Source organism: Bos indicus, chromosome 7, assembly GCF_029378745.1.
Source record: "Bos indicus isolate NIAB-ARS_2022 breed Sahiwal x Tharparkar chromosome 7, NIAB-ARS_B.indTharparkar_mat_pri_1.0, whole genome shotgun sequence".
NCBI lineage: Eukaryota > Metazoa > Chordata > Mammalia > Artiodactyla > Bovidae > Bos > Bos indicus.
In genome coordinates this window covers 35,900,973-35,973,061 of record NC_091766.1, presented here as the reverse complement: position 1 = coordinate 35,973,061, position 72,089 = coordinate 35,900,973, and positions in this window count along the sequence as shown.

Sequence of the window (72,089 nt, the reverse complement as noted above, 5' to 3'; positions counted from 1 at the left end):
TCAGCTATATACCACAGAGTGGAAATGCCAAATTATATGTAGTTCTATTTTTAGTTTTGAGGAATAGTCAACTGTTCTTCCATAGTGCCTGCACTAATTTCTTTTCCTACTAACAGTGTGCAAGGGTTCACCTTTCTCTACATTCTTGCCAATATTTGCTATTTTTGTTCTTTTTTGGATAATGGCTGTTCTGCCCAGTATGAGGTGATATCTCATTGTGGTTTTGATTTACATTTCTCTAATGATTGGAGATGAGCATCCTTCTATGTGCTTGTTGGCCATATATATGTTTTGTTCTGAAAAATGTCAATTTAGGTAATCTGCTCAGTTTTAATCAAGTTTTTTTAAATGTATTGATTTGCATGAGCCGTTTATATATTTTGGATATTAACCCCTTATTGGTCATATCATTGGCAAATATTTGCTCCCATTCCATAGGTTGTCTTTTCATTTTATTGATGGTTTCCTCTCCTGTGCAAAAGCTTTTACATTTTATTAGGTTCCAGTTGTTTGTTTTGCTTTTGTTTCCTTTTGGGGGGAAAGAAACAGATTCCCCCCAAATAGTGTTTCAGTATATATCAAAGAGTGTTCTGCTATTTTCTCTGTTAAGAGTTTTATGGTTTCCAGTCTTACACTTTAGTCTTTAATCCACAATATTTTTGTATACGGTGTGAGGAAATATTCTGATTCTGTATTATTTTACATGTATTATTTTACATGTAGTCCAGCAACCACTTATAGAAGAGACTATCTTTTCTCCATTGTACATTCCTGCCTCCTTTACTATAGATTAAGCATATGTGATTTTATTTCTGAGCTATTTTGTTCCATTGATCTATGTCTGTTTTTGTTCCAGTACCAGAGTGTGTTTTGATTACTGTATCTTTGTGGTATAGTCTGAAGTCAGGAAGCCTGAAACTTCCAGTTTTGTTCTTTTTTCTCAAGATTGCTTTGGCTAGTTGGTATCTTTTGTGGTTTAATATAAACTTCAGGATCATTTGTTTTAGTTCTGTCTGATAAGGATTGCATTAAATCTGTAGATTTCTTTGGTAGTATGGACATTTTAACAATATTAATTCTTCAAAGCCGTGAACATGGGATGTCTTTCTATATCTTTGTATCATCTTCAGTTTTCTTCATCAGTGTATTAGAGATTTTAAAATGTAGGTCTTTCACCTGTTTGGTTAAATTTACTCCTATGTATTTTGCTCTTTTTAAAGAAATTTTTGTGCAATTTTAAATGTCATTGTTTTCTTCCTTTCTCTTTCTTATAGATCATTATTAGTATATGGATAAGCAGCAGGTTTATGTATGATAATCTTGTATGCTGAAACTTTCAGTTCAGTTCAGTTCAGTCACTCAGCCCAGTCTAACTTTTTGCCATGGACTATAGCAAAACAGTCTTCCCTAACCATCAGCAACTCCCAGAGCTTGGTCAGATTCATGTCCATACAGAAGGTGATGCCATACAACCATCTCACCCTCTGTCATTCCCCTTGTTCTGCCTTCAATCTTTCCCAGCATCAGGGTCCTTTCCAATGACTCAGTTCTTCACATCAGGTGGCCAAAGTATTGGAGTTTCAGCTTTACCATCAGTCCTTCCAATCAATATTCAGGACTGATTGCCTTTAGGATGGACTGGTTGGATATCCTTGCAGTCCAAGGGACTCTCAAGAGTCTTCTTCAACACCACAGTTGAAAAGTATCAATTCTACGGTGCTCATCTCTCCTTATAGTCCAACTCTCACATCCATACATGACCACTGGAAAAACCATAGCCTTGACTAGAAAGATCTTTGTCTGCAAAGTACTGTCTCTACTTTTTAATGTGCTGTCTAGGTTGGTCATAACTTTTCTTCCAAGGAGCAAACATTTTTTACTTTCATGGCTGCAGTCTCCATCTGCAGTGATTTTAGAGCCCAAGAAAATAAAGTCTGTCACTGTTTCCACTGTTTCCCCACCTATTTGCCATGAAGTGATGGGACCAGATGCATGACCTTAGTTTTCTGAATGTTGAGTTTTAAGCCAGCTTTTTCACTCTCCTCTTTTACTTTCTTTCTTTTTTTTTTTTTTTTTTACATCTATAAAGTTCACTGTATTAAATTAAAAAAAAAAAGGCTTTATGGCTCCAAATTGATTTCATGCCCCACTCTTGGATTGCCAGACTTCCTATTATCAAACACCATGCTAGGTGGACTGTGGTGCTGGCTCACTGGTAGTTTGCACAAGCTCACAGGTCCCCGTGCGTTGCTTTTTTTTTTTTTTTTCAAATTTTAGTCTTTTATGTTTATAAAGAACACTTTTTTCAAACATGAGTTCCACAACTTTGAAATCTATAAAGTCTAACTCAAGAAGGGTATATTCCATTTGTCCAAATGGCCTCAGTTATTATTTTTCATGCTGACATCTTACACAACCATGGTACATTTTTCAAAACTATGAAATAAACTTTAGTGCATTACTCAAGAGGCACTTCACTTTCTCTTCACTTTCTGCCATAGGGTGGTGTCATTTGCATATCTGAGGTTATCGATGTTTCTCCCAGCAATCTTGATTCCAGCTTGTGATTAATCCAGCGTGGCATTTCACATAATGTACTCTGCATACAAATTAAATAAGCAGGGTGACAATATACAGCCTTGATGTACTCCTTTCCCAATTTGGAACCAGTCTATTGTTCCATGTCTGGCTCTGTTATTTCTTGATCTGCATACAGATTTCTCTTGAGGCAGATAAGGTGGTCTGGTATTCCCATCTGTTGAATAATATTCCACAGTTTGTTGTGATCCAAACAGTCAAAGGCTTTGGGATAGTCAATAAAGCAGAAGTCGACGTTTTTCTGGAATTCTGTTGCTTTTTCTATGATCCAATGAATGTTGACAATTTGATCATTTGATTTCTGGTCCTGAAACTTTACTGAAGTCATTTATTAGTTCTCATCAATTTTTTTTTTTTTATTTTTTGGTGGAAACCTAAGGGTTTTGTACATAAAGTATCAGGTCATCTATAAATAGTGATGGTTTTATTTATTTCCTTACAGTTTGGTTGCATTTTATTCCTTTTTTTTTGTCTGATTGCTATAGGTAGGACTACCAATGCTATGTTAATTAGAGGTGAAGAGTATGAACATCCTTCTCTTTTTCCTGAGAGGTAAGGTTAGAGAGTTCCCTTGTGGCTCAGATGGTAAAGAATCTGCCTGCAACACGGGAGACCTTGGTTCATTCCCTGGTTTGGAAAGATCCCCTGGAGAAGGGAATGGCTACCCACTCCAGTATTTTGGCCTGGAGAATTCCATAGACTGTATTGGCCACAGGGTTGCAAAGAGTTGGACACCACCAAATTTTCACTTTGACTTTCAAGGTTAGAGACAGCCAGATGTGAGTTAGGGCTGTCCTAGGCTCAGTGGCCGATACCACTGGATTAGGGGCAGGGGGTGGTCCCTGGGCTCTGGAGGAAACTCTGAGTTTCTGGTCTGAACTGGTTCTCTTCCCTCTAAGTGTGTGATCTCTCCTCTGGCACCTTCACCCCAGAGGACGGCAATGCTAAAATAAAAGGTGCTAGAGTGGCACCCAGTATGGGCTGGGGTATGTGTTTTGGCAGTCTTGGCATGGCACCCCAGACTGCTCCCAGTCCTCTGCCTCCACAAGTGTGTCTAAGGGATGCTCTTGCACTGTTCAGTGTAGTGCTGGATCAAGCCTGCTCTGTCCCCATAGTTGCTCACGCTCCATGTCAATGCTGGCCTTCCCATTAGTGGCGGGGGGTGGGTGAGGGTCTCTGCCACAGAGCAGGATACGCCAGAGCTGTCCCTCACTGTGGATTGGGACAGATGCTGGGAAAGTCACAGGAAACTAGCAAGAGTCCTAGGCTGCCTCAGATTTTTCTCTGCCTTGTTTCAGCACGTGCATGCTCTTCACGAGTGCAGTTCCAGTTTCTCACATTGCCCCTGTGAATCCCACTGGTCTTCACAGCAGTCAATGGGGACTTACCCAGTAGCAGACCCTATAGCTCTGGCCTGTGATTTCAACATCTCACTCCCCAGGGATTGCACTCAGTCTATGCAATCCTCTCTTTTGTGTGCCCTCATAGGAGTGCCTATCCCTACCTGATCTCTTCCCTTCTCTTCCTGTCTGATTCCTTGTATATCATTCTTACAGCCTTGGTTGTACAACAGTCTTTCTGTCAGATGCCAGTTTGTTTTCAGCAAGAGTTGCTCCAGATATAGATATATTTTTTTGATATGTTCGTGAGGGAAGGTCAGCTCAATGTCCTCTATTCCCCCATCTTCATCTCCTCTTTGTGTCGATCTTCTATATGACAGCATAGAAGAAACTGTTCAGAAATATTTCCCCCAAAATACAACTCAGTAAATTAATATAAAATGAATTAAGAAAATATTTCCTCTAGGGAATATTTTTTGGTACAGAATTTTTGTCACCCATAACTTAATGCCTGGATGTATTTTCTTAAGCATATTTTTTTTTTTTCAATTTTGACAACAGTCCAGTAACATGGCATTTGTGAATTTCATGAAAGACAAGTTAATATAAAATAATTATGAAAAGAGGAAAACCATTGAGAAATGCTAGCTAGAATGTGACACATGATACCTTTTTCTCTTTGTCTTGAAAATGTTAGTGTATTAAGTGTTATTCTCACTCTGGTGATGTGAGAACTGAAGAATCAAATGAAAAATTTTGCATGTACTTACTGTATATCAGACACCATTCTAGATGCTTTTAAATATTCTCTCTGTTAATGCTCATGCTGCTGCTGCTAAGTCACTTCAGTTGTGTCCGACTCTGTGCGACCCCATAGATGGCAGCCCACCAGGCTCCCCTGTCCCTGGGATTCTCCAGGCAAGAACACTGGAGTGGGTTGCCATCTCCTTCACCAGTGCATGAAAGTGAAAAGTGAAAGTGAAGTCGCTCAGTTGTGTCCGACTTTTAGCAACCCCATGGACTGCAGCCTACCAGGCTCCTCCTTCCATGGGATTTTCCAGGTAAAAGTACTGGAGTGGGGTGCCATTGCCTTCTCCGATTAGTGCTCATAGCAACTCTGTAAATCAGACATTAGTAACTTGACGTGTTCATAGATAAGAGATGAGGCACAAAGTTCAGGTGACTTCTTTCAGTCACAGATCTAGTAAGTGATGGAGCCAGAATTCATACGCAGGCTGTGGGACTTTCAGAAGCCATGTTGTTCTCTGTTAGTGAAGCATTAAAATAAACAGTAATGAAGTGATGCAATCAGCTACTGTATTCCATAATCTAAATACACATGCCTTTAATAATCTAATCTAAATCTATGCCTTTCAACACAGTGATACTTAGAAATGAAATTGGACAAGGGTTGTCATTCTTGACTTCAAGTTATCTAGGGAGATTTGACAACATCTTTCCCATTCTTTGTAGAGTCTTCTTTAAAATTCCTGATTTGAACTTTTTCTTTATATTATCTTTGGGAATTTTATTTTTTTCATACTAACTGTTGCCTTCTATTCCATGATATATTAGCTTCCTATGGCTGCTATACAAAATTACCACACACTTGGTGGCTTAAAACCACACATCTTTATTATCTTACAGTTTGGAGGGTCAGAATCATTTTAATATCATTTTAACTGGGCTAAGCATTCTAGCATCGCCTGTGCTGCATCCTTTCTGGAGGGTCACCAGGTATAATCCCTTTCCTTGTGTTTTCCATCTTGTCCAGCTGCCAGCATTCCTTGACTCATGGCTTTATTTTTCATTTTCAAAGCCAGCAGTGCAGCATATTCCCATTTTTCTCTCTGACTCTAGCCTTCCTGTTTCCCTCTCACAATGACCCATGTGAATATAATATTTTGGCCCACTGCTATAATTCAGGATCATCTATCCATTTCAAGATCCTAAGGTTTACTCATATCTGGAAAGTCTCTTTGGCTATATAGAGTGACTTATCACAGGTTATAGAAATAAAGAAGTTGACATCATAGGACCACTCAGCCCACCAGACCAAATGTTCCTGAGTTGTTTGACCTATTATTTGTTTGATCTGTGACATGACTGTTGTTTTCTGACACAAAGCTTGCTGAATGCAAAGTGGGCTTAGTTACTCCAGTAACTTCATTTCCAGTCACTGCTTCTTCAGGTCATTCTATTGACTTTAGCCTCCTTGGTAACTAAGACCCTTCTGGTTGGAAACAACAGGGTTTATAGTAATATATACATATATATATATGCTGCTGCTAAGTCACTTCAGTCATGTCCGACTTTGTGCGACCCCATAGACGGTGGCCCACCAGGCTCCCCTGTCCCTGGCATTCTCCAGGCAAGAACACTGGAGTGGGTTGCCACTTCCTTCTCCGATGCATGAAAGGGAAAAGTGAAAGTGAAGTCACTCAGTCGTGTCCTACTCTTCACGACCCCATGGTCTGCAGCCTACCAGGCTCCTCTGTCCATGGGATTTTCCAGGCAAGAGTACTGGAGTGGGGTGCCATTGCCTTCTCCGATATATATATATATATATATATATATAAAATATATTTTATATTATATATATATTTATATTTTATATATTTATATATAATATATATTATATATAAATATATATATATATTTTTTTTACTCTGTTGAAGAGAATATTCATTATAAAACCTTTCATTAGTCTCTTTACCAGCTTTACATAGAGTGATAAACCTGACACATTATTCAATTCATTATATCTGAGAGTTGTAGTTTCTCTAAGTCTTGACACCCCAGCTACAGAATTTGATTTATTTATGAAACCTAAACTTGGTTCTTTAGAATTCCCATGATATGCTTGTTATCAGATGAAATAACAACTCAAGATGACCTTTTGAGCTGGATGCTGTTGTATGCCAAAAGTCTTATAAATATTATCTGATTTAATCATCCAAACAGTTTTCTGAATAATATAAATTCTAGCATCTCCTGTGCCCCTACTTCCTAACACTTTTATCACTGTTTTCCTGAGTAGCAATGTCATAATCCTTACAAAATCATGTACTGTATCTTTTTTCACAACTATTTCCAAAATGTGGTTGACTCTTATTGCTTGAGTTCACTTTAATGTATGAGTACATCCTGAGTCAGATACAAACAAAGATACAATTGGACTAAAATTTTCTCATAAACTTATGTGCCTGTTTCTGGAATATAAAGTATAAGTGAAGGCCTGGCTGCCTTAATAGCAATGCCTTCCATCTTGCTTCTTTCTGTTGAATGCTGCTATCTGGCCTTTGCCATGACAGGACTCGATTATTCCCCATACCAGCTAGCCCAATTCCATAGCAGCATCTCCTTTGAGCAAGTATGTGTAGAGAGAAACAGCTACCCCTCTACAGGAGCTTATTTCTTACTTCTTTAGTGAAGGGAGAGTTTCTCTGTGGAACAATCAGGTGGTGGAGTTGCCAATCAAATATCTTAAATTCATTTCAATATCCCCATCTACTTGAGTCTTCTGAACTTTATATTAATTCTTTTTCAAGTTCCAGTATCTTCTCCTTATTTACCTGAGGCCATTGAGGAAACTTCCTGGGTCCTCCCAGTAGTGTATTAATGTTGCAGAAAGATTCTAGGATGCCCCCCAAATACCCTTGCTTCTTGGTCCTCTTGCTCTTGTGTAATCCCTTCCACTTCCACTGGGCAGAAACTGATTTGTTTCTACCCAGTAGATTATGCCTAAGGTGATAGAATACCATTTCTGTTATCATGTTAGTTAACATCATAGCACATTCTCCTAGGATACACTGTCTCTCCCTTGTTGACTGAAAGTGAGCAACTATACTGTGAGCTGCCCTATTGAGAGGCAATAATCAAGTAAAGTAAGGTGACAGACATGCTGGCTAATAGCCAACTGAGAACGGAGGCCCTCAGTCCAGTAGACCATAGGGAGTGAATTCTACCAACAATGGAATATGCTTGGGAGAGGACCCTTCTTCACTCAAAACTTCAGATTAAACTGCAGCCCAAGTTAATACCTTGAATGTAACCTTGTGAGACTCAGAAGCAAAGAGAAGCCCAGACTCCTAAACTACAGAAACAAGGATTTTAAGAGTGTACCATTACATCCGTTAGGTTGACGGGAATCTGCTACATAGCAATGGTTGATTAACAATAGTTCCTTGCCAAAACACAACATCCTGTGTCCAGAATAGGGCTTCTATGTTAATGCATTCTCCCCTATCCAGACTTAGATTCCGTACTTCCCCAGTCCAATGCCTTCAAGACCCACTCTGCTGGTTTCTGTCAGTACCAACAAGCCAAATATTACAGTTGTTTGTGGATGAATGCTATTTTCTCTCAGAGCAGAAGAGGCATTTGGTGCTTGATTTGAGCTGTAGTGTTTGGCCTGTAATCTGAGAGGGAATGTAGGAAGCATGTTGAAGAGACCAGGCTTCATTTTTGCATGGCCCCTTCCTCAGGTGAGGTCTTTGTAGTGTCTCTAGGCATTAGGAGGCTGCTTGCTTATAAACATGCAGAAGGACCTGCTTTTACTAGTCCAGATTGTATGGGAAAGTCTGGGGTATAAAAATATCAGGTATATCTAGTCAAATATCAAGGTCCCACCATCATCGTGTATGTGCAATCCCATATCCTATCTCATTTGATGTTCTATTGTACTACCTCTATGTGTAAATCTTGAGGCCTCCTCCATTTCACAGAATGCTTTGAGTTGACAGTTTTTATTTCCTTAAGGCTGTTAAAGCACTAGGCAAAATCCTTATCACTGACCCTGTAATGCCCAAGAGTTACAACAGCTGAATAGGCCAATGCTTCACTATCACCCATACCTCATCCCGACCTGCCTCTCAATAATCCTGAATCTGCAGGATGTCACGGATTAACTACCTGCCTTGCATCAACAGTGGGGTTCTTAGCAATACCTCACTTGTGAATGATCTGGTTCCAGAATATCATTCCGTGTTTGTTTTCTACCTTATTTGACACTTTTCTGGTATCAAATGTTTCAGCCGGAGTTCCCTCTAGAAAGAATGGGAGGAACGGGTCTTATATAAAGCAATTTATTATGACCAGTGATCCCACAGAATGGAGGTCTTGCAGAGGCTGAAACTGAGTCAGTCACTGGTGTGGTGTACTAGGATGGTTCCTCTGGGACTTCCTATGAGGCTCCTTAGAAAGTATTTCAGAAACTGTTCAGCTGAAGGATAAAAGAGAGTGAATCTTTCTATCAGCTTCCATTATTAATCAGTTGAAGGTAAACCCATAGAGTGTTACCATTTCCACATTTGTGAGTTGCCCACCTAACCTTTGAATGCCCAGCAGGCCCAGAGGTATTCCACCTCATGGAGTTAGGAATCATGTGATAAAGGAAGTAAAAGTGATTCAGATCATGCTTGAGATGAGGTGCTTTCAGGGTGAAGCCAGGAATAAGATCTTTGGGTCAAAATGCTTCCATTTCAGAACTTTCTTGGCATCATTCCATTGCGTTTAGTGTCTTACTTGACTGTTGAGAAAGGAGAGTGCAGCCTAGTGTTTCAAGCCTCTATGTAACGCATTTTAGTATATAGATAATTCAAGGAGTCTCTGTCTTTCAATTTTAAATTTCACTACCTTTCCTGGAAGGTAATGAGCCATATTCATTTGCAATTTCTATCCTTTCTCTGTTTTAATTTTTTAAATCAAGCTGAGTTGTTTCTAGAGTTTTGATTTTCTCCACTCTAGCCAACAAATTATCATGAAATTAAATTGTCCTCCTTATTTACCATCTACTCTCATTGCTGTAATGTTGTAAGATCATCTGCATCCATAGTAATTATATCAAGCTTTTATTTATGTCACTTTATGGTTTAGAGCCATGTCCATTTCCTAATTGGATTGTTTATTTTACTGTTGAGTTTTGAAAATACTTTGTATATTCTAGATAATCGTCCTTTGCCAGGCATGTGGTTTATAAGTATTTTGTCCTCATTATTAACTCTTTGTCCTTTTGATAGGTTCTTTTGAAGAGCAAAACATTTTTGTTGAAGTCCAGTTGATGGATTTTTCCCTTTTATGAACCATCTTATGTTGATTTATAATTATAGTTTTTAAATAAGCTGATATGTTTACAGATGAATTTCTATAATAGAAGATACTGAACATATAAGCCAGAGGGGACTATAGATGGATGAGCCATGGGGAAGAAAGTAAGTTCAGATCCAGAACATGGTTAGAGAGATTGACCACTGGCAGGTGAAATAGAATAGGTGAAGAAGCCAGTATTAAGGAAGATACATTGTTATTAATTGCAGGAAGAGACAAGCTGAGAAAATTGCAGCCTTATCGCCATTGTTTTCTTTGAATTAAAATCTTTGATCTGGATGTGAAAAAGGCAAAAGTGGGCACTTTGAAGTATGATACTGGCTTGAACTAAGAGAAATATGCAAGAGTCCTGCTTATGAGCACTTGAGAAGCACAGACACTCTCCCTGAGGTCAGGGCTAGGCTTCTCAAAATTATCAGCAGACCTATTTTATTAGATTACTTTAGGAAATAAAACTAATGAGTTTACATATTTTAAAAGAGTCTTGAACTTGTCTATTCCTCCCAGCCCTTAATACTCCTTTGTCTTAAATCTTACACTGGAGTTGGAGACTCCTACTTCAGGCCATTGATATTTTGTGGCTCCATTGACTGGCAGTAATTGGGAACTTCTACTTTAGCTATTCTCTTTTCTTGACACTGCTGTGAACTGAAGTAAGCTTTCACTTAGCCAATTCATAAAGAAAGTGAAGTTTAGGAATCTTATTCAGACCCTGTTAGTTCTGACTGGCTACAAACACTATACTCTTTCTAATATTTCCATCCCACCAGCTGTTGTCCATAGAAGGCATTGCTATTTTCCTGGTTATTTTAAGAGAGTGCATTTGTGTTTAACAATTCAAGCTGTCATGCATGTATTTTTGTCACCAAATTTGTTCACTATCAATAGAACTTATAGGCTTTATTAGAAAATAGGATACACATATTAACTGCGTGGACAAAGCAAATGTCCACATTCTTTATGTTATATCCAAACTGTTGTGAAAATAGCAAAGTGGCAGATGGGGACTATTATAGACCTTATGATTGAAGAATGAATCAGGAAAGCATTTGTCAAAAGCCCATAGTGTTTAACTGACAAAAACATATATGTAATATTACTCGGTAGCTTTGAAGAATGTCCTTTTTTCTAAAGCAATGAGTATGAATCCTAAAGATATCAAACATATTTCAGGATGTTGCTCTTCTGAGTTACATTTACAAAATATTTTTTGAAATATAAGAGGTCATTTATTTGTTGTAAATGCATCAAATGTTCCTACAAGTAACAACTAAGCATTGCTTGGCTATTTAGATAAATTCAAGGCAAGAATGTGAAGTATATTTCCAACTTCCAGTGGACAGTATCAGAAGTTGTAGTGTCTAGTATAGGACCAAATTTAACTCTGAGAAATTCTTAAAATTTAAGGGTGGGCAAATTATATAAAAAGGACTGAAAGGGTTCCTGTTGCAAGTTAGAATTTGAATTGAATAAAATTTTAGCATTAATATCATTCCTTACATGCTAAACAGTACAGGGATTTTTTATGCTTAAAAACATACAGTAATGTTTGTATTTTAAGACACATGGAAAAGTACTTTAATTCTTTATACAGTTTCTAATCTAGATGTTCCTTATTATGTAGTTTTATCTTCCTTGGAGATGTATGAGCAAAGATGTGTACCCGTCAGGAGAAATGTCCTGACGTTACCTAGACAACTGTGATTGTATATCATTGTGAATCAGAGGTTTCTACCCCATTATTAGTAGTCAGTGATAGAGAAATTTATTATCTTGGAAAGAGACATTTTATTTTTTAATAAAAGGTACTCAACCATACGATGATGAATTCAGCAAATACTCTGCGTTAAGCTGAAGAGAGTGTGTATCTATGTTATGCACATATGTGTATGTATTTATATATATATGTGTGTGTGTGTGTATATATATATATATATATATATATATATAGAGAGAGAGAGAGAGAGAGAGAGAGAGGAAGAGAGAGAGAGAAAGAGAGAGAGAGTTTCCCTGGTAGCTCAGTAGTAAAGAATCTGCCTGCAATGCCGGAGATCCAGGTTTGATCCCTGGGTCAGAAAGATCCCCTGGAGAAGGAAATGGAAACCCACTCCAGTATTCCTGTATGGAGAATTCCATGGACAGAGGAGTCTGGTGGGCTACAGTCCATGGGGTCTCAAAGAGTTGGACATGACTGAGTGATTAACACTTTCACTTTCATACATATATAATATACAGTATACGAAAAGTACTTTGACAAGAATGGGAATTTATTTTGAGCCATAGAATTTTCAGGAGCCTAAGTGACTTATCTTTAGAAAAACAGGTTATTATTTTCAGGATCTGAAAAAGATGGAAAAAGTAAGATACAACAAATATGAAATGGGAACAGTATAACATAGGTATGTCTAAGACATGAGCAAAGACTCCACGGGTACTTCATGGACTCTTGTGTGCTCACATGTGTCTCTGAAACAAGTCCATTTTTTTGTTTGATAAATGAAATCCAGGAAACCAGCAGATGGTAGAAGGACCAACACCCCAAATCACCTCATATTCCCCCATTATTTCTCTGTAGTTTATAAGGTGGCTTCATAGGACATAATAAAAAATAAAGCACTATAATAAAAAATAATCCAAGGAAGACTATGAACTGGCAACACTCATTAATGGAAATCATACTCATTTGAAAATATGTATTAACATAAATTCAGATTAACAATTTTAGTTGAGAAAATCTAAATTGTAAGGTCTTATTGGAAAGTGAGATTTAGGGCATGGGTTCTACATTAAAAAAATGATAAATGAATGATCCATACATTTATCCAGCTCCTCCTGTCATGTTCATTTTTTAATTCATCATGTTTTCTCAATTTTTTTTTTTTTTTTGCCACTGCATCTACCATCTTGTCTAGTGTGCAGGGTACAGGGTCTCCCTGCACCCTTTCTTTTATTTTTCATCCATTTATTTACTTTTCAAAACCCATTCAAATGGGTTAATTTTTAAGTAATTTAAAAATTACTTCAAAAATAATACCATCACCCTCATATCTACTTGGAGCTCATTATGTAAGTCAAAATCTCCAGAATTGTCTTTGATTCCTCATTCTCTCTTATGTTCCGTATTCAGCTGATTAGCAACTCATGACATGCATGCCTCCTAAATTTATCTCACATTTGTCCATTTCTCTCCGTCTGCACTGCCAACATATAAAGCTAAGCTCATCCATGTGATGACCTCCTGCAATAGTCTTCTACTCCTACTCTTGTTTCCCTCCAATCTGTTTTTCACAAGGCAGTCAGAGTAATTTTAAAAATAATGAACTAGCTCACATTAGCACTTTTTAAAACTCAGTGTGTGCTTCCCTCTATATTTCTGATAACATTAAATTCCTGTTCATGACATTCAAGATCTTGATCATCTGGTTTCTTCTGGTATCTTTCAGTTCAGTTCAGTTGCTCAGTCATGTCTGGCTCTTTGCAACCCTATGAACTGCAGCACACTAGGTTTCCCTGTCCTTAACCAACTCCTGAAGCTTGCTCAAACTCACATCCATCAAGTTGGTGATGCCACCCAACAGTCTCATCCTCTGTTGTCCCCTTCTCCTCCTGCCTTCAATTTTTCCCAGAATCAGGGTCTTTTCCAGTGAGTCAGTTCTTTGCATCAGGTGACCAAAGTACTAGAGCTTCAGCTTCAGTATCAATCATTCCATGGAAAATTCAGGCCTGACTTCCTTTAGGATTGAGTGGTTTGATCTCCTTGCAGTCCAAGGGACTCTCAAGAGCCTTCTTCAACACCACAGTTCAAAAACATCAAGTCTTCAGTGCTCAGCCTTCTTTATGGTCCAACTCTCACATTCATACATGACCACTGGAAAAACTATAGCCTTGACCAGACAGACATGTTTTTCTGGAATTATCTTGCCTTTTTCTATTATCCAATGGATGTGGCCATTTGATCTCTTGTTCCTCTGCCTTTTCTAAATCCAACTTTAACATCTGGAAGTTCTCAGTTCATGTACTATTGAAGCCTTGCTTGGAGAATTTTGAGCATTACTCTGCTAACATTTGAAATCAGTGCAATTGTACTGTAGTTTTAACATTCTTTGGCATTGCCTTTCTTTGGGATTGTAATGAATCCCAAATCTGGCATCTCTAACAGATCTTATTTCATTTTCTTCTACTTCTATACATCAGGCACACATGCATCATTTTATTTCTATAGCTCATAAAGTTTCTAGAGGGAGGAGGCCTTGTTTAATTTCTGTCTTTATTTCCCACTGGGTTAAGGAAACTATCTTAAACCCTGGAGATAAAGATATAGTGTATACTGAGTGAATGAATGGCTGTTCCTAAGTCAGGGAAAACAGATGTTTGAACTTGAACCCTCTTTGACTATATTCTCTGTTGAGAACTAAAATTTGTACATAATAAAAACTGAGACTTATCTCAGAATACTGTCCAAAATAGTGTAGAAATAAAAGATGAGAAAACTTAGATAATAGTTTAGATCCTGAATTTTTAACATCAGTATAATAGGAGTTTTAGAAGAAAATAGACAATTTAAAAGAGAAAGAAATACAGCAATAAAACAGAGAAAGTGAGCTCTCAGATTTGAAGAAAAATAGAAGTCTTCAAACTGAGAGACTCACCAAAAGTCGTATAGGATGACTGTAGAAAGACAGGGTGAGTTACACCATCATGAAATTTTAGAAACCTGAGGATAAACAGAAAAATCCTAAATGCATTCACATAGGAAAAACACACAAGTAATCAAAATTTAAATCCAGATTTGTCCAAAAGATGGAACGCAGTATTTTAAATCAGAATTTTTGATAGCAATATTGATTTCAATAAAACATTGAAACATTATTGTCAAATTTCTGCTGAATAATGTTTTGAACCAGAATTGATATACTTGACCATATTATATTTCTGTGGAAAGACAAAAAAAAAAAATTTAGACAAGCAATGGTTTGGTTTTACCCCCCTCAGTCTCTGAAAAATATGGCTGAGGATGTATTTCAGTAATGGTAGAAAAAAACCCAAGATACAGAAATGTGATTTAACAAACACAAGAAAACTAACTAAAATAATAAAACTTCTGTTTACTTCTAATTAATTTTTGATGCCTAAGGTAAAAAGGAAAAAAAGAAATAAAAGGCTCAGTTAATTTTAACATGAAATGGGGAGGGAGTTTCTTGTTTTGTTTTAGAAATAAAGTTAGGGGTTATATCATAAGGTAAGAAATTATTTAAAATATTTGACTATCTTGAAATGCTTTAGATAGTGAAATATTGTGTGAATCTTTTTAATAATGAGATTGCATTTATTTATAATATGAGTAATTTTTAAAAAATCAATTATTTTGGAACTATAGAAAATATGAACTGGTGACAAGCAAAAAGACTACGTGATCAGATAACATGGAGACATAGGGTGTGATCCTTCAACTTTCCAGAAAAATTATACCCAGTGAAATAATGCAAAGGTATCCAAGATATGAAGCTTTATTTTCTTAACCTTTGTTTTCATTATATTTAAACCTGATAGGCAGGAAGTAAAGGAGGGTGTGAGAATCACCTAGTACTTTAAGTAGGACTAGATAAATAATCCATGCATGACTTTATTAAAAACCCAGTTAAGCAAAATGCATAAAAAAGAAAAAAATAGCTAAGGTCTCAAAGAACTTCATATTAAACTTTCACCACTTGTGCTGAATCTTCCCAGTATTAGTTTTGAAGTATATTTAGTAAACATTGTATCATTGTGTTTCATAAATCATCCTCTCTGGTTGCATGGATTTTTTTTAAGATAAGGTAAAGAACACAAAATAGAATCAGCTTAAAGAAATTAGAATTTTGCAAAGCTCTTGAGGCCAAAAAAATTGATGGAGGATTTAACTTTTCATATTAATGATTCTACTGATCATCATGATATGAACTGATGAAGCAAAATTTTTCCCTTTGAAATGTAAACGATGATAAGAGCTTTAAAGTGTATAGCAATATGCTATTATGTCTCAATATGCAGTAAGACAAATTTGCTTTGGACCTTAGAATGCATTTATGAGAGAAGGAATGTGAAAACCAGCATGTTTTTCCATATTGTAGCATTTTGGGTGTATCCTACTTAATTCACAAAGATTTTCCAGTACTTTGAGTTTCCTTTGAAATGGGATTTCATAATGACAATTCACTTTTAGATTTAATTATGTCCTAGATTCTCTATTTCTTTTTGAAAATGTTCCCTAAGGACCTACTGTGTGAGGTATTCTTTGCAGCTGCAGTAAGAAATATAAGCGTAGATAAATAATCTTCCTCTAAACTTAAATAGAAAACCAACCAACCAAATAAAAGCTTCCAACTTGAGGTAGGGTGAATATTATATTTTTGCTCCCTCCCTGTAGGATATGTTATTTCACAGAGAGACACATAGAATTCGAAACAGTCATTTCCTAGGCAGACCAACAATCTGCTCACTATAGTTTTACTTTGAAACTCATCACTGAATGTTTGTGGAAATTATTGTGTTGTTGTTTGTTGTTGTTCAGTCAGTCATGGCTTACTGTTTGTGACCCCATGGACTGCAACACACCAGGCTTCTGTCCCTGTTCTTCCCTGTCCTTCACTATCTCCCATAGTTTGCTCAAACTCATGTCTATTAGGTCAGTGATACCACCCAACCATCTCATCCTCTATCACTCCCTTCTCCCTCAATCTTGCCAGCATCAAGGTCTTTCCCAATGAGTCGGCTCTTCACATCATTGTGAAAATACCTGTAATCTGATAGTCTGTGATTCATGTGTGCGTGCGTGGTAAGTCACTTCAGTCACGTCCCACTCTTTGCGATCCCATGGACTGTAGCTGGCCAAGCTCCTCTGTCCATGGGATTCTCCAGGCTAGAATACTGGAGTGCGTTGCCATTCCCTTCTCGAGGGAATTTTCCTGACCCAAGGACTGAACCCATGTCTCTTACATCTCCTGCATTGGCAGGTAGGTTCTTTACCACTAATGCCACCTATGATATATACAGGGAATCTTAACAAGAATTTAAAATAAGACATGGAGAAATGAAGTATCAAACCAAGAAATCATGAAAGAAGTTTCCAAGAATAATTAGATGCCTTTGGCCATCTTTTTTTAACTAGACAGAACAATTTAGTTGGTACTCAAACCTCCGGCATTTATTAATTTATCTGATATGTGAGCAAAATCTTGAGGGTGCCGTTAAAACAATCCCTGCCTGTATCCTTCTTCTGGATGGTCCTCCATAAGTGAATCTCAGTGTCCCATTCCACTGTCTCCCACTACACAGATTGAGGAGGTTAGGAATGGGATTTGACCCAAATTAGACTAAGATGGAGAAACTCTATACTGGGAGCTGACTGTGGCTTAGACCATGAACTCCTTGTTGCAAAATTCAGACTTACATTGAAGAAAGTATGGAAAAGCACTAGACCATTCAAGTATGACCTGAATCAAATCCCTTACAACTATACAGTAGAGGTGACAAATAGATTCCAAGGACTAGATCTGATAGAGTGTCTGAAGAACTGTGGATGGAGGTTCAGGACACTGTACAGGAGGCAGGGATCGAGACCATCCCCAAGAAAAAGAATGAAAAAAGGCAAAATGGTTGTCTTAGGAGGCCTTACAAATAGCTGAGAAAAGAAGAGAAGTGAAAGGCAAAGGAGAAAAGGAAAGATATACCATTTGAATGCAGAGTTCCAAAGAATAGCAAGGAGAGATAAGAAAGACTTCCTCAATAATCAATGCAAAGAAATAGAGGAAAATAACAGAATGGGAAAGACTAGAGATCTCTTCCAGAAAATTAGGGATACCAAAGGAACATTTCATGCAAAGATGGGTACCATAAAGGACAGAAATGGTATGGACCTAACAGAAGCAGAAGATACTAAGAACAGGTGGCAAGAATACACAGAAAAAATATACAAAAAAAGATCTTCATGACCCAGATAATCACACTGGTGTGATCACTCATCTAGAGCCAGACATCCTGATGCGAAGTCAAGTGGGTCTTAGGAAGCATCACTATGAACAAAGCTAGTGGAGGTGATGGAATTCCTGTTGAGGTATTTCAAATCTTAAAAGATGATGCTGTGAAAGTGCTGCACTCAATATGCCAGCAAATTTGGAAAACTCTGCAGTGGCCACCGGACTGGAAAAGGTCAGCTTTCATTCCAATCCGAAAAAAGGCAATGCCAGAGAATGTTCAAACTACTGCACAATTGCACACATCTCACACACTAGCAAGTTAATGCTCAAAATTCTCCAAGCCAGGCTTTAACAGTACATGAACCATGAACTTCTGGATGTTCAAGCTGGATTTAGAAAAGGCAGAGGAACGAGAGATCAAATTGCCAACATTCGCTGGATCATTGAAAAAGCAAGAGAGTTTCAGAAAAACATCTACTTCTGCTTTATTAACTACACCAAAGCCTTTGACTGTGTGCACTGTGCTGGAATAAGCACAAGCTGGAATCAAGACTGCTGGGAGAAATATCAATAACAGATATGCAGATGACACCACTTTTATGGCAGAAAGCAAAGAAGAACTAAAGAGCCTCTTGATGAAATTGAAAGAGGAGAGTGAAAAAGTTGGCTTAAAATTCAACATTCAGAAAACTGAGATCATGGCATCTGGTCCCATCACTTCATGGCAAATAGATGGGGAAACAATGGAAACAGTGACCGACTTTATTTTCTGGGGCTCCAAAATCACTGCAGATGGTGATTGCATCCATGAAATTAAAAGACGCTTGCTCCTTGGAAGAAAAGCTATGACCAAGCTAGACAGCATATTAAAAAGAACAGACATTACTGTGCCCACAAAGGTCCATCTAGTCAAGGTTATGTTTTTTCTAGTAGTCATGTATGGATGGGAGAGTTAGACTATAAAGAAAGCTGAGTGCCAAAGAATTGATGCTTTTGAACTGTGGTGTTGGAGAACACCACTTGAGTGTCCCTTGGACTACAAGGAGATGAAACCAGTCCATCCTAAAGGAAATCAGTCCTGAATATTCATTGGAAGGACTGATGATGAAACTGAAACTCCAATGCTTTGGCCACCTGATGCAAAAACTGACTCAATGGAAAAGACCCTGATGCTGTGAAAGGTTGAAGGCGGAAGAGAAGGGCATGACAGAGGATAAGATGGTTTGATTGCATCACCGACTCAATGGACATGAGTTTGAGCAAGCTTCAGGAGTTGATGTTGTACAGGGAAGCCTGGTGTGCTGCAGTCCATGGAGCTGCAAAGAGTTGGACATGACTGAGCAACTGAACTGAAATCAACTGATTTGAGACTAATGAACTATCACATGGCTCAGGGAATGAGCTCTGCTATTCCTTTACACTCAGTAATAACTGGTTGAACTAATCAGATCATATCTTTCTTGGGGACTTTAAATGTGAAATATACAAGGTACTGAATTTAGTAAAATAGCATGTAGAGAGAATGCAATAAGCACAAGCCTTGAGAAATCAAGTATCACAATAAAGGAGAGAGTAAAATGTAGATTCACTAGGGAGATAGTGGCAGGCACAAAAGAAAGAATAGCTGAGTAACCACATGCATTAAAAACTAAGGAATGAAGTGTCAGGAGATTCTCTTGGGGATTAAGTAGCTGCCGTTGAAGTTAGAGAGTTTACTCTCATATGTTCTAAATGCTGTGAGGGCCTCTTGTGAGACTGTTGATAGTCCCCACAGTCTTCCCTACTCCCTGTAAAATCTTGTAGTGTCTCCCCAAGATATAGCTTTACTAACTAAGGAAGCCTGAAAATCCTCTGTCCCTAACTACACAAAGGATTTTTCCCATGTAACATAGCTGGCCTGGAACAAGATAGGGAGAACTGACCCTATGGATTTCCACAGTCAAGTCACTCCAGGTCTCTTTTCTCTGCCAAATATGATAATTGAAGGATTTAGGGAGAGTTGCTTCACAGAGGGAATATTTTTATTAATAGAACCAAAGATATAACATTGGCACCAATAGCTCACATGTCATGTTTTCTACAGCATCATCCTATTAGCACTACCCTAGTGAAATGATGGGCTTCCCTAGTGGCTCAGATGGTAAAGCGTCTGCAGCCATGGGCACCACCATTCATGGTAGATGATGGTCATACTTCCATTCAAAGTTACTTTCTAGATCAATGTTGTATATAAAATCATATATACAACATCATGAATGATGTATATAAAATCAACCTATATGAAATGTTAAGGAACTAATAAAACAAATGTTTCCCACCAAGAAATAATGTTTTCCCTGGAAAAAAATGCTTGAAAAGCCATCCTTCATGGTCTGCTTTACCCTGTGTTTCAAATTTCCCAGATGAAGCAATTCTGGTTTGTTTTTAATGAATCTATGTATTTTCTTATCTTTCACATTACTTAATACATCTCAAAAAAATCTCTTAGCATCTTTATGTACCAAGAAAATAAAAACACCTAACAGGTGAAATTTCATTCACTCAGGTCATTTCATTCTGAAACGATGCTGATTATTATTACCTGAAAAAGAGGGACAGAGACAATGCAGGAAATGCTGACCTAAAATTATGTAATAATTTGTCCATTCTCAACAGTAGTTTTGAAAGAATTAGTAAGGAAATGTATTATCAGCTGGGAGAACATAAAGTGTACATTAAAAGCATGTTATAAAAGCAGGTCTTAGGACTTCTTTCAGATTAGGAAATTTTAAAACATGCTACATTACAAAATACATCAAAGTAGAAAGTTCAGTTCAGTTGCTCAGTCACGTCTGACACTTTGTGACCCCATGGACTACAGCATGCCAGCTTCCCTGTCCATCACCAACTCCCGGAGCCTACTCAAACTCATGTCCATAGAGCTGGTGATGCCATCCAACCATCTCATCCTCTGTCATCCCCTTCTCCTCCCACCTTCAAACGTTCCCAGCAACAGGGTCTTTTCCAATGAGTCAGTTCTTCGCATCAGGTGGCCAAAGTTTCAGTTTCAGCATCAGTTCTTCCAATGAATATTCAGGACTGATTTCCTTTAGGATTGACTGGTTTCATGCCCTTGCAGTCCAAGGGACTCTCAAGAGTTTTCTCCAACACCACAGTTCAAAGCATCAATCCTTTGGTACTCAGCTTTCTTTATAGTCCACAGTTCAAAGCATCAATTCTTTGGCACTCAGGTTTCTTTATAGTCCAACTCTCCCATCCATACATGACTACTGGAAAAATCATAGCTTTGACTAGATGGACCTTTGTTGGCAAAGTAGTGTCTGTTCTTTTTAATAAGCTGTCTAGCTTGGTCATAGCTTTTCTTCCGAGGAGCAAGCGTCTTTTAATTTCATGCCTGCAGTCAGAATCTACAGCGATTTTGAAGCACAAAAAATAATGTCCCTCACCTTTTCTATTGTTTCCAAAGTAGCAAAGTCATGATTATTTTAATGGATGCCAACAATTATTGATAATCATCGATGACAATATTTCTAGGAAAAAGGATTATAATAGTTATTTTTAAATGACACTAAATGTAAATCATAAGTAAAGAAAGCTTCCATATATGCTATATAAGAAAGCATTTTATAACTATGCTATAGTGGAAAATGTTATAATGGCACAGAAGAGAAAAATAAATTATAGAGTAAAGGCTACAGAAGTAGATCCAAATGTATATGCAGTTATATATGACAAGTGTGCATGCTCAGTCACTAAGACATGTCTGACTCTTTGCAACCCCATGGACTTTAGCCCACCAGGCTCCTCTGTCCATGGGATTTTCAAGGCAAGAATACTAGAGTGGGTTGCCATTTCCTTCTCCAGGTAATCTTTCCAATCCAGGGATCGAACCCCCATATCCTGTATCTCCTACATTGGCAGGCATATACTTTACCAGTGAGCCATCTGGAAAGCCTATTATGTATGACACAGATGTCACTAAAATAATTTAGATAATGATGGTAGTGGCGTGATTTGTTATCCATATGGAAACCTCTGGACTCACACATTGATTAACTTGTAATAATGCATTGTAGATGGATTGGATCAAAATATAAAAATAAATGTAAATAAAAATGATTTAAAGCATATGTTTTGAGGAATGCTTTTTAAGAGAACATTCAGAAGACATAAAGCATAATATATGCATTCATTTGTTTTTTATTTATTCATCATTTAATTGAAGGATAATGGCTTTATAAAATTTTGCTGTTTTCTGCCAAATATCAGCATGAATCAACCATAGGTATATGCCCCTCCCTCTTGAAACTCCCTTCTATTTCCCTCCCTGATCCACCCCTCTGGGATGTTACAGAGCCCCTGTTTGAGTTCCCTGAGTCATAGAAGCAAATTCCCATTGGCTATCTATTTTGCATATGGTAGTGTAAGTTTTCATGTTACTCCGTCCATACATCTCACCTTAGCCTTCCTCCCTCCCCACCTGCCATGTTCCTAGTCTGTTCTCTGTTTCTCCATTGCTGCCCTACAAGTAAATTCATCAGTAACATCTTTCTAGATTCCACATATGTGTTAGTCTGTGATATTTCTCTTTCTCTTTCTTATTTACTTCACTCTGTGACTAATAAGCTCTAGATTCATCCACTTCATTAGAACTGACTCAAATACATTCCTTTTTATGGCTGAGTAGTATTCCATTGTATATATGCACCACAGCTTCTTATCCATTCATCTGTCAATGGACATTTCATTTGCATCCATGTTCTAGCTATTGTAAATAGTGCTGCAGTGAATATTGGGGTACATATGTCTTTTTAAATTTTGATTTCCTCAGCATTTATGACTAGTAGTGAGTTGGCTGGGTCATTTGGTTTTATTCATAGTTTTTCAAGGAATTTCCATATCATTTTCCATAGCGGCTGTATCGATTTACATCCCCACCAACAGTGCAAGAGCATTCCCTTTTCTCCACACCATGTCCAGCATTTATTGTTTGTAGACTTTTTGATGATGGCCATTCTGACTGGTGTGAAGTGATATCTCATTTGTAGTTTTGATTTGCATTTCTCTAATAATGAGCCATGTTGAGCATCTTTTCATGTGTTTGTTAGCCATCTGTATGTCTTCTTTGGAGAAATGTCTGTTTAGATCTTTTCCCCACTTTTTAATCGGGTTGTTTGTTTTTCTGGTATAAGCTGTTTGTATATTTTAGAAATTAATCTTTTGTCAGTGTTTCATTTGTTTTTTAAAATAATTTTATTTACTTATTTTTGGCTGTACTGGGTCTTCATTGCTTTATGCAGACTGCCAGGCTCCTCAGTCCATGGAATTCTCTAGGCAAGAATACTAGAGTAGACTGCCATTCCCTTCTCCAGGCTGTCTTCCCAACCCAGGGATCGAACCTGGGTCTCCCACCTTGTAGGCAGATACTTTACCGTTTGAGCCACAAGAGAAGCCTGTTGCTGTGCAACCTTTCCTCTAGTTGCAACAAGCAGGGGCTACTCTCTAGTTGTGGAGCACAGGCTCTAGGGTGCGCCGGCTTCAGTAGTTGATGCTCCAGTCTCTAGGCCAAAGGCTCAATAGTTACGCCTCATGGGCTTAGTTACTCTGCAGTGTGTGGGATCTTCCTGGATCAGGGATCAAACCCATGTCGCCTGCATTGGCAGGTGAATTTTTTTTTTTTTTTTTCTTTTAGCCACTGAGCCACTAGGGAAGCCAAACAAATAGAGTAATTTCAGTTAGTGGTGCCTGCTGAAAACGATAGCAACGTTGGACTGTATTATAGGATAAGAATGGAATGAGCTGCTACTTTAGATAATATGGCCAGAGAAACCTCTCTATGGAGATGGCATTTGAGCATGAACCTAAGTAGTAAGGGAAAACCATAGAACATTCTATAAAAGGGCATTCCAGAAAGAGAAAATAAGGCTAAAGTCTCTGCAAATGCAATAAGCATGACATGTTAAATAACTGAAAGCCACCTAACATGCTAAGCAAGAATGTAGTGAGTGAGGAGGAAATTTGGTAAAAGAGCCAGGAGAGGTAGCCAAGGGTGACATCATTTAGGTTCTAATAGGTCTGGTAAGTGATTTGAATTTTATTTGAAGTGCAGTGGGAAGCTATCAGAATTGGTAGTCTAAATAAATTGTTCTAATTTTTATTTTAAAATGTTATTATATTACTCTGTTGTTTATAGGACGCATGCTGCTGCTAAGTCGCTTCAGTCATGTACGACTCTGTGCAACCCCATAGACAGCAGCCCACCAGGCTCCCCCATCCCTGGGATTCTCCAGGCAAGAACACTGGAGTGGGTTGCCATTTCCTTCTCCAATGCATTTAAGTGAAAACTGAAAGTGAAGTCGTTCAGTTGTGTCTGACTCTTAGCGGCCCCATGGACTGCAGCCTACCAGGCTCCTCCGTCCATGGGATTTTCCAGGCAAGAGTACTGGACTAGGGTGCCACTGCCTTCTCCATGGTATGAGACAAAAATGGATAAAGGGAAGAAAATTTTATCGAATATTACACTAATAAGTAATAGCTGATGGTGCTTCAGGCTGAAAGAGTAATAACAGATACTGAGAGAAGAAGATAGACACAGGACATATTTTAGAGTTAGATTACCAGAATTGGCTGAAAGACTCAAGAGAGCCTTAAGGATGAAGGAAAGAGAGGAAAGAAAAATAATGCCTAGGTTTTTTGGCTTGAGCAACTGAGTGACTAAGGATGCCTATAATCTACTGAGATGGGGAGGAATATAAGACTGGCAAGAATGGCAGCATATATTACAGAATTCTCTTCTGGATATGTTATTTTCAAATGGTATTTAATCTCCACGTGAAGATGTTTAGCAAGCAGTAACATATAGTGGTCTGGAACTCAAGGTGGAGGTCAGGGCTGGAGACACTTGTGAAACATCTGCATAAAAATAACTAGAGCCACAAGACTAGATGAATTCACTAAGGAAGAATGCACAGATACAGAGGAGGTCATAGGATAAACGTCCTGAAAAAAAATTAAAGTGTGCATAGAAAACATGGAAATATTGAGGGCTGAAGGTTAACCGGAAAAATATGCTCAGTGTAATCAAGCCAAGGGTTAATATGTCCAATTTTTGAAGAGCTATTACAAATCAATAAAGAAAAAAATTAACAGGCCAAAAACAAATGGATAAAGGATAAAAATGGATATTTCATAGAAGAGAAAAATAAAACTGGCCAGTAAATGCATGAACAGATGGTCAGCCTCACGAGCAATTAGGGAAATACAAGTTATAAAAATTGATAGCATTTTTATAATTCATAAGATATGAAAATTAAGGAGTATATTAAGTTCCTCACTGGTAAAGATTTCTTGAAATGGGTACTCATAGATTGCTACTGTGAAAATGAATTTTTATAAAATTTTGAAAAATAAAATTGGCCTCATCTAGAAATTAAATGTACATATACCCCAGCTTAGCAATTTTTAATTTTGAGAATCTGTTTTAAGTATTTAAGGACATGTTCATCAAGATACTGATTATATATTTTTATAGATTATATATTTTTTTAGATTGGAAAAATAAATTGAATGTTCATATAAGGGAGCAAAATATAGTATACTCCTACTGTGGAATAATATGCTCTTATACATTATGCATAGAGATATTCAAGAAATCTATTTTTGTAAAAAGAAATTGGAGTCTGTATATATGTGTGTGCTATATATATATATATGTATATGTGTGTGTATATATATATACACACACATGTATGAGCATATAAATTTTGCTAAAAATACTGTCATCAAATAGTCACATTTATTTTAATCTGAAAAGTCTAGGGTTATAGGTAGGTAGGGTTATTTTATTTTTTATCTCATATTTTATATTTCTTAAAAATTTTCTATTGAAATATAGCTGTTTTACAATAATATATTAATGTATGCAAAATTATGGTTCAATTTTATAGACTTTACATCAAAGTTATTAAACAATAGTAGATCTATCTCTCTGTGCTATGCAATGTATTTTTGTTGCTTGTCCATTTTATACATAGCAGTTGGTATCTCTCAGTCTCCTACCCTTAACTTATCCCTCCCCCTTCCTTCTCCCTCTAGTAATAACTGGTTTGTCTTTTATATCTTTGAGTCTATTCCTTTTTTGTTTTATTTACAAGTTTATTTTATTTTTAAGAATCCACATATAAGTGATATCATACAATAAATCTCTGACCTATTTCACTGAACATAATATTCTGTAGCTCCATTCAAATTGCAGCAAATGGCAGATTTTCATCTTTCATGACCAAGTAACATTCTATTGTCTGTGTGTGTGAATATATTGTATCTTCTTTATCCATTTGTCTGTTGATGGCCACTTGGGTTGCTTCCACGTCTTGGCTACTGTAAATTGTGCTGCTGTAAAAATTTGGGTTCATATATCTTTTCGAAATAGTGTTTGTTATTTGGCAATATATCCAGAAGTGGAATTGGTGGATCATTTGGTAGGTGTGATTTTAAGTTTTTGAAGAACCTCCTTACTGTTTTCCATAGTGGCTGTACCCACTGACATTTCCTTCAACAGTACACAAGGATCATCTTTTCTCCACATCCTCTCCAACATTTATTGTTTTTAGTATTTTTGATGATAGGCATCGTAACAGATGTGAGGGGATATCTCATAGTAGTTTTGATTTGCATTTCTCTGATGGTTAGAGATGATGAGCATCCTGCCACATGCCTGTTGGCCATCTGTATACCTTCTTTGGAAAAATGTCTACTCAGGTTTTCTGCTCCATTTTTAATTGGGTTGTTTGTTTTTTTGATATTGAATTGTCTGAGCTGTTTGTGTATCTTGAATATTAACCACTGTTGGTCATATAATTTAACAAGTGCATTTTCACAGCTGTTTGACATTCAGAAAATAGTCTTGATACTTGTGTGTAACCATGATGTGCACCTTCTGTTTAACTGTCTTGAGCATTGTTGAGGCACAAGAAAGGGTGCTAGGAAAGAGGGGGATAGAAGCGCTTTGAGTCTTTATAAGAATAGTCTGTTCACCAGCAGAATAGTTCATCTCTGTGAACACATGGGCCCTGTGAGAAAACTCTAGGCTGAACACTAGTATTTTAAAGTGCAATCTGTCCTAAAAGGAGTGTGAAACAAATCTTGTAAAGAGTTAGGGCACTTGCTGCATAGACCCATGGGCCATCCTAATGGTAGTAACTTACAATGACATCAGATACTAATGAATTCTAATCAATCAGTCTATCAATGAATTCTTCCCAGACTTCAAAAGAACAATTCAACACAAATATCAGGCTCACTGCAAATATATTTAAATTTTTGAAAGTTTTATACAACTTATGGAGAAGAAATGTTTCCCAATTAAATGAGATACATATCAGAATAATAATAAGTAAGAGAGCTGATAATAATGACTAGTACATATTCAAAGAAAAAGATTAAAATGTGTTTTAATTTTCCATTATACTAATAGAGTATCTATTGAGAATGCTGGGGAAAATATAGCCATTAAAAATAAAAACCATATGCATTTCTAGGAAGAGTAATGGCATATGTATATTTGTTTAAATAGCAAATGTGACTGTTCATAGTGCTTTTAAAATAGAAGATATAATTATGGGCCTAGAGTCATAGCTATGCTTACCTGTCTGGAAATGTGCCTAGGAGGAGAGAGATGTGTTTCCTTCCATTCATTTGGTCATTTGCAATTCCTTTAGTTCAGATCAGTTTAGTCGCTTAGTCATGCCCAACTCTTTGTGACCCCATGAATCACAGCACCCCAGGCCTTCCTGTCCATCACCAACTCCCGGAGTACACTCGGACTCGCGTCCATCGAGTCAGTGATGCCATCCAACCATCTCATCCTCTGTCGTCCCCTTCTCCTACTGCCCCCAATCCCTCCCAGCATCAGAGTCTTTTCCAATGAGTCAACTCTTTGCATGAGGTGGCCAAAGTACTGGAGTTTCAGCTTTAGCATCATTCCTTCCAAAGAAATCCCAGGGCTGATCTCCTTCAGAATGGACTGGTTGGATCTCCTTGCAGTTCAAGGGACTCTCAAGAGTATTCTCCAACACCACAGTTCAAAAGCATCAATTCTTCGGCGCTCAGCCTTCTTCACAGTCCAATCTCACATCCATACATGACCACAGGAAAAACCATAGCCTTGACTAGACGAACCTTTGTTGGCAAAGGAATGTCTCTGCTTTTGAATATGCTATCTAGGTTGGTCATAACTTTCCTTCGAAGGAGTAAGCATCTTTAAATTTCGTGGCTGCAGTCACCATCTGCAGTGATTTTGGAGCCCAGAAAAATAAAGTCTGACACTGTTTCCACTGTTTCCCCATCTATTTCCCATGAAGTGATGGGACCGGATGCCATGATCTTCGTTTTCTGAATGTTGAGCTTTAAGCCAACTGTTTCACTCTCCTCTTTCACTTTCATCAAGAGGCTTTTGAGTTCCTCTTCACTTTCTGCTATAAGGGTGGTGTCATCTGCATATCTGAGGTTATTGATATTTCTCCCGGCAATCTTGATTCCAGCTTGTGTTTCTTCCAGCCCAGCGATTCTCATGATGCAATTCCTTAGTTTGATACAAAGAATGTTTTACTACTCTCTACAGTGTTTGTAAACTGTGCAGAGGGAAAAAACGTACTTAAGGAAATTTGGGGGTCATGTAATTGCATTTGATCTGGAAAAATGTAGTGGCAAAAAAAAAAAAAAATAGAATGGAATAAAAAGAAATAGCATGGGCTTTAAAATCAGAGGGGAATTCTTGCCATGATATTTAGTGCTCTTCACCTTTAGAAGTAAAAGCAAAGAACTGAATTCATTGGAAATTTCTTTCCTTCTGGACAAGGGAACCAGGCCACTGTCAGGAATCATCACTGTCAAAACATCACAGGATTAAACAGATTGGATACATTTGTTATTATAACAAAAGAGTTACTTTATATACATTTTCCACCTCACACTGTCTTGTGTTTGAATTCTGGCGCTGCCATTTTGATGGCTCTGCCATTTCCTAGCTGTGTGACCCCAGGCGAGTTGTTGCATCACTCCTTCCCTCGTGAATTTGTCTCCAAAGATGGATAGTGATGCAACACCTAATTCGGATGAGAGATGACATACCTGGAATGTTATAATTTTAATAATAGGAATAGCTAACAGCAAGAGCAATGAAGTTACTGGGGATCTTTTACTTCTCTAAGTGCTTTATACTTATTGAATACGTTTATCTCCCAACCTAATGGTGTAAGTACTTATAAATTATTATTATGAAGTATGATTATCCTCATTTCAAAAATGATGCAATGTTCTCTCAAGTAGACATAGTAAAGTTATGCAGTTAACATGTAGTTAACAGAAGCCAGAATGCCAACCTAAGCAATATGACTCCAAACGTATTCATCTTCACACTTATCATTATGAAAAAGACCTCCAAAAAAAAAAGGATCTCCTCCTCTCTACATTGCTAATGTCTATGTGCATGTTGTATGAAGTAAGCCCCAAATAGCCCAAGTAAAGACGAGGAGCTGCCCATTCATAGTTTGCAAATATTGTCCAGAGTTTACATGTTATTATTAATCAATGCCTGTTTTTCTTTATTCATTCGTCCATGGCCAGTCTTTCATCTCCACAAGGACACAATAGCTTTCTTACAGCAACAGGTATTCCAAACTTCTTGTTTTGTTTTGTTGTTGTTGTTGTTGTTTTTGCTAATATTGTGGGTAATAAAGAACTGACATATTCCATTTGTACTCCCTCTCTAATCATATAGTAAACAATCAATGCATATTGACTTATTGACTTGAACTTTGATTATATAGTAAATAATCAATCCATAGATATTGACCTCATTCTTAATAATGGTCATACTTTTCCAATCTGCCAAGTTGATTGGCATGCATTTCAGATGAGGTCAGCTTTCAGAAGCTTAGATGTCATTTACAAATCCCCACAGGCTATTTTTTGCCGCATGATTTTCCATGTTCCTGCAAATGTCTGTTTGCAATAGGAAAACTCAGCTCATGAGTTGAATACTGGCAAAGTATCACTTTAGTTAGAGAGTTCAGAGACCCACTGCACAACAGTTCACATAAGCACTGGGCTTATAAATAATCTTCACCCTGGCACAAATACAATCAGAAGGGATCCAAGGTAAATGGTGTTAAAATCTGGGAAAACACGGGCAGATGGACAGTTTGCACCAAATAGTCTCCTGGGCACAGACACAAGCACACACATGCACAAAAACTATGCGAATTGTTGAAAGAAAGTGCAAGTCTGTTCAAGTTGTAATTTTATAAGCTGATGAAGACCCAGACAAGAGAGGGTACCTTGCACTGGGATTTTGAAGGTCCAGTTTGGCACTGCGTAATCATTTTTCTCTGCCTACTTTTAAAAACTGTCCATTTGCTACGGATATTCAACCTCTGCATGCCCTTGCTTCTCTGAGTTAAAATCTGTTGTTTTCTGACACAGTAAAGCAGGAATCTTGGAGTTTAGAGTACTGGAGTGAACTCCTTGCTAAACTGTCGCTTGTCTAGAAGGCAGCTATGCAGGCAAAGTGCTGACAGGTCAATTACTGTGAGGAGAGAAACTTCTGGGGAATGTACCAAATCTGCCTACCATGGAGCACATGCCTTAGTCAAATGTATTCTAGTTCCTGTCTCCACAGTGGGGCTGATGTGGGGCCTGATTGGGTGTAATGATTTGACATATTGTTAGTGTAATTAAGCCCCCACACCTTAAAAGTCAATATAGCATCTTGAAGGTAGGCTTGTGCTCCTGCCAAAGGCCTCTCTTCACCTAATGCCTCTGTCCGTTTCTAACAATTGCTTGCAATTCATACACTCATTCCTTTATTCACCAAAGTTGTATTGAGAGTCAGCTCTGCACCAGGCATAATGCTAAGAACTAGGGATATAAGTGAAGAGAAAAAAGTGTTACTGCTGTTTTAGAGCTTATTTGTTTAATCTCTACGTCATGTCTGACTCTTTATGACCATCTGGACGGTAGCCCATCAGGCTCCTCTGTCTATAGAATTCTCCAGGCAAGAATACTGGAGTGTGTTGCCATTTCCTTCTCTGGGGGATCTTCTGGACCCCAGAATCAAACTCACATCTCCAGGGCTTATATTCAGTGTTAATAAAATACAATAAATATGTTAAATACGTAAATTAGATAATTTCAGTTGGTGATAGTTAATACAAAGAATAAAAACAGTGCTTTGAAATTAATTACTATAATTGAGGCTATTTATGATTGGGTGGTTAGGAGGGTCTCCTCTGGGCAATTCACTTCTAATTTGAGATCAGAAAGTCAAGAAGAAGCCATGTATGTGATAATCTGTACAGAGGGGTATAGTTTGGATAGAATTAATAACCAGTGTAAATATCCCAAATAAGAAGTAAGACTGTCAAACTGGGCATGTTCAGGGAACAACGGCAAGGATGAATGGTGACGTGATGACTGGAAGAGGAAGAATGGGGAAGTATTAAGAGATGAACTCGAAAGGCATAGCCAGATCATGCTGTTATCAGACACTGAGATTTTAGTCTAAGATGAAAAGCCACTAGAGATTTTTGAGCAAATGAATGATGACAATATAGTATATGTTTTGAAAAGATCATTTTTATAAACTAGATAGGGAATAGAATTTAAGAAGCAGAAATATTAAATAAAAGGCATACTTTTAGGTGAAAGATGATGGTGATTTGAAATGAAAACAAGAGATTTCCCTTCCAGAAATTACAGAATGAATTGTAACATATCCTCTCACAGATAATAGTTATAAACACTGGCAACATATTTTAAAATAAACACATACATACAGGTACTAGAGAATAATCAGAGAGTAACTTTCTATGAGCAAAGTAAAAACAGGATGAGAGTTGACTCTTGAGAAAAGGAAACTACACTGAGTCATATATATGAAGATAACTTTTCCCTGAAATTCCTAGTCTGTATGGAGTGAAGTAGAACACAGGAGATGCTGCCATGTGAATGACCTGAGGTGTTAGGGAGTGGAATTTAGTGCTCCAGAGAAACTGGAAGGTGAGGGAGGAAATTCTGGAAAGAGAGGAGTCACTAGGTGAAGGAAAGCCCCAAATCTATCTATGAATTCTGATCAAATATTGGACTGATTATGGGGCCCAGAGAAAAGTAACAGAAGGCTGAATGAACCAAGACAAAATTTCACCAGCTCCTCATCTCAGAGAAGAGACAACTTGGGGTTTGAATCCAATTTGATCCACTAGCTCTAGCATAAAACTGAATCATCTTCAGAGGAAAGTAAGAAAAATCCAGAATTTCTATAATGTGTCTTCCAAAATGTGTAGTGTAAAATGAAAAGAAGCCAGGCATAAAATGAAATAGAAAAAAAATGTGACCTGTTACCGCCAACTTTTCTTGAACCATAGTCAAGAGGGGGAAAAAAAAAATCAATTGAAACTAGCCTGGGGTGACATAAACATCTGAATTGTCAGACAAAGATTTTAAAGCAGTCATTCTAAATATGTTCAAGGGCTCAAAAGAATAGTTGTAGTAAATAATGAAAATTAGTAAGGAATTAAAATTGTATGTTAAAAACCTCAACCAAATAGAAATTTTAAAACGTAAAAGTCAATGCTATAATAAAAAATCACCATATACACATGGAGTCAGATTGGAAATGGCAAAAATAAAAGTTAGTGAAATTGAAGATACATAAAATTATTGAATGTGAAAAGAGCAAAGAAAAATGATTAACCCATAAAACAATATAAAGTTGTCATACATGTGTATACTTTGAGTTTTAAATGGAAAGGAGGATGAAGCAGGAAAAATATGTAAAAATTAATTGTTGAAAATATTAGATTTGGTGAAAAACATAATTTTATTAATTAAAAAGCTCTGTGGCCTCTATTTATTGTGAAGCTTTATGTTATAGATTTTTAAAAGTTAGTTAATTCAAGCAGGATAAAATGCAAAGAGAGTCATAGCCAGCCAGATCAAATTCAAGTAACTGAAAACTGGTGATAAAGAAACCAAATTTCATGGAAGGGAAAAATAGTAAAAATTCTGATCAGACTTGAGAGGCAAAAAGACAATATAATTGCACGTTTAAAGTGCCAAAAAGGAAAATCAGCCCAGAATTCTCTATTCAGCAAAAAATATCCTTCAAGAAGAAAAACAAACTAAAGATATTTTCAATAGATGACAACTGGCATAATCTGTCATTTGCAGACCTATAAAAAATGCTAAAGTGGTGAAGCTTTAGAATTCTACTAGATGCAAACTGAGAAGTGAAAAACTCTAGAAATGATAAATACTGGTGAAAGTAAAAGAGGATAGAATTTTCTTCTGTTAATTTCTTTGAAAATTAAATGACTTTTAAAATCAAAGCCTATAACAAGATATTGTAGAGTTTGGTGAAGAATCCATCTGGCTATGCTGGAGACCTAGGAAATGTAGATTTGATCCCTGGGTTAGGAAGATATGCAGAAAGAGGACATGGTAACCCACTCTAGTACTCTTGCCTAGAGAATCCCATGGACAGAGGAGCCTGGCAGGCTACAGTCCATAGGGTTGCAAAGAGTTGGACATGACTTGAGTGATGACACATGAATGTGATATATGACAGCAATAGCACTGTGTGAGGTACAATTCAGTTCAGTTTAGTTGCTCAGCCATGTCTGACTCTTTGCAACCCCATGGACTGCAGCATGCCAGGCCTCTCTGTCCATCACCAGTTCCTGGAGTTTACTCAAACTCATGTTCATTGTGTCGGTGATGCCATCCAACCATCTCATCCTCTGTCATCCCCTTCTCTAAAAGAGCAAGGAAACAACATGTTAATAAGTAAGTTAAAATTGAAATTCTAACATAATATTCTAATAATCTAAGATGACAGAATAGAAAGGACACAGGAATAGCAAACAGGTGACAAGGACAGAAAATAGCAAAATGCCCAAATCAATTAATATCAACAATTTTTATCAAACACCAACGGAGTAAACATAGGAAAACAAGATGAGAAATGTATCAGTGCCAAAAGATGAACTTTGATATGAAGACACAGATAGCTTGAAGCAACATTACAGTTTAAAATTTTTGTCTTGCAAACAGCATGATAAAGTCATACTGCTTATATTATTATTATCAGACAAAATAGATTTCAAAATAAATATTAGAAGACATAATGATACAATGTGATTAAGAAAAAGTTCAATTCTAAAGAAAGACTCAAAGATCTATGAAAGCACATGAACCTAAAAACAGGTCTAGGAAATGTAAGAAACAGAAATTGGAAGAACTAAAGGGGAAAAAAGACAAAAGTTGGAGATCTTAACATCCCGGATCAGTATTTGGAAGAAAACTAGACAGAAAGGTTAATAAAGATATAGAAGCCTTGCAAAAACTTTAAAATCCACCTTGACATTACCCAATCGCATTTCTATATTAGTTCATGCAACACAGCAGGATAAAGTCTTTTCAAATAGACATGGACTGTCGGTCAAAAATGGACAGTAAAATAAGCTATAAAGTACAAATGATTGAATACCTACACAATACAATCTCTGATAGCAAGAGAAATCAGAAATCAATAGCAATAAGATATGATGAAAAGCTACCGGTATTTGAATACTGAGCATCACACATCTAAATAACTCATGAATCAAAGGGAAAAACACAAGGAAATTTAGAAAACATTTAAAAGTTATTTGAACCCATCATATCAAAATGTGTGAGATACACTTAAAGCAGCATTTATAGTAAAATGTATAGAATTAGAAAAGAAGAAAAATCTACTTTTTTTTTTTTCTTCTCCTTTAACCTGGGGAAGGGGGAGTAAAGACATGTTACACTCTGCATCTGTGTTGAGGTAAAACATTTCCTTGGTCCTGGGTAAAAGAAAAATTAACTTGGTGGCAAAAGCTAGACTGGATACTTCATAGAGATTTCTTCCATTTCCATGATTCTAAACCTATAAATATTTCCATGAATCTGTTGGGATCTGATTTACTCAGCCTTCATATCAAAAGTTCTTGAAATCCTACCCCACTTGATTTGGTTGTCGTCAAGTTCCTGAGCCAGAAATTAGGGCAAGAATGTTTACCAGTTTCATCGTTCTAACAATCAAGTTTAGAATTCAGCGTTATCATCAGTGGGCACAGTGCATGCTGGGCCAGAATGTTTCCTTGAATATGCAGATAATCTCCAAGCCACTCTATTCTACGTTGCCCTTAAAGCTGAAATAGCCCTAGGATTGTACCTGTCCTGTTTTTGTTTTTGTTTTCCCCTTATTAGAATGGGGGCCCTAAATCCAGTCCACTGCCTGTAGCAATTTGTCTTTAAATTGCATCATGTCTTCCTTAAAGGTAGGGAGGTTAGAGCAAAAAGATGAAATTGTTGTTGGAAATGTATAGGAACATTGTGCACAGACTGTGCTTTGTGTCATGTTGGGATATATAGATCTATTCTGTTTTCTCTTTACTTGGCAGTCCTATAAATATCTATTGTATACTTTAATAGTATTCACAGAGTTATACCTGGCAGCCACATAGGGAAATTTTTACCATCTATTAACTGACAAGTAGGAACATTTTTTCTTTCTCACTATGCAGAGGAACTTTGAGCTTTCCTTCCTGAACTTTTTTTCCTGGAAGAACTCTCTTGATTATTCAAGACATTCCAGCCACTTTATGCAAGGTCAGGGACCCATGGTGAGAGCCTTAGCCTATTAACATGTAGGAACCTGTATATATTCCAGACTCTAATTCTTGTAGGCTCACAATGGGCTCTTAACTGATTTTTTTTTTTTTTTTTTTTTACAGAACTTTACTTTCTTTAAATGAGATCTAGGTTGTATGGCATCTCTTCTGGGTTCTGCTGAGATGTAAAAGTGCTCAAGTACATGCTAGCTGTCATGATTACAGATACAATTTAATATCATTAGTCTCACTTCACAAAATTTCTCCCATCAAAGAACCAATTTCTGTGAAGAAATAGAGAAATATATTTACATTTACCCTCTTCGCAGCTCACTGCATGTTTTAAGTGTCAACCACACCATCCCCAAACTATTTTGGTAAGATATGTAGTGACAGCAAAGTCAGAGCTAAAGATTTTCCTTATTAAAAATTGCTGATTGCTTTTCCTTTCAGTGCAAAAATGTGCACCTTAGACACAAAGCCTGGCAATTCAAATGTAATTAAAACACATCCATTACCTCCCAAGAACCCAGTGACACACAAAACTAGTCTAAATGGGCAAACAGACCCCGAAAGAAGCCTCTCGAACACCAATGGGAAGTAATTTCCTGTAATTACTTGATAGTGATCAGGGCCAAGAAAATTTCATGAAATAGCTTCTCTTTCCATGATCAATAGGCTAATCTACCTTGATACATTAAAAATAGCTGGTAATCAGTAAAAACAACCCTTGACAGATGAGATAGGCAGTCTATACTTTGAAAGTGTTTGTTGTGTCATGTTAAAATTATTTTTTTCTATTCAGCTTCAAAAATCTTCTTCAAAGTGTGACACCAGCCACCACATGTCAATCTTAAGATCCTTTATACCTAACTCTACATTGCAAGTACTGTTGGAGTTGTGGCTTTTTTGCCTGTTGCCATAGGTGCCCAGGACCTTTGGGTCTCAGAGGTTGCTTTACAGCTTGTGTCTGGAAAGATGGCTTTTCCTTATTTTATTCACCCCCTCACTTGGCTATGATGTGGAAAAAGGCTTGCAGTGTGACCAGATTTATTATAGGGTGAAAGATACAAAGCTGGCAGCTGTTGATTAAAAAACAAAACAAAACAAAACTTTGTTAAAGTCCCATATTGGGAGCGAAGTTAGAGGTAGAAAGCTGGTGATCAGAGGAGTCTACAGAATTTTTTTTCCAGATTTTTTTCCCATTTAAGTTTTTACAGAATATTGAGTAGAGTTACCTGTGCTATATAGGAGGTCCCTATTATCTGCTATATATATATATATATATATATATATATATATATATGCATATATTATTCCCAACTTACCCATTCCCCCCCACAGCTTTTCCCTTTGATAACCATAGTTTGTTTTCAAAGTCTGTGAGTCTGTTTTTGTTTTGTAAGTAATTTAATTTGTATCATTTTTTTAGAATCCACATATAAGTGATATTGTATGATATTTTTCTTTGACTTACTTCACTTATTATGATAATCTCTAGGTTTATCCATGTTGCCAAATGTGGCATTATTTTATCCTTTTTCATGGCTAATAATATTGTGTTGTATATATGTACCATATTTTCTTTATCCATTCCTCTGTTGACGGACATTTATGTTGCTTCCATGTCCTGGCTATTGTGAATAGGGCTGCGATGAACGCTGGAGTGCCTCTGTCTTTTTGAATTATGGTGTTGTCTGGATATATACCCAGGAATGGGATTGTTAGATCTATAATAGCTCTATTTTTAGATTTTTAAGGAACCTCCATACTCTTCTGCATAGTGGCTACACCAATTAACATTCCCACCAATAGTGGAGGAGGGTTCCATTTTCTCCACATCCTCTCCAGCATTTATTGTTTGTAGACTTTGATGATGGCCATTCTGAAACGTGTGAGGTGATAACCTCATTGTAATTTTGAGTTGCATTTCTCTAATAATTAGTGATATGAATATCTTTTCAGGTGCTTTTTGGCAATCTGCAGCATGTCTCCTTTAGGGCTTCCCAGGTGGCTCAGTGGTAAAAAATCCACCAGCCAATGCCAGAGGCTCAGGAGACATGGGTTCATTCCCTGGGTCGAGAGGATCCCCTGGAAGAGGAAATGGCAACCCACTTTAGTATTCTTGCCTGGAAAATCCCATAGATTGAGGAGCTTGGCGGGATACTATCCATGAGGTTACAAAGAGTCAGACACAACTTAGTGACTGAGCACACACATGTATCCTTTGGAGAAATGTCTATTTAGATTCCATTTGTTTATTTTTGTTTTCATTACTCTAGGAGGTAGATCAAAAAAAGATATTTTGTGATTTATGTCAAAAAGAGTTTCTGCCTATATTTTCCTCCAAGAGTTTTAAAGTATTTGGTCTTATATTTAGGTCTTTAATCCATTTTGAGTTTATTGTTGTGTATCATGTTAATCTATTGTTGCGGATGGGGCTTCCCTCATAGCTCAGTTAGTAAAGAATCCACCTGCAATGCAGGAGACCCCAGTTTGATTCCTGGGTCAGAAAGATCCACTGGAGAAGGGATAGGCTACCCACTCCAGTATTCTGGCCTGGAGAATTCCATGGACTGTATAGTCCCAGGGGATCGCAAAGAATCAGACGAGTCTCAGTGACTTTCACTTTCACAAGGGTTTCCCAGGTGGCCTAGTGGTAAAGAATCTGCCTGCCAATGCAGGAGATAGCAAGAGACATGACTTTGATCCCTGGGTCGGGAAGAACCCTAGAGGAGGAAATGGCAACCTACTCCAGTATTCTTGCCTGAAAGATCCTATGGACAGAGGAGCCTGGTGGGCTATAGCCCATAGGGTCACGAAGAGTTAGAAACAGCTGATCAACTGAACATGAACACATGGCATTAGAAGATGTTCTAGTTTCATTCTTTAACGTATAGCTGAACAATATCCCAGCACTACTTATTGAAGAGACCATCTTTTTGCCATTGTATAGTCTTGTATCCTTTGTTGTAAATAAATTGACCACTGGTGTGTGGCTTTCTCTCTGAGCTTTCTGTCTTGTTCCATCAATCAATATTTCTGCCTAGAGTGTACTGTCTTGATGACTGTAGCTTTGTAGTATAGTCTGAAATCAGGGAGCCTAATTCCTCCAGCTCTGTTTTTCTGTCTCAAGATCTCTTTGGCTATTTGGGGTCTTTTTTGTTTCCATACCCATTTTATACCTTTCTTATAGGAAGGTGACAGAGAAAAATACTGAGGTTGCTAACAACAATGGCTATGAAGCCAAAATCATTCACCATTCAAACCCAATTTAAAAGTGCCTGCTTTATGATTCTATGTATTCTCCCGCTACCTGCTTACTTTTCTAGAATATGAATGATACTTTCTTGAGCAGAGCTCCCAGAGACCTTTTCTCTCTCCTGTATTTGGTAAACTCTTCTTGATTCATCAGCAGAGAGCCTCAGGGAGCCATAGCAAGTGGGATTTAGAACTGTGTTATAAGCAGAGGGATTAGAATCCTGGGTTCAGTAGATCTGTTTCCCACCAGTGATAGGCTCATTCATCTTTCTACTGCTGGAGGACATAGTGCTATCTTTTCCACACTGATAATAAAACATACTTAAAGAGTGTGCTTGGCATATAGAAAGTGTCTAATAATTAAATAATGGTTCTCCTTATAATAATGAGACCAATCTTAGAGGATATGTCTATAAAACGTTTCCCAACTACTCCCAGGTGAAGCCTTTGTCTCAAATCTGCCCCTTTGTCCATCATATGAGCACACAAAAATAATATACACAGTGTGAGACATGACATATACTTGCTGCTTCCCCAGGATAAAATTGTAAACCCCTGAAAAGGGAACTTCAAACTTGGCAGCAGGAAGTTACCTATTTTAACCTGTTTCTGACCACTTAACATATTAATTTGTATAAAAAGTTACCTGCAAGCCAACATTTATTACACAATATATCAAAAACCCAGGTTTTGGTGTTGTTAGACCTTAACATAGTGACATCATCAAGACGCTCTGGGTGCTTTACACTTAGTAGAAGGGCCAATGAAAATATAGGGACATGCAAAGGAAAGTGAGCTTGTCAGCGTTATAGGATTTCTTCAGGAAGGGAAGTCAGTGAGGCTGAAGCAGAAATAGGTGTCTTTACCCAAAGAAAAAAAAAAACAAAAACAAAACTAGACAAGCTCTGAGATGGGCCTGTCAGGATGCATTGGGAAAATAGCTCTTTCTTTTCCTTCTAGGTTTATTGAACTATAATTTACAATCAAAAATTTTATGTATGTAAGGTATACAATGACATATATATTTTTAAATATAAATATATATGTATGTAAATATGACTTACATCTTAAATACATACAACTTTTGTTTATAAATTATATGTATACAGTGAAATTGTTACCATGAACAAGTTAATTAACATATCTATCACCTCACATTGTTATCATATGTTTTGTTCGTAGTGAGAATACTTGAGAACTGCTCTCTTAGGAAGTGTCAAGTATCAGATATGGTATTATTAACTGTAGTCACCATGCTGTACATTAGAAATCTTGAAATCACTCTTCCTCCACAAATAAAACTTTGTGCCCTTTGACCAACATTTCTGCCTTTCCCTACCCTCTTGTCCCTGGCAACCACCATTCTGCTGTCTGCTTTTATGAATTTGATTTTTTAAGATTTCACATATTGGTGAGATTACGCCCTTTCTAAAGGAAGCAGCCTGTTTGTCGTGATGGACAAACTTGAAGTGTGCTGATATCACTGCCTATAAAGAAAGAAAGAAGCAGGTATATGGAGACTAGAAATATTAAGGCAAAGGGTGACAACCAGAGAAATAGAATATGTAGGGAAATTGGAAAGGACCACAGAACTGGCTACAGAGGACAGCAAGTTTTACCCATTAAAATTATGACCAGTGCCTCCTCTTGTGAGTTTCATTGCCCTTTTATATATTTTCTTTCCACTAGTTTTCCTTCATCAACATAACTTCAAATCAATATGATTATTTTTCTTCTTTTACCTCACTACTGAACAGACTTTCCCTTGTGGTATCATTTCCTGCTGCTGAAAAATGGCAACACACTTACACACAGACCCATTTTTATATGATTTGACAATAACATTGCTTCCAATTTCTCCAATACTGCTATCTTAGCATCTGTAAGCATTTGGCATTGTCATTCTCATAAAAAGCACACTTCGCATCCTTCTAAATTATGCAGAGGTTATTGAGGTATAATAATGCTACATCTGCTTTGATTCTAATAAATTCCAAGCTAACAGTGTTAAATCCAAAATGTCTTTCTTCAGTAGTCCGTGCCATGTCTAGAGGAAACACTCATTGTTTTTGGTTCTCTTTACTACTTCCCAGATCCCCTCACAACCAAGTGGGTTTGAATGAAAAGAAAAGATGAAAGAACACTGTTCAGTAAGAGAGACAAGAGGCTGGGCTAGCAAGATATGGAAATGGGAAGTTGGCAGAGGGAACGATGACAGCTTGAGCTGAACATTTTCAGAATGTTTCCATGTTATATATATATACTTTTTCAGGACCTTGCATTTATAGTACCTAAGATAATTTTTGCTCCATGCCAGTGTTTCTAGTGACGACTATTCACTGATCTCCACTGGTCCACTCCATAAAGCATGAACTACCTTCTTCCTACGAGTACTTAGAGGACATTTTAGATTAGGAAGCAGTTCCTATAAAGTCAAGCAATGTGATTTTTCGTAGGACTTTGACTTTTTATTTTTAATGTCAGATATGTTTTTTATAATTTGCCTTCATCTTTCCTTAGAACTTTATTTTGGGCACCTAAACCTTAGGAACTCATTGGAAAAGACTCTGATGCTGGGAGGGATTGGGAGCAAGAGGAGAAGGGGACGACAGAGGATGAGATGGCTGGATGGCATCACTGACTCGATGGATGTCAGTCTCAGTGAACTCCGGGAGTTGGTGATGGACAGGGAGGCCTGGCGTGCTGCGATTCATGGGGTCGCAAAGAGTTGGACATGACTGAGTGACTGATCTGATCTGATATGACCTGAAACCTTAGGAGAATTATCTGAGGTATAAATAATCCTTAGAAAAAGAAATGAGCTATCATGAAACTGAAACTGAGGATATAAGTATTTTCTGGCCAGCTTTGCTACATTAACTTAAAAATATATAAATTTCAGGACATATCACATTGCTTTGCTAAGTCTCAGCCAGAATGAAATAATTGGGATTGAACCAGATGAAAAGTAGCCCTTTTGTATTTGTGGTCTAGTAATTGCCACATTCTTTAATCTCTACAATAACATCCTGAGAGGTAGATTTTAGCAAATAAAGAAACTGAGGCTGAAACAGGCTGAGTGGTATGCTTAAGTTCACTCAAGACTAAAGAGTGGAGCAAGGATTTTCAGTGTGTTCTCTGGCTCTGGAAACCCTGGTAGTTTTACCAGACTGTGGTTATCAGCCCTTAGATGGGAGAGGAGATAGCTAGCCAGCCCTAATATTCTATCAGTATATTCAGGTGAAGATTCTCGTCTCCCAAAAGAGCAATTCAGAAGCTTTAAAAATAAACATTTATTGAATGTTTGTTTTATACCAGTTGAAGGAACCATAGATAAAAATATATCTATTTTTTAAAGGATAGAGAAAGGTAACATTTTGTGGCATTTGAGGAACATAAGAGCATCTATTACAAAGACAAAAATAAATGTAAAGGTAATTACAATGCAATATGTTGATAATGATGTTATAAGGGCCCTTGCCATTCTATATTATGGTAACTGGCATTAAAAGCAACTTGAAGAAAAGAGATCCTCTCTTGCTCAAATATTGCATTTTCTATAGAACCTAGTGTCTGAATAAGCATTCCTCATATTGTTGAAGGAAAAGTCCAGTTGTTGAAATAGCTGTTATGTAATTGTATCAGCCATACTTCGAAGACATAAAATTGTTTAATTTTCAAAATGTTTAGATATTTAAAGTGAGTTAAAATAAGAATTTCTGTGGGAAAAGACATACATGTGATGTACAAACTTTGCAGAGCCTCAAGAGTCGGACACCCGAAGCCATGGGAGCCAGTTAGTTTATTTTATATTTGGTGAAGGGCCTGGGAGTTTTGGAGGAAGTGGAAAAGGGCCTGTGAGGTAGGAGCCAGGTGATAGGCAATTCAGGAAAAGGTAGAAAAGAAGGATATTTTGTTTATGATTAATAAGAATTAATAGACTCTTAAGAGATAAAAATAGCAACTGTGAATAAGGAAGGTTAGGAATTCAAAACCTATGAAAACTTGAAAATAACTTTTTACTGATAGCCAAAAATATTCCCTGCAAAGGAGTCCTTGTGTTAAACTAAGTTGTTTAAAACAATTCATCCTTTGAGTGGAAGAGGATGAGGCTGTCAGGTCGCATTGAGAGGATTCTTGTATAAGTTATTTAGCTAGAAGCAGGTGCCTGAGAATACCACAGAAAGAGATGCTATTTCTGCAAGGGATAATAGCAATATTTTATTGAAGTGCTACTCAAACCATTTATATTAAAGGACTATTTCTTAAAATTTCTAATTCATCATGTGAAAGTGAAAGCAGTCACTAATTCATCATAGAACAATGTAAAATTCAATAAAAGCCGAAAAAGTGAGATTAAAAAGACATATGAAATACAGGCTTAATTTTCTCCTCCTAATGGTGAAAATTAGGTATCTGATCACACATAGGCACAAGGGAGTCTGGGAAATATAATCACTGACTGGATAGCCACCTCCCAATAGTAACTCTGTTACAGAAGAGGAAACATGAGCTTTGGTGGACAGCCAGTTCACTCTGCCTTGCCTCTTCAAAAGCTGATCCCTGTCTTGGTTTCAGTCCATCTATTGTTATAAGAGTAATGACAACAATTATCAGAATGGCAGGAAAAAAGTCAATGTTTATTGAGTATATCCTACATACCAAGCTTAAAGCTAAGTATATTTTAGTCATGATTTTATTTTAAATAAATGAATACATTGGCATTTCAGTTTTTAGTAAGGAATTATCAAAAGTATTTGGGTCCAGTTGCCTCTATGTGAGGTAATAAAAGGGATTTCTGGAATTTTATGGCTAAAGGCTGGATTTTAGAAGAAAACCACTCATGAAAAAGCATGTATATATTCTTCTCTTGTTTAATGGCTTCCCACTGTGAATTTATCAATAGGGAAACAGGATTTTAAACATATGCCAAAGGTTGTAGAGGGAGATTCTCTGACTTGTATAGTATTGGGGATTGATGAGAGAATGAGTTAAAGCAGTGTTATTTTTCTTTCCATGTTGGCTGGGAAATTTATAAGACAATGAGAAGTCTCTCCTCATATGTTTTGACATACTTTCTCTATGATCATTTATCAACATCCCAGGCTGGATAAGGCATAAGGAAAATTTCCATAGTTAACACATCAAAAAGTCATTTGATCTGACTGGAAAAATAATATCACATGGTTTCCAAGGAGAATTTTAAAACATCTTCCCAAACATTGCCATTTTCCCATTCCTTCTTAAAAAAATATTTTAACTTGGGGTATTCTTAATTTGACAACAAAAAAGAAAACAAAAGTGTCTGGAATGAAATAGAAACTGGAAAAAGAAAATAAAATGAGTGAACTTATTTTTTTCCTGTATAGTCTTACTGTTCTGACCTTAATGTGGAGGGGAAAGTCCAGAGCTGTATTTTAGCTGCATTGATGTGCCAACAAAATCATTTGAAGAGGCATTCTGCTTCTCTGCTGTTCCATTTTAATGAAAAATCCAGATAATCTACAAAATCATGATTTACCATGAGACCATCAAAGATTAAAGGTCATAGGACACTCCACTCCAAGATCCAAATTAAATAAGTTGACATCAGGGCATTGCTGAAGTGTGATTCACTGAAGTTAAATACAGCAACAATGACAACAAAAACCCCACAAGCTGTTTAATTATTGATCTGATCAATTTACTGACTTAGAGGCAATATTAAGCAATCTAACACAAGAATAATTGGAGCATTAAAGGGATGAGAGAGAGAAAACCAGGCAGAATGAATGTTTAAAGAGATTTGGGCAGATAATTTTTGTATGAATTCAAATAACACTTTACACAACATTCTGTATTCTTACACCTAGACATACCTAAGAGAAATCAAAAAGTATTCCCACCCACAGATAAATACATGAATGTTTATGACAGCTTTATTCACAGCATCCACAAACTAGAAACAACCAAAATGCCGATTAGTTGATAAATGGATATACAAATTGTGTTTATCCATATAGTAGAATTACTCTCAGCAATAAAAAAGAGCAAACTATTGATACATGCAGCAAAATGTTTGAATCTCAAAAGCATTATGCTGAGTTAAAGAAACTAGCTACAAAAGCCTACACGATTCCATTCACATGACATTCTGGAAAAGACAATGCTAGAGTGCCAGTGTACCATCGGATCACTGGCTACCGGAGACTGAGTGGGACGAGGGGATTGTCTACAGAGGTGTCTAAGGAAACTTCTAGGAATGATGGAGATATTCTAAATCTTCCTGGTGGTGGCAGAAACATGGCTATTCAAATCTGGTTGAACTGGATGCTAAAAAGAGATCAATTTTATTAGAATTAAATGATACATCAGTAAACTTGATTTAAATAATTTGGGAGACATTAAGGAATGAATGGAAGTCTCTGATGGAAATATTTTGATAGAATAAGGTCTCCCCAGCACAAACCTTCTAAAATTGTGAGGGATTCTTTCAGCTTAATTAAGAGAACTTCCTGGATGCATCAGTTCACTGACATTTTTGAAAATAGGCAAAGCAGGATGTCAGCTACAACTCCAAAGTACAGTTTTTGAAGAGCTGTCAATGAATAAGAAGTAATAAGGTAACAGACATGTAGGAAGAACCTCTGCAGTTTGATAACACATCTTACCTACCATCAGTTCAGTTCAGTTCAGTCGCTCAGTCATGTCCGACTCTTTGTGACCTCATGAATTGCAGCACGCCAGGCCTCCCTGTCCATCACCAACGCCCGGAGTTCACTCAGACTCACGTCCATCAAGTCGGTGATGCCATCCAGCCATCTCATCCTCTGTCGTCCCCTTCTCCTCCTGCCCCCAATCCCTCCCAGCATCAGAGTCTTTTCCAATGAGTCAACTCTTCGCATGAGGTGGCCAAAGTACTGGTCTTTAAAATAATTGTGAGGCCTTTATTTTTTTACATGGTCCCCTAGGAATTTTTTGAAAGACATAATCTTTTAGGTTATATTGTCACTTCAATGGGTTATGAAGAAAATATAAAGTTAAAGCTGGGGGGAAGTGGATTACTTTACTTCTTAAAACATGTTTTTGGGTAACAGTTCTTAAAAGAAGAGTTGTACATTTCTACCTAGAATTTCACTTTATAAATATAAAATAAGGAAAAAATAAATAAGATTAAAAATATGTGAAATACTTATAGCATTACTTAATGAGCAGAAAAGTTTTGAAATTCTTAATTTTGTTATAATGTACAAAGAGAAATTATGAAAATTGTGAATAACATCAACTATTTATGTTGCTCTGTTTGAAATTATTAAGAAAGCTGTGCATTAACATGCAGATGCTTAATGTTAGTATATTTAGTACATATTCAGAAGAACACAAAGTTAGACATAAAATGTGATTATATCAAAAACAATCAAAAATACATTCACAAAAATATGAAGATACTTTTAAATAAAATAACGTTGATTGTTCCAGAACTGATAATTAGTTAATGGATGTGTACTTTCTTTTATTTCATTTTTTCATGCTACTAATTAATGATAGGCCTTTCCAGATGGCTCGCTGGTAAAGAATCTATGGGCCAATGCAGGAGACAATCGTTCCATCCCTGGGTCGGGAAAATCTGGAGAAGGAAATGGCAATCCACTCCAGTATTCTTGTCTGGGAAATCCCATGGACAGGGGAGCCTGGCAGGCTAAAATCCTTGGAGTTGCAAGGAGCTGGACATGACTTAGCAATTACACCAGCAGTGATTAATGTTAATTTTGTAAGAATTTTACAAATTGTGCAGTTCAAAGAGAAAGATCCCTAAGTTGATTTTAATTGGTGAGCTTTTGTTCTTGTGGTTTTTCCTCTGTTGCAGGCTGTGGTAATGCATATTAGATAATCATCAGTTGTTTGAGGCTCTCCAAGAAAGGCATAATGCTTGACTATTCATAGGGAGGCAATGGTCTAAGAAAAAAGGCAAGAGATAATGAGATAATTTGTATTGAGTACAGCAAAAGCAGTCATCATTATATAATAGACTGAAAAAATGTATCTTGATGACTAAACGCCTAAAAGTGTAAAGCATGTGCATAAACATAATCTAATCTAATGTGTAGACAACAGATCCTGTAGATAATCTTACCATTCCCAGGTAATTCTTGTGACTAAAATAGAAATTTAGCAACATAACCAGAATCTAAGCTTAAACTCTATGGGGTTAAAAAATAACCCAGGGTTCAAATTAATTCCACAGTGTAAATACTGTAAGCTTACTACTCAAATAAGACTTTCTTAGATTATCTATGTGATCTACTAAAATAGAGCTCTGCAGATCTGCTCTGATTGATAGCTGTGGTTAAGCCTACAGTTGGCTCGTAGATGGTCATTGTTTTGCCTTTTCCTTTCCTAAGGACCAAAGCCTTACTCTGAAAGAGCATGCTTTTTAATTTGTTGGATTTGTTCACTCTCCACACTGTAATATTTAGTTCCTGAGAAAACTGCCATCTTCTAGATACACTCTCTTCTCTCAGCCAGTAAAACATCTGTTTGCAATGCAGGAGACCAGTGTTCAATCCCTGGGTCAGGAAGATCCCCTGGAGAAGGAAATGGCAACCCACTCCAGTGTTCTTGCCTGGAGAATTCCATGGACAGAGGACCATGGTGGACTATAGTCCATGGGGTCCAAAGAGTTGGACACAACTGAGCAACTAACACATACTTCTCTCAGCCACGTGAAGCCTGAACACCTGAATAGTGTTAAGATACAACTTGTGGTCCATTCTGTTGAACATGGCCTTTCATTTGGGACTGGGCACATGTAAGCCAATCACAGATTTTCTCCGTTGTATTTTGAATAAGTTAAAAATAGAAGCTCATTTTCCTCATGAGGTAAAGCTGATAAGATGAGAACCTTGGAGCTGCCTGTAGCTGTCTGTGTTCTGGAGGAGTGGAAAAGTTGGCCTGCTGAAGCCAACTAGCAGACAAGGGCCAGGGAGCACTCACAGGACCTTCCTTTCCTTAGTTATAGTTCTTTCTCATATCTGCTCCACCTGATCTTGCTCAGATTGAATCCATGGGTCAGTCACCTCTTTCACTTGGCCTCAGCATATTAACTTTGATTAATGTTACCAGATATCACAATCCCCATCTTAGCTCATGCAGAAATAGTCATACTTACCTATGACTAGGATGTAATAATATGAATGAAGCAAGGAGTGAAGAAAGTCAAATGGACAATGAATAAGTAGGAAAATGAAATAATATATTCAATGGGGTAACAATAAAAATGGTAGAATAAGAAAGAATGAGTGAGCCTGAAGAATAATAATACTAATTGTAAAATGAAAAGCAGAACTGGTTATAGTTTACTGAGAACTTATTACGTTCCAGACACTGAACCATGGCTTGGGCATGTCTGGATACCTTTGTATATTATTACCTTAGTGAAGTTTTTAGTAATCCTGAGGTGAGAATCACCATTTTCATTTCACAAATAGGGAGCCTAGGAGAGGTGCCTGCAACTGTCTTCAGACCATCTAATAAATGCGGAGTCCAAATTTGAACTAAGATCCATCTGATTCCCAGTCTAGGAGGATGAGATGGTTAGATGGTATCACCAACCCAATGGACATGAGTTTGAGCAAACTCCAGGAGATTGTGAAGGACAGAGAAGCCTGGCATGCTGCAGTCGATGGGGTCACAAAGAGTTGGACACTCATTAGTGAGTGAACAGCAACAACATTTTTCCCTAGTGGCTCAGTAAAGAATCTGCTTGCAATGTGGGAGACCTAGGTTCGATCCCTGGGTTGGGAAGATCTCCTGGAGAAGGGAATGGCTACCCACTCCATTATTCTTGCCTGGAGAATTCCATGGACAAAGGGGCCTGGCGGGCCACAGTCCATGGGGTCACAAAGAGTTGAACAAGACTGAGGAACTCACACTTCCACTTTCACACCAGACAAAGCAGATTAGTTTTGTTCTGTAGGCAGTAGAGGATGACTAATTTTATTTGCATGTGTGCATGTATATTTTTAAGATAGAACCCTCCTTTGTAAAAACTTTTATTTTTATAAGATGAATTTTCACAGTGATGTGCAGAAATTCATTAGAGAATGGCCAGATATATGTTATGAAGCCATTCAGGAAACTCAAGCAATGGTCTCTCTGTGAGATGATATTGGAAATTGTTTATGATAAATAAGATTGTAGTTCTGTAAGTGTTAGAAACCTTCCCACACTTCTAAAAATATTGGGCCAGATCTTGTATGTATGGTTCACTCTTCCCCAGGAAATATATATGATATGTCTGATTGTGAAGGTAAATGTATCAGATACTTACCTGATCAGCCCTTGCAGCAGCAAAATCATCTTTTCCTCATAGAACACTAAGCAAAAGAGGCAAAGCCTCCGGAACAGATTCAGTGATGCTGTGCTCCCAGATTGGAATTACATGTCATCACTGAGTTGATTGACAGTGCTGCTTCTCCCCATCCCCCAGTTCTCCCAGTAATCAGAAAAACTCTTCTTTGTGCAGACTACATCTCATCACTCCTCATTTCTTTCCGCTTGCTTGTATTTTGAAGTCATCAGAAGACACAGAATTGATTAATACTTTATCATAGTCCTGGTGAAGATAACACCCTTTACTCTCTGATTTTTCCACATTTTCCCCCAAAGGAGTGCAATACAAAGACAGAGCAAAGAGAAGTTCAACTTTGAATCTTTAGCCAAGAGCTATGCCTGAAGAAATTATGTAATTTTCAACATATACTTATTAAACATATAGCATATGTTTATATGCTATATAAACATATATATAGCATGTAGTAGGCATTGTGTTTAATTTTAGGGCACCCAGGGATCCTCAACCTCATTGAGCTTTCAGGTAGGTTAAGGGCAAGTCCAGTATATATGAGGTTAGTTGATGGATTAAGGCAAAGGATAGTTTTATGCAATAAATTAAGAATGCAATGTTTTATTCAGACCCCATGAATTAAAGCCAGGATGGAGTCTCAGATGGGGCTTCCCTGGTGGCTAACTAAGAACTTGGGGGGAATAATTATCATGGAAAGGTGGTCAGAGTCCACCCTGCCTCTGTGTGACACTTCTTCATTTATAGTGATGACTTTGCTTCCCTGTGGGCCATTCATAAATCAGCAGCGCATCAGATGGCCTCCCCAGTTCTGGGGATCCTCTCCGAATTAAGGGCATGGTAATATTTCTGTTCTCCAGCTCCAAGGAGGCAAAATACAGCCTCATCTGAATTTAAAGGAAGAAGCTTTACCTAGGAAAGGAAAGAGGATGAACTCAGTGAGGGGCTGACATCATGCTAGAGTATTCAAAGCAACTGATATTGATGCAACTTTTGAATTTAATATATTAATACCTTTATTCACAGTAAAGAGTCTATGGCTCTCATAGTCAAACCTTGTGTACGGGTATAGAAATGTTCCTACTGACACCAGGGATGTTTGTAGAATTTATTTACATTAGGGATCTAGGGATGGCAGTCTGCTTTTGAATGGAATAAAAGGGAGTGTTTCAAGAAAAATTGTTTAACACTTTATAAGTTTTTGAAAAAAATGATTGCTCATATTAAAAAATGGGAAGATGGTTCTGGAGCTGAGGAGGGTGTTTTGACCCTAATGGGGTCAGTGCCACAGCACTCCATGCTTTCTTCTCCAGCCACTTCTTGTTCCTCTCACTTAGTAATGTTATTGGCTACTTTAGGATGTCTTGCAAAGTCTGGATCCATTGTAGCTTTATTTTTCAGTCAGTTTTCAATGATTTTGTCTACCCAACAGCAAACAAACATTTCTTAAATTTTCACAAAAATAACAGAGTCGGTCAACTGTGACACTAGATAATCATAGCCCAGAGCTACATTCAAAATAAGCAACCATATAAAAACTAAATATGCAATTTAATCCCTTGTAAAATTCAAAGCAAGTCATAGCAACTATTTCATAACTTATCTAGAAATCTGTTAGTGGGAATTGTAAATATTCAAAAATGGCATTTTATCTGTATAAATGAATTTTAGTAAATTAATTTGGCATCTCTACAATAAACTCTGTACACTTTGAAAATTGCTTCTAAAATTATCAACAAATAAATTGTCATTTAGGCAATGAAAAGAGCTAATTTTACTGAGTACATACTGTAGACAAACTTTTAATGATAGCTCATATTTACTGGGGACCTCACTGGGGGCTCAGTGGTAAAGATCTCGCCTGCAAATGCAAAAGACATAAGAGACATGGGTTTGATCCTTGGGTTAGGAAAATCCCATGGAGGAAGGCATGGTAACCCACTCAAGTATTCTTGCCTGAAGAATCCCATGGACAAAGGAACCTGGTGAGCTACAGTCCATGGAGTCACAGAGTCGGACACAACTGAGCAACTTACACTTTCACTTTTCAGCTTTTACATATCCTAAAAGCAAGGCAGTTTATAGCAACCCAATAACAACCCAACTAATTATTTTCCCTTTTGTTAATCATCATATTTCTTTCTTCATCTATAGATGAATTCATGGGATATTTTATTTTCCTTCCTTAACAAGCAGAGTTGGTCTGAAGTATTTCTTCTGGCTGACAATGAGAATTTGGTGATGCCTTATTTGCATCCTAAAGATAAGCAGTTGGTCTTGTTCATGCCAACTGAGCAACCTTCTCATTAATTACAGCTTTACCATCAGTTTCCTCAGAGTGAGAAAGGTGGGGCATAAGAAGTTAATACTAAGTTGACACATAGGACTTTTCAAAAGTTTCTCTTTAATGACTGTTCAGAGTTCCAACTTTATGACAGTTGTGATTCTAAAAGAACCGGCACAAAGTGACAGTAATCCTTTTCAGAAAAAAAAATAATAATGAGGGTTTGCTAATTTTTGGAGAAAGTCCTACAATGTATGAAAATGCTAAATTCTGGTAAGGGGTCACATCTGATCTCCAGTTGACTATAAGACAGGCAGAGCTTGTTCAGATGCAGAGAATCTTGGCAGCCACTGCAGCCAAACCATGCAAGTGGCCACTAAGCTTCCATCTCCTAGTGACTGATTTTTACACAGATTTTTGCTTAAATATAGCATCATGAATGCACAGCTGCAGAGGATATGCAAAACAGCCGAAACTGTACACACTGCATTCTGTGAGGGGTTCTTTTTCTTTCTTTTTATGTCTGGGGCGTTGTTTCAAACAATCATGTGGATGCTGTCTTTGGCAACTGGCCATTTTTCTCACACTTTCATAAAGAAATTGGAATGGCAGTACCTGGGTGCTATTCACAGAGAGGCATACAATACAAAAGAGCTGCTCTTCTGTTGAAATCATTATTGAGTGTTGGGCTGAGATACAAGTGGGCAATGCTTTGAGGACCATTGATGAAAAATGACAAAGTGGGTTTTCACAGAAACAATCGGAGCTTCCTCTTGCACTTTTGCACAGGAGCTGCAGGTGGGGAGCTCAGGAAGAAACTTACTTACATGTCACCTGGGTTTGCTGTCACATTGATTTGGCACAAAATAGAACAACCATGTCCTTGTTAAGGAGGATATTCTACAGTGACTTTGCAGAGTTTATGGTTCCTGAGGGATCTAGTGTATGGGATGTGTATGATTGGAAACAGGGAAATCAGAATTTCTGAAGATTCATGGATCAGAGTAAATGCTTGCTTTCCCAAAGATAAAAGTTATTAACTACAATCACTTGGAGACAGTTTTTCTGTGTGCATGTGTACACATGTGTGTATGTGTGACTCATGCCATTCTGTCTTTTATCAGTGGCATAGTTAGCAAATATTTTGGTAAACTTTCATTACACACCATCTCTGTATATTAGGCAATGAACTAGAAAAGGAGCTACAAAAAGGATGAAGCGTGGCCATACCTGCCATATGGAATTAGTTTTGAATGAGAGAGAGAGAGTTTCACTTGGTGATGTGAACAAATTATGAGAAGTATGAACACCGTTTATTCTTCCTTTTAAGCTCCCAATCTCTCACATTGCTCAGGAGATAGAAGAATAAAACAGCTTCAGAGGAAAATAGCATTTGAGCTGTTTCTTAAAGAATAAGCAGGTTACCAAGTTGAGCAGATTGAGTAGATGGAGAAGTGGGTTTAGGATTTGGGGCAAGTGCTTGAGGTCAATAATACCACCGGCAAACGGGAGGACAAAACTGCAAAGAATGTTATTGGAGAATAGCAGGTTTGAAGGGAGTATGAAGCCTAGAGAGCTGAGATTTGAGAAAGGATTGCCAGCATATTTTGTGTATTAGTACTTAGAGGTTTGGACTTAACTACTGTTGAATAGCATGACCCTGTGTGTTCCTATGTAATAATTCCCTAAATCAATTGCTGTTTTAGAAAAGTTTTAGTGAGAATGCATTGGTATAACTGTGACATATGTCTCTATCTTAGAGATTCATAATGCTTATTAGGAAATAAAAGGCTTGAAGGAGACTTACAATAAATAAAGCAGTTTAACTAGGCAAGAGGGAGCCAATCAAAATATTTAAAGGGAGGAAGTATGCTAATATGGTTAATATTTAGGACCAAGTTCTACCAGCATTGTGGAAAATGAACTAAAGGCATGAAGCTTTGAAGAAGGGAGTGGTATTAAAGAATTCATAGGACAGTGATGAGACTGAGAGAAAAAAAGTGACAACAGGAATGGAAAGAGTTGGAAATATTTCCCAGGAAATATAGGATCTGCTCAATGAGAACAAAGTGATGAGAAGTGAAGTCGTTCAGTCGTGTCCGACTCTTTGCGACCCCATGGACTGGAGCCTACCAGGCTCCTCTGTCCATGATATTTCCCAGGCAAGAATACTGCTGCTGCTGCTGCTAAGTCACTTCAGTCGTGTCTGACTCTGCGTGACCTCATAGACAGCAGCCCACCAGGCTCCCCTGTCCCTGGGATTCTCCAGGCCAGAACACTGGAGTGGGTTGCCATTTCCTTCTCCAGGCAAGAATACTGGACGAACATAAATACAATATCATGTTTTCCCTTGAACCACAATAAGTTTATGGAAGCAGTGTGCTGCCAGAATGTTTATGGTAAAATGAGTTCCCATGAATTGAGTATCTCCATATTTCACATTGGGCTTGATATTTTTAAAAATCTTCTATCATTTTTTCTTCAACAACAACCTCAGAGATTCTGTGATTATAGCATTGGGCTCAGGAACACACACTGGGGAAAAACTTGTGGGTGAAATGTACAGATGGTGGCAAATTTCTATCCAGTAAGACCCCCTACCCTGCTTGGGGAAAAGGGTCTTTTAACCCTTATGTGGCCATGCTTTAAAGACTAGAAAGTCTTCTAATAGCAATGGGGAAAAATAAATGTTAGAAAACAGTCTGTAGTCAAATGTTTAGAATGCTGCCCAAGTCTGTTCTGCATGTCTACATCTCTATTGCTGCCCTACAAATAAGTTCATCAATATAATTTTCTGTAATAGACTTTCTATAATAGATTCCATATATACACACACACACACACACTATATGTTTTTCTCTTTCTGACTTACTTCACTCTGTATAACAGGCTCTAGGTTCATCCAGTTCAGCTCAGCTTATTCACATGCATTCCTTTTTATGGTTGAGTAATACTCCATTGTGTATTTGTACCACGACTTCTTTATCATTCACCCGTTAATGGACATCTAGGTTGCTTCCATGTCCTGACTATTGTAAATAGTACTGTAATGAACATTGAGATACATGTGTCTTTTAGAACTGTGGTTTTCTCGGAGCATATGCAGAGCCCTAAATTCATTCATTCTAGAACTAATCATCAAGTAAGTTATAGTCTAGTTCCTTGGACTTCGGTGACAGAATGCAGTCAGAGATGAGTAGTCATGTGCAGTGACTAGAGCTGGCGTAGGGAGAGAATTAAGCAATAAACACAAGAGGCAGAGAGAGGCCACCTGGGGATACCTAGGACAAAGAATATCCATTTCTGGAAGAAAAGAAAGTATTTGAAGGAAGAGCACATGCTAAGTAGCAAGCTGAGGAAGAGCAGACACAAAGAACATAGTAAAAGAAATGTCAAGGACACTCTTATTCATATATTTATTCCTTGATATGCACTAGGCATCTTTGAGGTGCCAGGCTCTGTGGGTGAACTGAAATATATGAAACATAAAATATATGGATGAAAATGCTGATCTAATATTTCCTACTGAGACTCTGCTGTAAAGGCTTAAAATATAGCCTATCCTTCTCACCAAGGGATCCTCTTCGATACCACACATGAAGGGCTCTTGAAAAGAGAGTGAGGATCCAAGTGTACTGTATTTGAGTGTTGCCACAATTGCAGAATATGATGGAGATCAGATTGCCCTATAGTTTAGGGCAATGGTTGAAACCATGTCTCCTGGATTGGTAGGCAGATTCTTTACCACTGAGCTACCAGGGAACCCCCAACACAGACAATTTTTAAATTTTTATTTATTTTTCTAATTTTTATTTTATATTGGAGTATCACTGATTAACAATGTTTTAGTTTCAGGTGTACAGCAAGTTCATTCAGGTATGCATGTACATATGTCCAATCTTTAAAAAGAAATTCCCATTTAGGTTATTACAGAGTATTAAACAGAGTTTCCTGTACTATATAATAGGTCCTTGTTTACTGTCAATTTCAAATATAGCTGTGTGTGCATAGCCATCCCAAACCACAACCACTGTCCCTGGTGACCATAAATTCTTTCTCTAAGTCTGTGAGTCTGCTTCTGTTTTGTAAAGAAATTCAGTTGTATCACCTTTTTTAGGTTCTGCATATAAGTGATATCATATGACACTGTCTTTCTCGGACTTACTACACTAAGTATAATAATCTCCAGATCCACCATGTTGCTGCAAATGACATCGTTTTATTCTTTTTATGGCAGAATAATATTGCATTGTGGGTAGGTACTGCATCCTCTTTATCCTTTCCTCTGTCATGGACATTTAGGTTTCTTCCATGTCCTGGCTATCATAAATAGTGCTGCAATGAATGTTGGAGTACATGTATCTTTTGAAATTATGATTTTCTCAGATATATGCCCAGGAGTGGCATTTCTGGCCACATATAGTATTTACATTATATGAGGTGGATGAAACTGGAGCCTATTATACAGAGTGAAGTAAGCCAGAAAGAAAAACACCAATACAGTATACTAACGCATATATATGGAATTTAGAAGGATGGTAACGACAACCCTGTATACGAGACAGCAAAAGAGACACAGATGTATAGAACAGTCTTTTGGACTCTGTGGGAGAGGGAGAGAGTGGGATGATTTGGGAGAATGGCATTAAAACATGTATAATATCATAAGAAACGAATCACCAGTCCAGATTTGATGCAGGATACAGGAAGCTTGGGGCTGGTGCACTGGGATGACCCAGAGGGATGGTATGGGGAGGGAGGTGGGAGGGGGGTTCAGGATGGGGAACACGTGTACACCCGTGGTGGATGCATGTTGATATATGGCAAAACCAATACAATATTGTAAAGTAAAAAAAAATAATAATAATTAAAAAAAATAAAATAATCACTAAAAAAAAAGAATCTCCATAATGTTTTCCATAGTGGCTGCACCAGTTTACTTACATTCCTGCCAACAGTGTAGGAGGGTCCCTTTTCATCACATCCTCTCCAGTATTTATTGTTTGTAGATTTTTTGGTGAGGGCCATTCTAACTAGTGTGAGGTGATACCTTATTGTCATTTTGATTTGCTTTTCTCTAATAATTAGCAATGTTGAGCAACATTTCATTTGTTCTTGGTCCTCTGTATGTCTTCTTTGGAGAAATGTCTATTTAGGTCTTCCGCCCATTTTTTAATTGGGTTGTTTGTTTTTTTAGATATTGAGCCACATGAGATATGTGTAAATTTTGGAGATTAATGCCTTGTCATTCACATTGTTTGCAAATATTTTCTCCCATTTTGTGATTTGTCTTTTCTTTTTGTTTATGACTACTTTGCTGTGCAAAAGCTTTTAACTTTAATTAGGTCCCATTTGTTTATTTTTGTTTTTATTTCCATTTCTTTTTTGAGATGGATCAAAAAAGATACTGCGGCCATTTGTGTCAAAGAGTGTTCTGACTAAATTTTCCTCTAAGAGTTTTATAGTCTCCAGTCTTATATTTAGGTCTTTAATTCATTTAAGTCATTAATTCATTTTGAGTTTATTTTAAAACCTTAATGGACTGGCTCTTGTTATCCTGGAATCACTTATCATTCCCTTTGAGATCTGGAGTAGCATCTTCTGAAGTCTGCTTCTTTGTAAGGGTAAATACAGAAAGATGGAAAGTGGAAGTGAATGGTCATTAACCTCTGGATTTGGTCATAGCCATGTGAATGTAGACAGATAGGAGACTCCTAGGTGTTTCCTGGAGAATTCCTATTATTTCTTGATGACAAAATGGTAAAAAAATAATATTCTGCAACATATTCATTAAAGATAATGGTCTTAAAAACAGTTATCTCTAAAGAGTTGCTTATAAAATGGCTACACAGATGGCAAAACTATATTCTGTAAATTGAATTTAGGACATAATTTCTGTGGAAAGATTAACACAGAGATGAAAGTCAATGAATTTATGAGAACATATAGACAATGTTTCTCTCTCAGATTCCAACAGAGATCTAGTGAAGAAGATGAGCTCTGTAGTATGTACTTTTTTGATAGCAGGCCAATATACCCAATTCTGACAGAAATTAAGACAATTCTAGCCAAAGATAAGGAGCCTTTCCATGTTTACAATATAATGAAATAACTGATTGTAGTTTAAGGGGCCATTCATACTATTTATCCTAAAGGCCATGAAGATATAAGCCAGGTGTTTATGCAGATGGGAGAGGTGGGGGAAGAAGAATGGAAATAATCAGAGGAGAAGCACCAAAGACAAACTCATTCTCTTCTTAATAGTGCAGAGTGGGCTGACCTAAACACCACTGTGATAACACGGTCACCAAGGGAAAAGACCTACCACTTCCCTATCACATCTAGGTCGACACCATTAACTGATTTAAATGAACCCAACTCTAAAAGAGATGAAGTATTTCTACTCATGATGAATATATTGAAGGATTTATAATCACAAAATTTGAAAATAAGGATCATTTTAACATGGGCATATGTAAAAAAAGCAGGAAATAGATTTGTCACCCATTGTGAACTGTTTTCCTTGGGGCCATGGCATTAATGTCTTTGAACTGATTAATGATGATCTTCATGATAATCTTATATTTTAAAAATGTCAAACTAGAATCAAGAGACTAACTGTCTTATTTGAGAGGCTCATTCATGGTAACATTTTATAACCTAAAGTTGAAATAGCTAACAAGCCCCTAATTGCAAGCTATGTGTATTTAAAGGCCATGCCAAAACACTAAACTTATGTTTAATGACAAATAAATATATGAAAACTTTCATACCTGGGTGTTTATGAAAAAAAGAAAACCCTCTTGTAGGACCTTGTCAGAGAAAACATATTTTATTCACATGTAGAAGATTTCTACGGCCATAGAACTGAATCAGAATTTTGAGTAATTCCAAAACACAAGTATTTTGTCCTCTTCTTTTCCATTTTCTACTCCACCTATGAATCCATTTATGTCAAAGCTTAAGAAAGATTTTAAATCACCCCCAAATCCCTAAATGCCCCATCTGAATTGACATCAGTGTTAGACATAGCACCTGATGTGAATTTTATCTAGCCTAGGATTTTCCCATAAATCTTATGTTTCCTTCAGTCACATTAGCCAAAGGAAAGTTGGCCCAGGTTCTTCTCTTCCCAACCACTAAAAGATAACATGAGTTTTAATACCATGAGATGTGTACCTTACCTCTTCTTTCTACCATGTAAGTCCTTGGCTCTTTCTTTCAAGGGTAAATCCTGAAGGATTTTGGGAGTTAATTGTCACAGCATTTACCAGTCTAATCACAATGATAAAGAGGAGTGTTTGGCTTTTACAGTTTTCTAAAGTGCTTATACTGAAAGCATGAAATATTGTTTCATGAATGCCAAAGAGCAGATACTTGTTCTTTATACTTGATTCAAATGAGGTCTTTTGAAATCTAGTGCTTATTTTGAAAGATTAATGTAGGCTATAATCAATACAGTCAAACTTTAGTACTTTAGTGCATTTGAAACTGAAAGTCCAGAAGAGAAAAAGAATAATTGGATATTTAAAAATATAGAGTAGGTAATAATGCTTTTTGACAGTCATCGTGCTGATCACCAACTAAATGAATTGATAAAAAATAGGCCATTTTACTTGAAGTTTCAGATGATTCTCAGTTCCTATGAGACATACTGGCACACGGTGTACCCCCACCTCTACAGATAATGGGTAGCTGATGTGTTTACAGTTACCTATAAAGTGTAATCCCATGCACGTATCTTATGTTTTTATTGTTGTGTTTTGCTGTCTCTATGATTGCCATCAACCTTTATGACTGTAGTAAAAACAATAGGTTACAATACAGAGGTGGACAGTGATCAGGAAACAGTAACAGCCAAGTTATAAATATACCAAACTTCAGACTTTTGACCAAAATGTTTATTAATTTAGAAATCTTATTTCACCAACATGTTACATACAGACTGGATGGATGTATTAAACGAGAGAGATCTCCATCCACATGGCAAACACAAGTACATCTTTTTAAAAATTAATTTTTATTGGAGTATATTTGCCTTACAATATTGTACTAGTTTCTACTGCATAGGTTCTCTGGTGACTTAGATGGTAAAGAATCTGCCTGCAATGCAGGAGACCTGGGTTCAATCGCTGGGTCAGTAAGATACCCTGGAGAAGGGAATGGCAGCTCACTTCAGTATTCTTGACTGCTCTATCCCATGGACAGGAGCCTGGAAGGCTACAGTTCATGGGCTCGCAAAGAGTGGGACACCACTGAATAACTAACACTTACACTGTATGGCAAATTAAATCAGCTATACATTTGCATATACCCCCTCTTTTTTGTATTTCCTTTAAGTGTATCTTGAGTTTTTATACTCAAGGGTCTTGTATACTCTTGAGTCTTTGAGAAAGCTAAGACAGCAGCGCAGATCAGAGAAAGGGTCGCTGTTTGGAGCCTGGGATTGCAGCTTTGAACATGATTCAGTGTATATGTGATCTTGGGCAAGTTGTTCTTCATTAAGCATGTGTCTACATCTGTAAAATGAGACTATTAACATCTAAACTTTGATGACAGCTTGTAAGTATTCAGATAGGTGAAGAATAAAAAGCACCTGGCTTAATAAATGGTAGTTGATTAAAGTATTATAATTTTTCTATGAAAGTATTTTCTATGAAAATATAATATTCTGTGAAACTTTTTCTAAATTTTAAGGAGAAAAATCTATTCTCTCCCTAACCTCATACATTCACTTCCCCCTACCTCTGACAAAAAGTTATCATATTAGAGGCAAAACTAGTGGCTGTCATAGGAATGGGTAGATTTATGCTTACTCCTGTGCTCTGTGTTAGAGTCTCTTATTTAGGACCCTAGCTGGTCATCCTCTAAAAACAGGAAATTCTCAGTGACAAATAAATTAGTCTAGTCCTCCACCGAGAGCAGCAAATTCCCTGCTTGAAAGATTTCCTTGGCTTCTAACAAAAATATGCATGCTGCTAGTTTCTTTCCACAGCACTCCCCCTACCCAAGAGAATATTTATCATCTTTAAAACTAAGTTGCTGTGAGTTGCTGTGTCCATCCTACCAGCCTTGGAGAACACTCCAAAACTGCTCGCAGATGCAGGGGTACACCACAGGCTTTTAACTAGCATTTTTAAGGCCACAAGTCAAGATCTAGATCTAGTTGATATCAGGCAGTCTAAACAATTCCACACCAATATGCCCACCCTTTTGCTTCAATAATTATGTGAGATTTTCTTCATCTTAGCAATAACGGGGTTTTGCCAGGCTCTTGGCCCCAAACCATTCTTGTGTCATATCTCATATGTCAAATGACATTTCATCGTTCAATTTTTAATAAGACAATTGCAGAATGCAATTCAAGTATATTTTCCTGAACTGTTCCATAGCACTTATGTCTTACCCAGGCTTCTAGATAATTCTTCTCTTTCTCTCCACTTTTTAAAAATAGTTAAAACATTTTGGGGTTTATTTCCACTTTTATGTATACTCCGTATTTAAAATGTTCACAGGATATAAGCTTTAAAAACATTTTTAAATCATTTATCAGCTCAGTAATTGCATAGAACCTGAAATGCTCTAACACTTTGTGGTTCTATGTAACCCAAATTTAACTACAGGATTTCTTTTATTGAAAGAAGTTGTACATGTTTAGAGTTGATGTGGGTCTGCTACCCTGATCTAATAAGACCTTTCCAGTAGGAAAGTCATTGGAGTTTTGATTGACATAAGTTTCTAATAAGGCATCCTGGAAGGAATATTAATATTTAAAATAGCCCTGATTTCTGTGTGCAGGAAATTCCATCTGTGGCAATTAGCTGGGAATGATTGCACATATATTGGAATCACCCTGAATTGGATTTCTCAATCACAAAATGACTACATGGGCCAACTTCAATTGGCTTTAACATTTTCCTATTAATATAAGTATAGGGGTTAAAAATGGTATGACCTATTTGTTCTTTAATGTCTTCAGTTGAACATAAAACCTTAATAATTTCTAGTGAAAAGCCTTTCAGTGTTATATAGCCAAGCAAATAAATAGCTCTGGGACCTTGGGAATTGACTTAAAACCATCATTATGTTTTAAGTAAAACCTACTTTTGCTATTGTCTTTAAAATTAACCAATCACTCCTTTATATTTTACCGAAGGTAAATGGTTTAAAATTATTCATTTTTCCCAATTAGCTTTAAAACACTTCAGTAACTATAAAAATCTTACTGTCAACCATAAAATATATATTTTGTAAAATGATTTCTTCCTCATCAATTCATAAAACATTTAAAATTTAGTGTTTCATCTAGTTTCAACAAATGAAATGAAATGTATGGAGAAGCAGGAAAGAACTACATATTGAAATTTCCAGAAAGGAAAACATACATCATTTTCTTCTGACCCAGTAAATGCAGTGCTCTGACAATGACTTAAGAAAACAATATTTTATAAGAGTGGGTGGGGAAGAGGGTTTGCAGTTGTTGGATTTAGAGTCAGGAAGTCATATATATGAATTGTGTGTGTGTGTGTGTGTGTGTGTGTGTGTGTGTGTGTATAGAGGGGGCAGGGGAGGGAGAATGTTTGTCCTTATGGAGAATAATTATATATTTATTCACTAAGCTTTACATCTGTTACATGATCAGAGTTGCCATTAGTGAAGCAAGGAATGACCATGGAGCTGTGTTTACCATCTTGGGATGCAGCAGTTCAGTCATGAAACTAATTCTAGGTGACGCAAAGTATAACAAAACGGGCATGGATGAGCTATGAAGTTCAGAACACAGCATCAACAATTCAGAATAATTATAGAGGCTATCACCACACATATCTGACTTCAGATCTCTAGGTCTAACCTATTAAGAAAGGCCTATTCTGATTCTCAGTCTCACAAAAGCACAGTACGTTATCAACTATTTGACTTTAATGCATCTCTGTGCTCTTACATATAGGCAGCTTTTTAAGTGATGTTAATTGAGAAATACTAAATGACGCACTGTTGTTCTATCTTCAATAACAGTGTTTACTAACATTTGTTTCTAGTTGTTTCTGAGACTATACTGAAGTTTACATGTATTATTTTATCCACTATTCACTTATTTTTTAAAAAATCTTGGGGTTAAGAGAGAGTTTGTAAGAGTAAGACCATATAAGTAGTTTGAAATGGTAGAGATAGGGAAAAAAAGCAAAATGCTTTTTAGAAAGAAAATGTTCATTTTTAAAAATTTATTTATTTTTTAACTGAAGGATAATTGTTTAACAGAATTTTGTTGTTTTCTGTCAAACCTCGACATGAATCAGCCATAGGTATACACATATCCCCTCCCTTTTGAACATCCCTCCCATCTCCCTCCCCATCCCACCCCTTCAGGTTGATACAGAGCCCCTGTTTGAGTTTCCTGAGTCACACAGCAAATTCCCATTGGCTATCTACTTCATATACAGTAATGTAAGTTTCCTTGTTACTCTTTCCATACATATCACCCTCTTCTCCCCTCTCCCCATGTCCATAAGTCTATTCTCTATGTCCATTTCTCCATTGCTACCCTGTAAATAAATTCTTCAGTACCATTTGTCTAGATTTTGTATATATGAGTTAGAAAACAGTATTTATCTCTTTTTGACTCACTTCACTCTGTATAATAGGTTCTGCTGCTGCTGCTGCTGCGTCGCTTCAGTCGTGTCCGACTCTGTGCGACCCCATAGAGGGCAGCCAACCCGGCATCCCGTCCCTGGGATTCTCCAGGCAAGAACACTGGAGTGGGTTGCCATTTCCTTCTCCAATGCATGAAAGTGAAAAGTGAAAGTGAAGTTGCTCAGTCATGTCCGACTCTTAGCGACCCCATGGACTGCAGCCTACCAGGCTCCTCCGTTGATGGGATTTTCTAGGCAAAAGTACTGGAGTGGGGTTCCATTGCCTTCTCCAATAATAGGTTCTAGGTTCATCCAACTCATTAGAACTGACTCACAAGCATTCCTTTTTATGGATGAGTAATATTCCATTGTATATGTACCACAATTTCTTTACTCATTCATCTATCAATGGATATCTAGGTTGCTTCCATGTTCTAGTGATTGTAAATAATGCTGCAGTGAACAATGGGATACACATGTCTTTTTCAATTTTTGTTTCCTCAGGGTATAAGCCTAGGAGTGGGATTGCTGGATCATGTGGTGGTTTTATTCCTAGTTTTTAAGTAATCTCCATACCATCTTCCATAGTGGCTGTATCAATTTACATTCCCACCACAGTGAAAGAGCATTCTCTTTTTTCCATACCCTCTCCAGCATTTACTATTTGTAAACCTTTTGACGATGGCCATTCTGACTGGTGTGAGATGATATCTCATTGTAGTTTTGATTTACATTTCCCTAATAATGAGTGATATTGAGCATTGTTTTATGTGTTTGTTTTTGGAGAAATGACTGTTTAGGTCTTTTCTCCACTTTTTGATTGGGCTGTTTGGTATTGAGTTGTACGAGTTGTTTTTATATTTTGGAAATTGATCCTTTGTCAGTTGTTTCATTTGTTATTATTTTCTCCCATTCTGAGGGTTGTCTTTTTACCTTGCTTATGGTTGCCTTTGCTGTGCAAAAGCTTTTAAGTTTAACCAGGTCCCACTTCTTAGTTTTTGTTTTTATTTCCATTACTGTAGGAGGTGGTCCTAGAGGATCTTGCTTTGATTTATGTCATTGAGTGTTCTGCCTGTTGTTCTCCCCTAAGAGTTTTATAGTTTTTGGTCTTGCATTTAGGTCTTTAATCCACTTTGAGTTTATATTTGTGTACAGTGTTAGGAAGTGTTCTAATTTCATTCTATTTCATATAGCTGCACAGTTTACCCAGAACTGTTTGTTGAAGAGGCTGTCTTTGCCCCATTGTATATTCTTGCCTCCTTTGTCAAAAATAAGTTACCCATAGGTGCATGGGTTTATCTCTGGGTTTTCTATCTTGTTCCATTGGTCTATGTCTCTGTTTTTGTGCCAGTACCATACTGTCTTGATGACTGTAGCTTTGTAATATAATCTGAAGTCAGGAAGGTTGATTCCTCCAGCTCCATTCTTCTTTCTGACTGCTTTAGCTATTCAGGGTCTTTGTGTTTCCATATGAATTGTGAAATTTTTTGTTCTAGTTCTGTGAAAAATGCCATTGGTAATTTGATAGGGATAGCATGGAATCTGTAGACTGTTTGATAGTATAGTCACTTTCACAATACTGATTCATCCTACCCAGGAACATGGAATATCTCTCCATAAGTTTATGTCATCTTTGATTTCTTTCATTAGTGTCTTATAATTTTATGTGTACAGTTCTTTTGTCTCCTTAGGTAAGTTTATTCCTAGATATCTAACTCTTTTTGTTGCAGTGGTGAATGGGATTGATTCCTTAATTTCTCTTTCTGATTTTTCATTGTTAGTATGTAGAAATGCAAGTGATTTCTGTGTATTGATTTTGTATCCTGCAACTTTGCTAAATTCAGTGATTAGCTTTAGTAATTTTCTGATACTATCTTTAGGGTTTTCTATGTATAATATCATGTCATTGGCAAACAGTGAGAGTTTTACTTCTTCTTTTCTAGTCTAAATTCCTTTTATTTCTTTTTCTTCTCTGATTCCTGTAGGACTACCAGAACCATCATGAATAATAGTGATGAAAGTGGGCACCTTGTCTTGTTCCTGATATTAGGGGAAATGCTTTCAGTTTTTCACCATGGAGAATAATGTTTGCTGTAGGCTTATTATAAATGGCCTTTACTATGTTGAGGTATATTCCTTCTATGCCCATTTTTTAAAGAGTTTTAATCATAATTGGGTGCTGAATTTTGTCAAAGGCATTTTCTGCATCTATTGAGATTATCATATGGTTTTTATCTTACAATTTGTTACATGGTGTATCACATTGATTGATTTGCCTATATTGAAGAATCCTTTCATCCCTGGAATAAACCCAACTTGATTATGGTGTATGAGCTTTTTGATGTATTGTTGAATTCTTTTTGCTAAAATTTTCTTGAGAATTTTTGCATCTATGTTCATCAGTGATATTGGCCTGTAGTTTTCTTTTTTATTTTGCCTTTGTTTGGTTTTGGTATCAGGGTAATGGTGGCTTTGTAGAATGAGTTTGGAAGTATTCCTTTTTCTGTAATTTTTTTAAAAGAGTTTTAGAATTATAGGCATTAGATCTTTGAATGTTTGACAGAATTCTCCTGTGAAGTCATCTGGTCCTGGGCTTTTGTTTTTTAGGAGATTTTTGATCACAGCTTCAATTTTAGTTCCTGTAATTGGATTGTTCATAATTTCTATTTCTCCCTGGTTCAATCTTTGAAGATTGAACTTGTCTAAGAATCTGTCCATTTCTTCCAAGTTATCCATTTTATTGCCACATAGTTGTTCATAATAGTCTCTTATAATGCTTTTTACTTTGCATTGTCTGTTGTAACCTGTCCTTTTTCATTTCTAATTTTGTTGATTTGATTCTTCTCTTTTTTTCTTGATGAGTCTGGCTAAAGGCTTGTCGATTTTGTTTATCTTCTCAAAGAACCAGCTTTTAGTTTTATTAATCTTTACTATTTTTTCCCTTTCTTTTTCATTTATTTCTGCTCTGATCTTTATGATCTCTTTCCTTCTAATTTTCTGTTGTTGTTGTTCTTTTTCTAGTTTTTTTTTAGGGTTAGGTTGTCTATTTGATGTTTTTCTTGTGTATTGAGGTAGAATTGTATTGCTATACACTTCCCTCTTAGAACTGCTTTTGCTGCATCCCATAGGTATTGAGTTGTCATGTTTTCATTGTCATTTGTTTCTAGAATTTTTTTTGATTTCCCTTTTGATTTCTTCAGTAACTTGTTGGTTATTTAGAAACATATTGTTTAATCTCCATTTTTTTTTCTTGTAATTGATATCTAGTCTCATAGCATTGTGTTCAGAGTAGATACTTGATACGATTTCAATTTTCCTAAATTTAATGACGTTTGATTTGTGACCCAAGATGTGGTCTATCCTGGAGAATGTTCCATGTGCACTTCAAAAGAAGGTCTATTCTTCTGCTTGGATGGAATGTCCTGAAGATATCAGTGAGATCCATCTCATCTAATGTATCCTTTAAGACTTGTGTTTTCTTATTAATTTTCTGTTTTGATGATCTGTCAATTGGTGTGAGTGTGGTGTTAAAGTCTCCTACTATTATTGTGTTACTGTCAATTTCTCCTTTTATGTCTGTTAGTTTTTATCTTATTTATTGAGGTACTCCTATGTTGGATGCATAGATATTTACAATTGTTATGTCTTCCTCTTGGATTTATCCCTTGATCATTGTTTAGTGCCCTTCCTTATCTCTTATAATCTTCTTTAAGGTCTATTTTTTTCTGATATGAAGATTGTTACTTCAGCTTTCTTTTGCTTCCCATTTGCGTGGAATATATTTTTCCATCCTCTCATTTTCAGTCTATATGTGTCTTGAGGTCTGAAGTGGGTTTCTTGTAGACAGCATATATATGGGTCTTGTTTTTGTATCTACTCAGCCAGTTGGTATCTTTTGATTGAAGCATTTAATCCATTTACAGTAATTATTTATATATATATATATATATATATATATATATATATATATATATGTTCCTATTGCCATTTTCTTAATTGTTTGGGGTTGATTTTGTAGACCTTTTTCTTCTCTTGTATTTCTTGACTATATATAAGTCCCTTTAACATTTGTTGTAAAGCTGGTTTAGTGGTATTGAATTCTCTTAACTTTTGCTTGTCTGAAAAGCTTTTTATTTCTCTATCAATTTTGAATGAGATCCTTGCCATGTATAGTAATCTTGGTTGTAGATTTTTCCTTTCCAATACTTTAAATATATCCTGCCATTCCCTTTTGGCCTGCAGAGTTTCTGCTGAAAGACCAGCTGTTAAACATATGAGGTTTCCCTTGTATGTTACTTGTTGCTTTTCCCTTGCTTCTTTTAATATTCTTTCTTTGTATTTATTCTTTGTTAGTTTGATTAGTATGTGTCTTGGCATGTTCCTCCTTGGGTTTACCCTGTATGGGACTCTTTATGTCTCTTGGACTTGATTGACTATTTCCTTTTCCATGTTGGGGAAATTTTCAACTATAATCTCTTAAAAATTTTTCTCATATATTTTCTTTTTATCTTCTTCTTCTGGGACCCCTGTAATTTCGAATGTTGGTGCTTTTGATATTGTCCCAGAGGTCTCTGAGATTATCCTCAGTTATTTTCATTCTTTTTACTTTATTCTGCTCTTCAAAGGTTATTTCTACCATTTTATATTCAAGCTCACTGATTCGTTCTTCTGCCTCAGATATTCTGCTATTTATTCCTATTAGAGTATTTTTAATTTCAGTAATTGTTTTGTTTGTCTCTGTATGTTTATTCTTTAATTCTTCTAGGTCTTTGTTAATTGATTCTTGCATTTTCTCCATTTTGTTTTCAAGGTTTTGATCATCTTTACTATCATCATTCTGAATTGTTTTTCAGGTAGTTTACCTATTTCCTCTTCATTTATTTGGACTTCTGTGTTTCTAGTTTGTTCCTTCATTTGTGTAGTATTTCTCTGCCTTTTCATTGTTTTTTTTTTTTTTTAACTTATTGTGTTTGAGGTCTCCTTTTCCCAGTCTTCAAGGTTGAATTCTTTTTTCCTTTTGATTTCTGTCTTCCTAAGGTTGGTCCAGGGTGAGATTTGTGCTGAGCTTTTTTGTTTGTTTGTTTGTATGCTTGTTTTTCCTCTGATGGGCAAGGCTGAGTGAGATGATAATCCTGTTTGCTGATGACTGGGTGTGTGTTTTTGTTTTGTTTGTTGTTTAGATGAGGTGTCCTGCACAGGATGCTACTGGTGCTTGGGTGATGCTGGGTCTTGTATTAAAGTGGTTTCCTTTGTGTAAGTGCTCACTGTTTGATACTCCCTAGGATAAGTTCTGGAGAAGGCGATGGCACCCCACTCCAGTACTCTTGCCTGGAAAATCCCATGGACGGAGGAGCCCTGTAGGCTGCAGTCCATGGGGTCGCTCAGAGTCGGACAGGACTGAGCGACTTCACTTTCACTTTTCACCTTCATGCATTGGAGAAGGAAATGGCAACCCACTCCAGTATTCTTGCCTGGAGAATCCCAGGGACAGTGGGGCCTGGTGGGCTGCCGTCTATGGGGTCGCACAGAGTCGGACACGACTGAAGCAACTTAGCAGCAGGATAAGTTCTCTGGTAGTCTAGGGTCTTGGAATCAGAGCTCCCATTCCAAAGGCTCGGGGCTTGATCTCTCCCTAGGATGCCCTCCAACACTGTGCTGGTCTCTGGATCTGCTGTGGGCACAGCTCAGATTCTAATCTGGTCCTACTCCTGTGTGTTCTTGCTTCCAATGTCTATAGTTATCAAAACTAGTGCGTTTTCTTTTGTGGGAGCTCTCAACATCCTTTTATATATCCTATAGACACAGAATATGCCTAGTTGATTGTGTGGATTTAATCTGCAGCTTGTGCAGCTGGTGGGAAGATTTTGGGTCTTCTTCCTTAGCCACACTGCCCCTGGGTTTCAATTGTGGTTTTATTTCCATTTCTGCATGTGGGTCATCCACTCGGGTTTGCTCCTGAGGCTGCTCTGGAGGACTTGGGTCTGCCCCAGTGAGGGCTAGGTGTGGAAGTGGTGCAGCTGTTTAGGTTGCAGGGGTTCTGGCAGCACCAAATTCTCAAGGGGAGTTGGTGGCTAGGGCAGCAGGAAATATTGTGCTCTAGAAGCATATGGAAACCAGTATTGGCCAATGTGCTCCAGTATTCTTGCCTGGAGAACCCCCCTGACAGAGAAGTCTGGCAGGCCACAGTCCACAGGGTCACAAACTTGGACACGACCTAAGCGATGATGTATATATAGACTCAGGACTTTGGTTGTGGCAGCTCTGCCCCAGTGAGGGTTGAGTGTTAAGGTGGTACAGCTGCTTGGCTTGCTGGGACTCTAGAGGCTCCAAGTGTACAGGGACACGGACTGCGTCCGCTGCAGGAGTTATGGCCCTACCAGAGTCTTTTTTTGAGCCTCTTGTAGCTAGCAATCAGAAGGCCTCTTTGGCCAGTCTTTCTCTGTAGCTCTTCCTGTTCGGGCACTTAGATGGCTCCCTTACCTGGGTTCATTCTCTGTTGTTTGGCTCACCAGCACATAGAGGGCCCCCCCCGGGTGGGGTCCTACTCTGTAGATCAGTGCATCAGGCACTTAAAGAGGCACCCTGCGTGGGGTCGTACTCTGTAGTTCAGTGCACCAGGTGTTTGATGGGCCTGCCTCTCTAATGTTCAGCGGCCGATGCTGGTGTGTGGGGCGGGGGCAGAGAGGCTATGGTGATGGCTCCACCCCTATGTGTGACTCAGCAGTATCATCTTGCTTCTGTGGCTGCCTGGCTTTCCTCCACTGGCATTTCCCACCACAGTCTCCTCCCTCACACCCCCTCCATCCATCTCTCCACAGTCAACAGCAGCCCTTGCCCTGGGATTGCTCCACAGTCCCTAAATTCCAACTCCCAGTCACTGTGCCTTCTGGTGACCTGCATCCCTCTCTGGGGTATGTATGGCTGCAGCAAGGACCGTCTGATTCTCATTCCATTTAGGCTGCCAGAGATCAGCTGCTTCACTCTCAGCCTTAAATATTTCTCCTCTGACTCAGACAATTGCCCCACTGTGAGAATCAGACCCCAGCTTCAGTTCCCTCACCCACTGAGGGCAGGTCCAGTCCTACTAACACTCCTGTTTTTCCCCCTAGGTCCTTCATCCTACCGAGTTTTGTGTGGTTCTATAAATTCTTTTCCTTTGGCCAGGTACTCCTGTCTGCTCTCAGCTGGTGTTCTGCATGCACTTCTGTGTCTGAAGGTGTATCCCTGATGTAACTGTGGAGAGAGAGGTACTCCACATCCACCTACTCCTCCACCATCTTGTTCTCTGAAAATGTTCATTTTTAATTGGTATATTTAGATACGAAAGGTGAACTTTCTCACTTGCCCAACAGTCTGAGAAGTGTTTCTGAGAGAGTCTGTAAGTACTGCTTACTTCCACACACAGAACACTGTAACCTAGATTTTTATCCAGACTGGAAGGTCTAATGATGGAGGTGCTTTAATGAAATAGAGATATGAGGAAAAACAAAAGAGTCAAGTCCAACAAAAGCTCTGAAGCCTGGGGTGCAACTGAAGGCAAGTTGATCAAGAAAGTCCCCAAGGCAGGGAACAGGGAGTAAGTTTTTCAGGACAGTGATATCTGATAGTCTATTATAATCTAGTCTGTGTGTTGAGATATGGTCCTCTCTGCTAACTCTAACTTTGAGTAAAATCTATTACATACTTTTCCTTCCAGTGGCATTTCTATAAAATGAATAGAGTGTAACAGATGGAATTTCTAAAATGATCCCTCAGTGATGCCCCAGCTTAATCTGTAGAACCTGCTTACACGTCTGGATATCACCCCTGTTCTTACGTTATATCATCTAGTGCCCTTGAGATGGGGAGATTATCCAGGTCAGTCTGATCTAATCACATGAGTCTATAAAAGAAGGGAGCTTCCTCTGGCTCATAGCAAAAAAGAAAGTCAGAGAAACATGGAACCTTAGAAGGACTTGCACCATTGTTTGTTTGAAGATGAATGGGGTGAAGTGAGATGGGTTGTGATGGCCCTCAGGAATTGAATGAGGCCCACGGCTAACCTCCAGCCAGGAAACTGGGACCTTCCTCCTATAGCCACAAAGCACTGAATTCTGCCAACATGAATGAACTTTTAAAGTGGATTCTTTCCTGGAGATCAAAGCCAGTGCCATGATTTTAGCCTTGAGCGTAAAACACAACCTAGCTCATGCAAGTATGCACATTTGTGAGCTAATAAATGGTACTGTGTTAAGCCACCAAAGTTGTGGTAATGTGATACAAAGAAATAGAAAACTAACAGGACTCATAATAATGATGGGCCGAAAAAAATGGACATAGAAAAAGAATCATAAGACAGAGTGTAAAAGAGGAATAGAATAGAGAAGAGATGGAGAGAGAGAGGGTTAAGCTGCATTAGAAGGGTTCAAGGTTTCCCACAGTGGAATGATGCTTATCCATTTTATTTAACTATTAAATGAGTATGAGCATCTGACTAGTGTTCAGATTTGAGGGAATAGCCTGTGCCTGTGGGAAAGCATATAAAATTATAGACTCCGTTTTATGAGAGTACTGGAAAGTATAGAATTTTCATGACCTGAGGCATGAAGGAAAGTAGAAATTCCCTAGCTGGGGTACATAAATAAAACTGTGTTTGTCCTGCCTCAAAGCAATCTTTTTTTTTTTTTTTAAACTTGGGAAATTGTGGAATTTGAAAGAGTAAAAACTCTAAACCATAGTTTGCAATCTTGTATTCCAGAGATATGAAATATCTTTAAGGTGGTATCAAGTACAGTATCAAGAAAACCTACATGTAAAAGTATGCTCTTGAGTATAATGGGATTACACCTGCAATTGGATAACATTTAGACCACAATATCAAAGTTCAGAATATCAA